General features: G+C 39.1%; 3 protein-coding genes across 5 annotated transcripts in view; 2 read left to right on the top strand and 1 right to left on the bottom strand.

Moving 5' to 3' along the window:
• Positions 1 to 24030: 24030 nt before the first annotated feature.
• On the top strand, positions 24031 to 32512 carry urp2 (urotensin II-related peptide). 2 transcript variants are annotated; one of them, XM_038274808.1, is made up of 5 exons: positions 24031 to 24253; positions 30003 to 30293; positions 30404 to 30438; positions 30776 to 30935; positions 31400 to 32512. In XM_038274808.1, exons 1-5 carry the CDS (start codon positions 24133 to 24135, stop codon positions 31429 to 31431), a joined length of 639 nt encoding a protein of 212 aa, XP_038130736.1. In that variant the 5' UTR covers positions 24031 to 24132; the 3' UTR covers positions 31432 to 32512. The 2 variants fall into 2 exon arrangements, with proteins under 2 accessions (XP_038130736.1, XP_038130735.1); XM_038274807.1 differs by having other exon boundaries at positions 30003 to 30296; positions 31400 to 32504.
• Positions 32513 to 37654: 5142 nt separating this feature from the next.
• LOC119776419 (chloride intracellular channel protein 4-like) lies at positions 37655 to 56022 on the bottom strand. Of its 2 annotated transcripts, XM_038274805.1 has the most exons (7): positions 55855 to 56022; positions 53226 to 55731; positions 43483 to 43592; positions 43279 to 43404; positions 43061 to 43167; positions 38131 to 38312; positions 37655 to 38059 (listed from the first exon to the last, which is right to left on the bottom strand). In XM_038274805.1, the coding sequence occupies exons 2-7, from the start codon at positions 55626 to 55628 to the stop codon at positions 37898 to 37900; spliced, it is 3090 nt and encodes a 1029-aa protein (XP_038130733.1). In that variant the 5' UTR covers positions 55629 to 55731; positions 55855 to 56022; the 3' UTR covers positions 37655 to 37897. The 2 variants fall into 2 exon arrangements, with proteins under 2 accessions (XP_038130733.1, XP_038130734.1); XM_038274806.1 differs by lacking the exon at positions 53226 to 55731.
• A 7551-nt stretch (positions 56023 to 63573) lies between these two features.
• LOC119776430 (calcipressin-1-like) overlaps positions 63574 to 71068 on the top strand; it is a 12990-nt gene continuing 5495 nt past the window's right edge. Inside the window, exons 1-2 of the mRNA XM_038274821.1 lie at positions 63574 to 63877; positions 65532 to 65705. Of these exons, the coding sequence (XP_038130749.1) occupies positions 63749 to 63877; positions 65532 to 65705 (303 nt within the window). The 5' untranslated portion in view covers positions 63574 to 63748. The remainder of the gene's footprint in view (positions 63878 to 65531; positions 65706 to 71068) is intronic.

Raw genomic sequence — 71068 nt, 5'->3', positions numbered from 1 at the left:
GTTTACTATAAACGCGATGTGCGACTCCAGACGGACTCTTTCTCCGTGAGATGAACAGATTTTATTTTGGATTTCCCTCCAAAGCAGAGGCTTTTTACTTTGTAAAAGCATCTCTCTTCTTGTCAGACCCATGAAATTGCTGCTGAATTGCTAACTAAAAAAGACCTGGGGTCTATCTCAGTCTGAGCTACGCTGCCCCCTGTTGGAAATCATCCCCACTGACTCTCAGTGAGCGCTAAATCCCACAAACTTGTCCGACACGATATTCTGTCGGATCGTATGTAAAATCTAATTTGGTCTGTTCTGGCCTCTTTCTTTTAATTAATAAATGTGTGAATTTCTTTCTTCTGTGGCAGTTTGTCGTAATTAAAAGGAAAACTCTTTAGCTTGATAGTGGTCATTTATGCTAACCTGGGTTCAGTGAAATAAACACAATAAAACATTATTTATAACACCTGAACATGAACAGGTGACTTATAATTGCGGGTATTTTAAGGACTTAACAGTAGAGGGATGGGCAGACGGCGCCTTTGTCCCCCCCGGTGGATCCGCCCCTGGGTCTGAAATGCACTGAGCTTCTATGTGCCTGTTTCTCTGTTTTTCCTTTAGATTCTGGGTTTTCTAGGGTTCCTCAGGTGAAGCCTGGTTCTGCCATCCGGAGCTTGGAGAACTTTCTGAACGTTCTCCTTTGTCGCTCCCTGTTCAACTGACTTGGTTGAGTTTTAATGCGTTTATCAGTCAATTAATTGTTTTTATGATATTTATAAAGTGATTTAATAAAATCACAAACGATCTCCTTATAGCTGCTGACTCTGACAGCCTTTGATACCATTTCTCATCCCATTCTCCTCAATAGATTATCCTCTCTTGGCATCTCTCACGTCCCTCCTGACTGGTTCCGCTCATATCTCTCCGACTGCACTCAGTTTATTTAACTCAAATCTTTCACTTCGCACCCTTCCCCTGTCACTTCTGGTGTCCCTCAAGGCTCAGTTCTTGGCCCCCAGTATTTTTCGCAAATTCAACATTAATTTTCACTGTTATGCGGACGATACTCAGCTTTATTTATCCAGTAAACCCACTTCCTCTCTCCCCCCCTTGTCCCTTACTAACTGCCTACTTGAAATTAAAGACTGGTTCACCTCAAACTTCCTTAAACTAAACAGTGATAAAACCGAACTCCTCCTCGTTGCCACTAAATCCACCCTATCTAAAATCAAAAGTTTCTCACTACCCATTGACAACTCCTTGGTGTCCCCCTCCCCTCAGGTCAAGAGTCTGGGTGTCATCCCTCTCCTTTCAGTCTCACATAAATAAAATTACCAGGTCTGCATACTTCATATTTCTCCTGTCCTTCACCAACTCCATTGGCTCCCAGTTCAATTCAGAAAACTATTTAAAATCCTTCTTTTTACTTTCAAAGCCATTCATAACCTCGCTCCTCCATGTCATTCAGACCTCCTTCACATCACCACCTCCTATATTGCTCTTGCCCCCCCATAACTGGTTTTATTTTCCTGTAATTGTATTTTTGTATTTTCATTTTTATTTTCTGTGCAGTGACCTCGATTCTCTAGAAAGGCGCTCTGAAATAAAATTTATTATTAATAATAATTCCATAATAAAGAAACTAACATCCTCAGCTTTTCTATGAGGTGCCGCCTGTAAAGTTAAGCAGTCAAAGATTAGAAGCCATATTTATGGTTATTTAGGGTCTTTTAAGAGAAAAAGAAGTAGGTCATTTTTTCCATGTAAATGATTCACCATGTCATTCATTCATTTATAAAAACAAATGTCAAACAAAATATTTGGTTTGTGAAATAAATAGCTAGTTTGTCAGGTATAAAATTTGTCAGCAACCTAAATAATTATTGTCCAGACTACAAATTTATTATTTTAACTGAAAATGTAATTTCCAAACTAAATAGTTAGCTTGTTAACTACATATTTAGTTCCAAACTTTGAAATATTTAGTATGCAAACTAAACTTTTATTTAACAAACAAAATATTTCATTTGTTCATGAAATATTTCGCTAGCAACAAGCTAGTGAAATATTTGGCTAGGTTGCTGCTAGCTAAATACTGTGTCCACTCTAACCGCTAAATCCCTCCAGCACTAGAGTGTTACTTTTCGAGGTGCATTGTGGGAAATTACTTTCCACTAATTTTTCATCCACTAGACATTCGGACAGTCATCAAAAATGGCGTAACCACTTTATGGTGATTGGGGCGGATGTTCAGCAGTCTTAGTTAGTTAAGTAAATACTTTTTTTTTCGAGCTAAATATTTGTTTTAATAAATGAAATATTTAATTTGTAAATTAAATATGTTGTTAGCACCAAGCTAGTGAAATATTTGGCTAGCTAAGTACTGTGTCCGCTCTAAACGCTAAATCCCTCCATCACTATAGAGCGGGGACTATATAGTGGACTTCATAGTGAACTCAGTTAACTTACAGTTCAGACAGATGATCACTACTCTTCGCTCCCCATTGGTCACGTGACTCCGCCTCCACTGTGCGGTGCCTGCACGCCATCTCTGTTATTTGTTGATGCTGTCAGGTAACCTATGGCGACATTGGGCTGCTGTAACAGAAAATCAGATAATACTTTGCCGATCGCTACTTTTCGAGGTGCATTGTGGGAAATTTAGAGTCCACTACTTTTTCATCTACTAGACGTTCGGACACTCATCAAAAATGGCGTAACCACTATATGGTTATTATGGCGGACTTTCAGACACAGCCTTAGTAGTAAATTTTTTTTTTCGAGCTAAATATTTTTTTTTTAATAAATGAAATATTTAATTTGCAAATTAAATATTTTGATAGCACGATGCTAGTGAGATATTTGGCTATGTTGGTGCTAGCGAAATACTCAGACTGTGTCCGCCCTAACCCCTAAATCCCTCCATCACTATATACAGTATATAGTGAACTGCGAGGATCGCTACTTTTCAAGGTGCATTCTGGGAAATTTTGAGTCTACTACATTTTTATCTACTTAACGTTCAGACACTCATCAAAAATGGCGTAACCACTATATGGTGATTGGGGCGGACTTTCAGACACAGCCTTAGTTTGTTAAGTAAATACTTTTTTTTGGAGGTAAATATTTTTTTTTAAGAAATTAAATATTTAATTTGCATATTAAATATTTTGCTAGCAAGAAGCTAGTTAAATTTTTGGCTAGGTTGGTGCTAGCGAAATACTCAGGCTGTGTCCGCCCTAACCCCTAAATCCCTCCATCACTATATATAGCGGGTACTATATAGTGAACTGCGAGGATCGATACTTTTTGAGGTGCATTGTGGGAAATTTCGAGTCTACTACTTTTTTTATCCACTAAACGTTTGGCCACTCATGGAAAAATGGCGTAACCACTATATGGTGATTAGGGCGCACGTTCAGACACAGCCTTAGTTTGTTAAGTAGATATTTTGTTTGAAACTAAATAATTTTTTTTAATAAATTACATCTTTAATTTGCAAATTAATTATTAATTTATCAAACTAAATTTTTTGTTTTGAAAATAAAACAATTGTTTTTCAAAAAAAAAATCTAAATATTTAATTTGTAAGTTTTTAAAAATGAATGAATGTCATAGTGAAAAAAATAACCTCGTTATTTCTCTGCTAGAAGAGGCTAAATGAAATTGCTGTAAACTCTGCCTGTGAGGTTTTTCTGCGGGCTGTAGGCGGGCGCGTGTCGTCCACGCGCGCTCAGGTGGGTGCGTGTCGTCCACGCGCGCTCAGGTGGGTGCGTGTCGTCCACGCGCGCTCAGGTGGGTGCGTGTCGTCCACGCGCGCTCAGGTGGGTGCGTGTCGTCCACGCGCGCTCAGGTCATGCCCTTCTCCTGTTTCCTCTGACACATTGTAATAGATTTGGCTGTTCTAAGTGGCCTCACCTTTCACTGAAAACAAATCACTCCCCCTCTGAGGCGCACACACTGTTTCTGACCACGGCCTGCTTCCTCTCACACGCCTCCCATCCTTCAGCCCCTTTTCCCCATTTTCTTCTCAGCTCTGACCTTCCTCCTCCTCCTCCTCTGCCTCCCGGGGGTGTTCTCCTCTTCCCCCGTCTCTCTGCCCTTCCTCGGACTCTCTCTGCCGCTTCTTGTTTTGAAACAAACAGCTTTGGGGCGGCACTGCAGCGGGCTGGATGGGCTCTGGTTCTAAATTGAAATCAATATGATGGCATCAGTCTGAGAGCATCTCCAGCTGCTGGGAATGAAAAGGTTTCAGGAAGAGAGCATCCAGGCGTGATAATCACCGCACATCTTTCTCACACAAAATCCTCTGCTGTTTTATTCTCAATGTTACTTTCACTTTTAAATTACAAATTAAATCAACTAGATTGCATAATATTAAACAAATTATTCTTTTTTTGAGGAAATAATAAATATCAGTGATAAATGAACAATTTAAGAGTTAAATTTAACACTAATCTGAGTGCATTTGGTCCCACTCTTTGGCCCCTAAGCCCAGCGCTGCCGGCCCAACCGACACCTGCTCATGTTTATCTATTTAATTCAATTCAGTTTATTTCTATAGCGCCAATTCACAACACATGTCATCTCAACACACTTCAGCTCACCAGATCAGCCATTTATAGAAATGGCTAAAAAACGCAGTCACATGGTGTTTCATCCACTCACCTTTCAAACGGGACTTTAAAATTATTTTTTTCACAAATGCTTTTTGTTTTATACCTCCCTAAACAAATAAAATGAGATTTTAAATTCCACCTGACATACTAAGACTGCTAAGTTTTAGCCCCGGCCCCTAATGGCCGCCATCATTGGAAACTAGAGGCTCAGACCTTTCCAAGGAGGGGTCAGAGGTCATTGTGCGACCATTTCAGGTGATGTAACCGGCATGCGTTCCATAAGCTGCTCTGTTATTCTTATTTTCTATTCAGTTTGGTGATTTTATTGGTAAATTTCAATGAACCAACGGCTAAATCTGAGGAGCGAAGGCTTTGCCTCATGCAGAAGGTCTCCAATAATGGAAATCAGCATATTTATCTGACCAGATTCACTTTGATGAGCGGAAAAATACATTTTTGCACTTTAAAAATCAAACCTTTGTGGAACAAACATGCTTCAACTGATTCAGTCCAGATTAGCTTGAGTTCTAGTCAAGATGTGGATCTATAAAGCTTAAGGGTTCATCCACAGTTTCTAATGGGCTTTATGCTGTTTTACTGTGTTTATTTTGGAAACCATTTTGGCGAGGCTGTCACGGCTTCATATTTCCTTTTCTCTTTAATTTTCCTCTTTCTCACCTCTACTAAGTAGGCTGCATGTCCCGGTGGAAAGACCCACCTACTTCCTGGTTTCTGGGGACCTGAGCTCAGTCCTTTCCATTGGTTCCCTCAGTTCCACCTCAACCAATGGCTGGTCCCCACCTGCAATCACCTCCTGCTCATAAGGAGAGCCCTCCAGCTGATTGGGGCAGCCAGTTGACTTGTGTACCTTGTGTGAACCAGACATTAATAGTTAGCAGCTGCGTGTCTGTTTATTGGAGTGGCTCCTTTAAGTTAAAGGTTGCCCATTTGGGTTCATGTTTAGTAGCCTGCGCCTGTATGGTTCATTGTTTGGCTGATGTGTCTTTATTAGCTCGAGGCTAGAAGAGGTAGGGCCAGAGTCCTCACTGACTGCCACACTGAGGGTTAGGCTCATTAGGTGTAGTGGGTGTTGTAGTAACTATCTCCTGTTTAAATGTATAGATGGGCACGATCCTTGGTTTGAGGATCTTTTTTATTTAACTTTATTTTCAAAGCACCATCATCTAACCTCCTTAAGTAGTTTATTGCTTGCATCTCTTGTTACCAAATAAATAATTTGATTGATGAATTTACTGGTTTCTGTCCCCACTCCCCCAGACCAACTGGGGATCATAACAGAGGCTAAATATTTTTTCATTTCTTTGTTTAATCACCTATAGATCATTTAAGTGGTTCCATCTAAAAAATATTCCTCCGATCGTTAAATCACTCTTTTTCCATGTTTTTATGGCAGTAGATGAAGCGGAAATGGGAGGCTTTTATTTTGAAATTTGCCATAGGGTGTGTTTTAAACCAGGCATCCCCAAACTCTGTCCTCAAGGCCCCCTGTCCTGCAGGTTTTAGAGCAGGGGTGCTCAAGTCCAGTCCTCAAGAGCTACTATCCTGCAACTTTGTGATGCACCCCACTTTTAACACACCTGCATCAAATGAGTGGCTCGTTAACTTTCCTCTGCTGGGCTAAATGATGGATTGAGCAGTTCGATTCCGGTGTGTTAGAGAAGAGATGCATCTAAAAGTTACAGGATGGTAGCTCTTGAGGACTGGACTTGAGCACCCCTGTTTTAGAGGTTTCTCTGCTTCAGCACAGCTGGTTATAATGATTGCAGTAGACCAAAAGCTTTCAATTAAAATCAGCTGTGCTGAAGCAAGGAAGCCTCTAAAACCTGCAGGACAGGAGGCCATGAGAACCGAGTTTGGGGATGCCTGGTTTGAACAGTCTCCTAGAGTCTATTCTTTAAAATGGGGTTGAGTTTGGGTCATAATGTTGAGCCATATAGGGCAATAAATATATGTAAAAATATAGAGGCTTTTATTTTGTAGGGTCCCTGGAGTCTTATTTTGAAAGTCTATCAGTGTTGAGTGGCAAGGGAAGTGTCATGGACAGCAGTCATATAGTATCCATTTCCCAATGTTAAATCAGTGCTTTCACCCTCCATTAGATTAATATGTGCTGTTTAAAACAGCATGCCTTTCTGTCACACAAACACAAACAACTGTTTTCCAATTAATAGTTTAGTAGCTGAACCTGCTTTAATTCTCAGATGGAATTTCAGAGGAATTTGCTCCTAAGAACTTCTGGGATTAAGGTGAGAATTATTATTAAATTCATTCTACATAGTGTAGATCTAACTCCAGTTATAATAACTCTAAAATAGTCAAAGTACAGCAGATGTAATTTAGTATTTAGTATTTATTACACTGTAGAATTACAGGGTATTTTCTGACCGGATGCAGAGTTCAGTTCATTATTTCATCCTGTTGGTGAATAAAATGACTTAATAATGATAATAATTAATAATCATTATCTTGTTGCTTTATCGTCTGCATTTCTCCTGCTGTTAACCTTTAACTTTTAACCGCCTCCTCTGTTCATAACTTTAAACTGATAACAATTAAATCTCACATGCTGCTATAAAATATGTAAGATGAGAAATACTTCCGAAATCCGACTTAAATCTCAGAATTATGAATTTAATCTCAGAATTCCGACTTAAATCTCAGAATTCCGACTTTAATCTCAGAATTCCGACTTTAATCTTAGAATTCTGACTTTTTTCCTATAAAACTGAAATAATATTTAAAAATAACTTTCTTAAATTTTGTTAAGTGGCTCTAATCCTCTTCCATAGAAAGCGGCATGTATTATTTTGGCTTTATTCATAAAACAATGTTCAAATAGATAGAAATAACATGACTGAAAAAAGAAATAAAATAAAATGAAATGAAACCTTCTGCAGACAAATCTGAAATATTTGTCTAATGGATTCCATCCTTCCAGATTAAGCATATTTCTTCATTTTCATAATTTGTGGATTACTTATTGAACTATTTAATTTGTTTCCAAAGTAATCTTAACTCAGAGATCTTGTATAAAATATTAGTAATATTAATATTGTTTATTTTTATGTTAAATATTCAAACAAATTTGCTACTTTTTTTTATTCAATTATTTAACGATTTTGTTCTTAATTTTTGTACAAACGTTTACTAATCATGTTTTATTTCTATTTTTTTCCCTTAAAGAACAATTTATTGCTCTTTTATTGCATCTAAATGTTGATCTTTGTGTAAATCTTTATATTTCTATTAGCTTTTTGTTTTCCTAACCTGAATATCACTATAATATGATGATAATCAGAGTTTCCACAGTTTAACATTTAAGGCTTGAATAAAAGATAATAATTAAAGATGCAAAAATGTTTTGATCGCAACAAAATCTGCTTTTTCTAGTCGCACCATGGAGCATCGTAAATATGCAAATAAGCAAAAGAACATAATGAAATATAAGATTTTTTTAAGGTTGTCTCATATGAAATATAAATATAAAATATATAAAAAAAATTAACAAGGACTAAAATATGCAAACACTTTAGTCTTCAGTAATAAAACCTGCTGAATTAATATTGCATCAGGATACAGAGGTTGAATTAATTAATCTCTTTCAGATGAATTTTAATCATAATAATGTATAATAGATTTTATTTTATTGCTTTCAGGTTTCCAGCCTCTTTTTTTCCATAAAATATTTCCATCATTTTCTGTCGTCTGTTCAGGAACTGATTTATCCTGCTTTATAACTTTATGTAAAAACTCTGCGGTACTAAAATTCATAAATTAATTTTACTAAACTACAGATAGAGACTAAAACATTACATCAACCGCTTGGAGCCGTTTTATTAACCAAAATAAAGACAAAAACAGGAAATTATTAAAGTATATAAATATGAAACCTTTAACATGAGGAAATAAAAAATATAAAAAGGAAAAAAAATATAGAAATGTGTGAAAATAAATGTGTTTAATTTGAATTATTCTTAAATGCTTAAACTGCTGTGGTTCACCATCAATGTCTTCCTAAGCGCAACATTGCCCTCTAGTGGTGACAGGATCTATGGCCTCTCATCACAAATGTCTTTATTTATTGTGAAAAAATATTATTATTGGTGTTTAGAGGTTTAACTGCAGGCGGTTAAAACACAATAAAAGTTGTCTAAGTCATGCAGCTTCCTGTCTGGTGCAAATAAACTGTTTACAAAATATATTAACCTGAAACTTTTTGATTCTTTATGCAAACGGCTTCATGCTTTTAAAGACAGTATTTAAAAAAGACATAAAACATCCAGGAGTCGGTCTTCACCAGTCCTGTTCTGTTTCCTCATCAAGTCAGTAATAAAACCAGACGTTGCCGTTGTCCAAGGCTCCTCTCCTATGGAACCAACTACCTGTTTTAGTCCGTGAGGCAGACACCCTGTCTACTTTTAAGGCTAGGCTTAAAACTTTCCTTTTTGATAAAGCTTCTAGTTAGAGTGGCTCAGGTTATCCTGAGCTATCTCTATAGCTCTGCTGCTATAGGCTTAGACTGCTGGAGGACATAGGGACCCCTTTTTCATCTTTCTGCTTCATTCTATCTCTATTCTCCCACTCTGCAGAATCTGTTAGTTCAATCTCTAACGTTCTGCTCTCTCTGCTTTTTCTCATAGTAGCTTCATCTGGTCTGTTCCTGTTTGGCTGTGACTCCATCCTGGAGAGAAATATCAGCTGTGCTGCTGCCATCAACACCTTTGTTTCTAGATGTTGGAGCGTGGCCTGTTTTCCAGTGTGGTCCTGTTTCTCTGACTGTGACTAACTGGATGTGCTCTCTTCATCCTCTGACATGTCCAATCGTTACAGTGAAGTAACCTGTGCAGATAGGACTCACGTGGTTCAGTGGCTCTGCAGATCAAATAGATGACATAGAGATGAAACGCTGAGTCCAGACCCCCCATCTCTGGCTGTAAACCCAGTTTAAAGCCACTTTAATTCTTTGTAATTCAAACCAATATCAGGTTCTGAAATATGAAGCCTGCTTCACTGTTGAAAAAAAACATTTCATGTTTCTTTTAGCGAGTAGAACAGACCTCAACTCAAAGCAAAATGTTGCTTCTAGAAGAGTTTTTCTTGTTAAACACTGATCATTTTCCACCCACCTCACAGCTGTGAATAACTCTGTTTAGGTCAATCATCAGTCAGATAATGTTGCATGAATTTCAGAGACGTAGACAGGTATGGGGCATTGCAGGCTAACAAAGAAGCCAAACGACCCCCATTCCAAAGGGGGGGACCCGTTCATCCGTTTCTATTTGCATGTTTTCCAAACTAAAACCAGGCTTTGTTGGGCTGCTGGATAAAACCTGGAACTAAACGCTATTTCTGACATTTTGGATTGAAAAATCTTCCTGGATGGAAGAGAAACGTCTTCAGACTTAGAAACAAAGTCCAGTGGATTGATTTTTTTTACGTGTTTGGAATATGGAGAAAAAACAGTCTGATTGTTTTTTTTGCAGCTGAATTTTTTTGCAGCTGAATTTTTTTGCAGCTGAATTTTTTACAGCTGATTTTTTTGGAGCTGAATTATTTGCAGTTGAATTTTTTGCAGCTGAATTTTTTGCAGCTGAATTTTTTGCAGCTGAATTTTTTGCAGCTGTATTTTTTGCAGCTGTATTTTTTTGCAGCTGAATTTTTTGCAGCTGAATTTTTTTGCAGCTGTATTTTTTGCAGCTGTATTTTTTTTGCAGCTGTATTTTTTGCAGCTGTATTTTTTGCAGCTGAATTTTTTTGCAGCTGTATTTTTTGCAGCTGTATTTTTTGCAGCTGTATTTTTTTGCAGCTGAATTTTTTTGCAGCTGTATTTCTTGCAGCTGAATTTTTTTGCAGTTGAATTTTTTGCAGCTGAATTTTTTGCAGCTGTATTTTTTGCAGCTGATTTTTTTTGCAGCTGAATTTTTTGCAGCTGAATTTTTTTGCAGCTGAATTTTTTTGCAGCTGAATTTTTTGCAGCTGAATTTTTTGCAGCTGAATTTTTTGCAGCTGTATTTTTTGCAGCTGTATTTTTTTGCAGCTGAATTTTTTTGCAGCTGAATTTTTTTGCAGCTGAATTTTTTGCAGCTGAATTTTTTTGCAGCTGTATTTTTTGCAGCTGTATTTTTTGCAGCTGAATTTTTTTGCAGCTGTATTTTTGCAGCTGTATTTTTTGCAGCTGTATTTTTTGCAGCAGAATTTTTTTGCAGCTGTATTTTTTGCAGCTGTATTTTTTGCAGCTGTATTTTTTTTGCAGCTGAATTTTTTTGCAGCTGTATTTCTTGCAGCTGAATTTTTTTGCAGTTGAATTTTTTGCAGCTGAATTTTTTGCAGCTGTATTTTTTGCAGCTGAATTTTTTTGCAGCTGTATTTTTTGCAGCTGTATTTTTTGCAGCTGTATTTTTTTGCAGCTGAATTTTTTTGCAGCTGTTTTTTTGCAGCTGTATTTTTTGCAGCTGTATTTTTTTTGCAGCTGAATTTTTTTGCAGCTGTATTTCTTGCAGCTGATTTTTTTTGCAGTTGAATTTTTTGCAGCTGAATTTTTTTGCAGCTGAATTTTTTTGCAGCTGTATTTTTTTGCAGCTGTATTTTTTGCAGCTGTATTTCTTGCAGCTGAATTTTTTGCAGCTGTATTTTTTGCAGCTGAATTTTTTTGCAGCTGAATTTTTTGCAGCTGAATTTTTTTGCAGCTGAATTTTTTGCAGCTGTATTTTTTGCAGCTGATTTTTTTGCAGCTGTATTTTTTTTTGCAGCTGAATTTTTTGCAGCTGTATTTTTTGCAGCTGAATTTTTTTGCAGCTGAATTTTTTTGCAGCTGTATTTTTTTGCAGCTGTATTTTTTGCAGCTGTATTTTTTGCAGCTGTATTTTTTTTGCAGCTGAATTTTTTTGCAGCTGTATTTCTTGCAGCTGAATTTTTTTGCAGTTGAATTTTTTGCAGCTGAATTTTTTTGCAGCTGAATTTTTTTGCAGCTGTATTTTTTGCAGCTGTATTTTTTGCAGCTGTATTTTTTGCAGCTGAATTTTTTGCAGCTGTATTTTTTGCAGCTGAATTTTTTTGCAGGTGAATTTTTTTTGCAGCTGTATTTTTTGCAGCTGTATTTTTTTGCAGCTGTATTTTTTTGCAGCTGTATTTTTTGCAGCTGAATTTTTTGCAGCTGTATTTTTTTGCAGTTGTATTTTTTGCAGCTGAATTTTTTTGCAGCTGAATTTTTTTGCAGCTGAATTTTTTTGCAGCTGTATTTTTTGCAGCTGTATTTTTTGCAGCTGAATTTTTTGCAGCTGAATTTTTTTGCAGCTGTATTTTTTGCAGCTGTATTTTTTGCAGCTGATTTTTTTGCAGCTGTATTTTTTTTTGCAGCTGAATTTTTTGCAGCTGTATTTTCTGCAGCTGAATTTTTTGCAGCTGTATTTTTTGCAGCTGAATTTTTTTGCAGCTGTATTTTTTGCAGCTGTATTTTTTGCAGCTGTATTTTTTTGCAGCTGTATTTTTTGCAGCTGAATTTTTTTGAAGCTGTATTTTTTGCAGCTGTATTTTTTGCAGCTGAATTTTTTTGCAGCTGAATTTTTTTGCAGCTGTATTTTTTTGCAGCTGTATTTTTTGCAGCTGTATTTTTTGCAGCTGTATTTTTTGCAGCTGTATTTTTTTGCAGCTGAATTTTTTTGCAGCTGAATTTTTTGCAGCTGAATTTTTTTGCAGCTGAATTTTTTTGCAGCTGTATTTTTTTGCAGCTGTATTTTTTGCAGCTGTATTTTTTGCAGCTGTATTTTTTGCAGCTGTATTTTTTTGCAGCTGAATTTTTTTGCAGCTGAATTTTTTTGCGGCTGTATTTTTTTGCAGCTGTATTTTTTGCAGCTGTATTTTTTGCAGCTGTATTTTTTGCAGCTGTATTTTTTTGCAGCTGATTTTTTTTTGCAGCTGAATTTTTTGCAGCTGTATTTTTTTGCAGATGTATTTTTTGCAGCTGAATTTTTTTGCAGCTGTATTTTTTTGCAGCTGTATTTTTTGCAGCTGAATTTTTTTGCAGCTGTATTTTTTGCAGCTGTATTTTTTGCAGCTGAATTTTTTTGCAGCTGTATTTCTTGCAGCTGATTTTTTTTGCAGCTGTATTTTTTGCAGCTGAATTTTTTTGCAGCTGAATTTTTTTGCAGCTGTATTTTTTTGCAGCTGTATTTTTTGCAGCTGTATTTTTTTGCAGCTGAATTTTTTTGCAGCTGAATTTTTTGCAGCTGTATTTTTTTGCAGCTGTATTTTTTGCAGCTGTATTTTTTGCAGCTGAATTTTTTGCAGCTGTATTTTTTTGCAGCTGTATTTTTTGCAGCTGAATTTTTTTGCAGCTGTATTTTTTTGCAGCTGTATTTTTTGCAGCTGAATTTTTTTGCAGCTGTATTTTTTGCAGCTGTATTTTTTGCAGCAGAATTTTTTTGCAGCTGTATTTCTTGCAGCTGATTTTTTTTGCAGCTGTATTTTTTGCAGCTGTATTTTTTTGCAGCTGAATTTTTTTGCAGCTGAATTTTTTGCAGCTGTATTTTTTTGCAGCTGTATTTTTTGCAGCTGTATTTTTTGCAGCTGTATTTTTTTGCAGCTGAATTTTTTTGCAGCTGTATTTTTTGCAGCTGTTTTTTTTGCAGCTGAATTTTTTGCAGCTGTATTTTTTTGCAGCTGAATTTTTTGCAGCTGTATTTTTTGCAGCTGAATTTTTTGCAGCTGTATTTTTTGCAGCTGAATTTTTTTGCAGCTGTATTTTTTGCAGCTGTATTTTTTGCAGCTGTATTTTTTGCAGCTGTATTTTTTTGCAGCTGTATTTTTTGCAGCTGAATTTTTTTGAAGCTGTATTTTTTGCAGCTGTATTTTTTGCAGCTGAATTTTTTTGCAGCTGAATTTTTTTGCAGCTGTATTTTTTTGCAGCTGTATTTTTTGCAGCTGTATTTTTTGCAGCTGAATTTTTTTGCAGCTGTATTTTTTTGCAGCTGTATTTTTTGCAGCTGTATTTTTTGCAGCTGAATTTTTTGCAGCTGTATTTTTTGCAGCTGAATTTTTTTGCAGGTGAATTTTTTTTGCAGCTGTATTTTTTGCAGCTGTATTTTTTGCAGCTGAATTTTTTGCAGCTGTATTTTTTTGCAGTTGTATTTTTTGCAGCTGAATTTTTTTGCAGCTGAATTTTTTTGCAGCTGAATTTTTTTGCAGCTGTATTTTTTGCTGCTGTATTTTTTTGCAGCTGTATTTTTTGCAGCTGTATTTTTTGCAGCTGTATTTTTTGCAGCTGAATTTTTTGCAGCTGAATTTTTTTGAAGCTGTATTTTTTGCAGCTGAATTTTTTTGAAGCTGTATTTTTTGCAGCTGAATTTTTTTGAAGCTGTATTTTTTGCAGCTGTATTTTTTGCAGCTGAATTTTTTTGCAGCTGAATTTTTTTGCAGCTGTATTTTTTTGCAGCTGTATTTTTTGCAGCTGTATTTTTTGCAGCTGTATTTTTTTGCAGCTGAATTTTTTTGCAGCTGTATTTTTTGCAGCTGAATTTTTTTGCAGCTGAATTTTTTTGCAGCTGTATTTTTTTGCAGCTGAATTTTTTGCAGCTGTATTTTTTGCAGCTGAATTTTTTGCAGCTGTATTTTTTGCAGCTGAATTTTTTTGCAGCTGTATTTTTTGCAGCTGTATTTTTTGCAGCTGTATTTTTTGCAGCTGTATTTTTTTGCAGCTGTATTTTTTGCAGCTGAATTTTTTTGAAGCTGTATTTTTTGCAGCTGTATTTTTTGCAGCTGAATTTTTTTGCAGCTGAATTTTTTTGCAGCTGTATTTTTTTGCAGCTGTATTTTTTGCAGCTGTATTTTTTGCAGCTGTATTTTTTGCAGCTGAATTTTTTGCAGCTGTATTTTTTGCAGCTGTATTTTTTGCAGCTGAATTTTTTTGCAGCTGTATTTTTTGCAGCTGAATTTTTTTGCAGCTGTATTTTTTGCAGCTGTATTTTTTGCAGCTGTATTTTTTGCAGCTGTATTTTTTTGCAGCTGTATTTTTTGCAGCTGAATTTTTTTGAAGCTGTATTTTTTGCAGCTGTATTTTTTGCAGCTGAATTTTTTTGCAGCTGAATTTTTTTGCAGCTGTATTTTTTTGCAGCTGTATTTTTTGCAGCTGTATTTTTTGCAGCTGTATTTTTTTGCAGCTGAATTTTTTTGCAGCTGAATTTTTTGCAGCTGAATTTTTTTGCAGCTGAATTTTTTTGCAGCTGTATTTTTTTGCAGCTGTATTTTTTGCAGCTGTATTTTTTGCAGCTGTATTTTTTGCAGCTGTATTTTTTTGCAGCTGAATTTTTTTGCGGCTGTATTTTTTTGCAGCTGTATTTTTTGCAGCTGTATTTTTTGCAGCTGTATTTTTTGCAGCTGTATTTTTTTGCAGCTGTATTTTTTGCAGCTGAATTTTTTTGCAGCTGAATTTTTTTGCAGCTGTATTTTTTTGCAGCTGTATTTTTTGCAGCTGTATTTTTTTGCAGCTGAATTTTTTTGCAGCTGAATTTTTTGCAGCTGTATTTTTTGCAGCTGAATTTTTTTGCAGCTGTATTTTTTGCAGCTGAATTTTTTGCAGCTGTATTTTTTTGCAGCTGTATTTTTTGCAGCTGAATTTTTTTGCAGCTGAATTTTTTTGCAGCTGTATTTTTTTGCAGCTGTATTTTTTGCAGCTGAATTTTTTTGCAGCTGTATTTTTTGCAGCTGTATTTTTTGCAGCTGAATTTTTTTGCAGCTGTATTTCTTGCAGCTGATTTTTTTTGCAGCTGTATTTTTTGCAGCTGAATTTTTTTGCAGCTGTATTTTTTTGCAGCTGTATTTTTTGCAGCTGAATTTTTTTGCAGCTGTATTTTTTGCAGCTGTATTTTTTGCAGCTGAATTTTTTTGCAGCTGTATTTCTTGCAGCTGATTTTTTTTGCAGCTGTATTTTTTGCAGCTGAATTTTTTTGCAGCTGTATTTTTTTGCAGCTGTATTTTTTGCAGCTGAATTTTTTTGCAGCTGTATTTTTTGCAGCTGTATTTTTTGCAGCTGAATTTTTTTGCAGCTGTATTTCTTGCAGCTGATTTTTTTTGCAGCTGTATTTTTTGCAGCTGAATTTTTTTGCAGCTGTATTTTTTGCAGCTGTATTTTTTGCAGCTGAATTTTTTGCAGCTGTATTTTTTTGCAGTTGTATTTTTTGCAGCTGAATTTTTTTGCAGCTGAATTTTTTTGCAGCTGAATTTTTTTGCAGCTGTATTTTTTGCTGCTGTATTTTTTTGCAGCTGTATTTTTTGCAGCTGTATTTTTTGCAGCTGTATTTTTTGCAGCTGTATTTTTTTGCAGCTGAATTTTTTTGCGGCTGTATTTTTTTGCAGCTGTATTTTTTGCAGCTGTATTTTTTGCAGCTGTATTTTTTGCAGCTGTATTTTTTTGCAGCTGTATTTTTTGCAGCTGAATTTTTTTGCAGCTGAATTTTTTTGCAGCTGTATTTTTTTGCAGCTGTATTTTTTGCAGCTGTATTTTTTTGCAGCTGAATTTTTTTGCAGCTGAATTTTTTGCAGCTGTATTTTTTGCAGCTGAATTTTTTGCAGCTGTATTTTTTGCAGCTGAATTTTTTGCAGCTGTATTTTTTTGCAGCTGTATTTTTTGCAGCTGAATTTTTTTGCAGCTGAATTTTTTTGCAGCTGTATTTTTTTGCAGCTGTATTTTTTGCAGCTGAATTTTTTTGCAGCTGTATTTTTTGCAGCTGTATTTTTTGCAGCTGAATTTTTTTGCAGCTGTATTTCTTGCAGCTGATTTTTTTTGCAGCTGTATTTTTTGCAGCTGAATTTTTTTGCAGCTGTATTTTTTTGCAGCTGTATTTTTTGCAGCTGAATTTTTTTGCAGCTGAATTTTTTTGCAGCTGTATTTTTTTGCAGCTGTATTTTTTGCAGCTGTATTTTTTTGCAGCTGAATTTTTTTGCAGCTGAATTTTTTGCAGCTGTATTTTTTGCAGCTGAATTTTTTGCAGCTGTATTTTTTGCAGCTGAATTTTTTTGCAGCTGTATTTTTTGCAGCTGTATTTTTTGCAGCTGTATTTTTTGCAGCTGTATTTTTTTGCAGCTGTATTTTTTGCAGCTGAATTTTTTTGAAGCTGTATTTTTTGCAGCTGTATTTTTTGCAGCTGAATTTTTTTGCAGCTGAATTTTTTTGGCAGCTGTATTTTTTTGCAGCTGTATTTTTTGCAGCTGTATTTTTTGCAGCTGAATTTTTTTGCAGCTGTATTTTTTTGCAGCTGTATTTTTTGCAGCTGTATTTTTTGCAGCTGTATTTTTTGCAGCTGAATTTTTTGCAGCTGTATTTTTTGCAGCTGAATTTTTTTGCAGGTGAATTTTTTTTGCAGCTGTATTTTTTGCAGCTGTATTTTTTGCAGCTGAATTTTTTGCAGCTGTATTTTTTTGCAGTTGTATTTTTTGCAGCTGAATTTTTTTGCAGCTGAATTTTTTTGCAGCTGAATTTTTTTGCAGCTGTATTTTTTGCTGCTGTATTTTTTTGCAGCTGTATTTTTTGCAGCTGTATTTTTTGCAGCTGTATTTTTTGCAGCTGAATTTTTTGCAGCTGAATTTTTTTGAAGCTGTATTTTTTGCAGCTGAATTTTTTTGAAGCTGTATTTTTTGCAGCTGAATTTTTTTGAAGCTGTATTTTTTGCAGCTGTATTTTTTGCAGCTGAATTTTTTTGCAGCTGAATTTTTTTGCAGCTGTATTTTTTTGCAGCTGTATTTTTTGCAGCTGTATTTTTTGCAGCTGTATTTTTTTGCAGCTGAATTTTTTTGCAGCTGTATTTCTTGCAGCTGATTTTTTTTGCAGCTGTATTTTTTGCAGCTGAATTTTTTTGCAGCTGTATTTTTTTGCAGCTGTATTTTTTGCAGCTGAATTTTTTTGCAGCTGTATTTTTTGCAGCTGTATTTTTTGCAGCTGAATTTTTTTGCAGCTGTATTTCTTGCAGCTGATTTTTTTTGCAGCTGTATTTTTTGCAGCTGAATTTTTTTGCAGCTGTATTTTTTGCAGCTGTATTTTTTGCAGCTGAATTTTTTGCAGCTGTATTTTTTTGCAGTTGTATTTTTTGCAGCTGAATTTTTTTGCAGCTGAATTTTTTTGCAGCTGAATTTTTTTGCAGCTGTATTTTTTGCTGCTGTATTTTTTTGCAGCTGTATTTTTTGCAGCTGTATTTTTTGCAGCTGTATTTTTTGCAGCTGTATTTTTTTGCAGCTGAATTTTTTTGCGGCTGTATTTTTTTGCAGCTGTATTTTTTGCAGCTGTATTTTTTGCAGCTGTATTTTTTGCAGCTGTATTTTTTTGCAGCTGTATTTTTTGCAGCTGAATTTTTTTGCAGCTGAATTTTTTTGCAGCTGTATTTTTTTGCAGCTGTATTTTTTGCAGCTGTATTTTTTTGCAGCTGAATTTTTTTGCAGCTGAATTTTTTGCAGCTGTATTTTTTGCAGCTGAATTTTTTTGCAGCTGTATTTTTTGCAGCTGAATTTTTTGCAGCTGTATTTTTTTGCAGCTGTATTTTTTGCAGCTGAATTTTTTTGCAGCTGAATTTTTTTGCAGCTGTATTTTTTTGCAGCTGTATTTTTTGCAGCTGAATTTTTTTGCAGCTGTATTTTTTGCAGCTGTATTTTTTGCAGCTGAATTTTTTTGCAGCTGTATTTCTTGCAGCTGATTTTTTTTGCAGCTGTATTTTTTGCAGCTGAATTTTTTTGCAGCTGTATTTTTTTGCAGCTGTATTTTTTGCAGCTGAATTTTTTTGCAGCTGTATTTTTTGCAGCTGTATTTTTTGCAGCTGAATTTTTTTGCAGCTGTATTTCTTGCAGCTGATTTTTTTTGCAGCTGTATTTTTTGCAGCTGAATTTTTTTGCAGCTGTATTTTTTGCAGCTGTATTTTTTGCAGCTGAATTTTTTGCAGCTGTATTTTTTTGCAGTTGTATTTTTTGCAGCTGAATTTTTTTGCAGCTGAATTTTTTTGCAGCTGAATTTTTTTGCAGCTGTATTTTTTGCTGCTGTATTTTTTTGCAGCTGTATTTTTTGCAGCTGTATTTTTTGCAGCTGAATTTTTTGCAGCTGAATTTTTTTGCAGCTGTATTTTTTGCAGCTGTATTTTTTGCAGCTGATTTTTTTGCAGCTGTATTTTTTTTTGCAGCTGAATTTTTTGCAGCTGTATTTTCTGCAGCTGAATTTTTTGCAGCTGTATTTTTTGCAGCTGAATTTTTTTGCAGCTGTATTTTTTGCAGCTGTATTTTTTGCAGCTGTATTTTTTGCAGCTGTATTTTTTTGCAGCTGTATTTTTTGCAGCTGAATTTTTTTGAAGCTGTATTTTTTGCAGCTGTATTTTTTGCAGCTGAATTTTTTTGCAGCTGAATTTTTTTGCAGCTGTATTTTTTTGCAGCTGTATTTTTTGCAGCTGTATTTTTTGCAGCTGTATTTTTTTGCAGCTGAATTTTTTTGCAGCTGAATTTTTTGCAGCTGAATTTTTTTGCAGCTGAATTTTTTTGCAGCTGTATTTTTTTGCAGCTGTATTTTTTGCAGCTGTATTTTTTGCAGCTGTATTTTTTGCAGCTGTATTTTTTTGCAGCTGAATTTTTTTGCAGCTGAATTTTTTTGCGGCTGTATTTTTTTGCAGCTGTATTTTTTGCAGCTGTATTTTTTGCAGCTGTATTTTTTGCAGCTGTATTTTTTTGCAGCTGAATTTTTTTGCAGCTGAATTTTTTGCAGCTGTATTTTTTTGCAGCTGTATTTTTTGCAGCTGAATTTTTTTGCAGCTGTATTTTTTGCAGCTGTATTTTTTGCAGTTGAATTTTTTGCAGCTGAATTTTTTTGCAGCTGAATTTTTTTGCAGCTGTATTTTTTTGCAGCTGTATTTTTTGCAGCTGTATTTTTTGCAGCTGAATTTTTTTGCAGCTGTATTTTTTGCAGCTGTATTTTTTGCAGCTGAATTTTTTTGCAGCTGTATTTCTTGCAGCTGATTTTTTTTGCAGCTGTATTTTTTGCAGCTGAATTTTTTTGCAGCTGAATTTTTTTGCAGCTGTATTTTTTTGCAGCTGTATTTTTTGCAGCTGTATTTTTTTGCAGCTGAATTTTTTTGCAGCTGAATTTTTTGCAGCTGTATTTTTTTGCAGCTGTATTTTTTGCAGCTGTATTTTTTGCAGCTGAATTTTTTGCAGCTGTATTTTTTTGCAGCTGTATTTTTTGCAGCTGTATTTTTTGCAGCTGTATTTTTTGCAGCTGTATTTTTTTGCAGCTGTATTTTTTGCAGCTGAATTTTTTTGAAGCTGAATTTTTTTGCAGCTGTATTTTTTGCAGCTGTATTTTTTGCAGCTGATTTTTTTGCAGCTGTATTTTTTTTTGCAGCTGAATTTTTTGCAGCTGTATTTTCTGCAGCTGAATTTTTTGCAGCTGTATTTTTTGCAGCTGAATTTTTTTGCAGCTGTATTTTTTGCAGCTGTATTTTTTTGCAGCTGTATTTTTTGCAGCTGAATTTTTTTGAAGCTGTATTTTTTGCAGCTGTATTTTTTGCAGCTGAATTTTTTTGCAGCTGAATTTTTTTGCAGCTGTATTTTTTTGCAGCTGTATTTTTTGCAGCTGTATTTTTTGCAGCTGTATTTTTTTGCAGCTGAATTTTTTTGCAGCTGAATTTTTTGCAGCTGAATTTTTTTGCAGCTGAATTTTTTTGCAGCTGTATTTTTTTGCAGCTGTATTTTTTGCAGCTGTATTTTTTGCAGCTGTATTTTTTTGCAGCTGAATTTTTTTGCAGCTGAATTTTTTTGCGGCTGTATTTTTTTGCAGCTGTATTTTTTGCAGCTGTATTTTTTGCAGCTGTATTTTTTGCAGCTGTATTTTTTGCAGCTGTATTTTTTTGCAGCTGTATTTTTTGCAGCTGAATTTTTTTGAAGCTGAATTTTTTTGCAGCTGTATTTTTTGCAGCTGTATTTTTTGCAGCTGATTTTTTTGCAGCTGTATTTTTTTTTTGCAGCTGAATTTTTTGCAGCTGTATTTTCTGCAGCTGAATTTTTTGCAGCTGTATTTTTTGCAGCTGAATTTTTTTGCAGCTGTATTTTTTGCAGCTGTATTTTTTGCAGCTGTATTTTTTGCAGCTGTATTTTTTTGCAGCTGTATTTTTTGCAGCTGAATTTTTTTGAAGCTGTATTTTTTGCAGCTGTATTTTTTGCAGCTGAATTTTTTTGCAGCTGAATTTTTTTGCAGCTGTATTTTTTTGCAGCTGTATTTTTTGCAGCTGTATTTTTTGCAGCTGTATTTTTTTGCAGCTGAATTTTTTTGCAGCTGAATTTTTTGCAGCTGTATTTTTTTGCAGCTGAATTTTTTTGCAGCTGAATTTTTTGCAGCTGAATTTTTTTGCAGCTGAATTTTTTTGCAGCTGTATTTTTTTGCAGCTGTATTTTTTGCAGCTGTATTTTTTGCAGCTGTATTTTTTGCAGCTGTATTTTTTTGCAGCTGAATTTTTTTGCAGCTGAATTTTTTTGCGGCTGTATTTTTTTGCAGCTGTATTTTTTGCAGCTGTATTTTTTGCAGCTGTATTTTTTGCAGCTGTATTTTTTTGCAGCTGAATTTTTTTGCAGCTGAATTTTTTGCAGCTGTATTTTTTTGCAGCTGTATTTTTTGCAGCTGAATTTTTTTGCAGCTGTATTTTTTGCAGCTGTATTTTTTGCAGTTGAATTTTTTGCAGCTGAATTTTTTTGCAGCTGAATTTTTTTGCAGCTGTATTTTTTTGCAGCTGTATTTTTTGCAGCTGTATTTTTTGCAGCTGAATTTTTTTGCAGCTGTATTTTTTGCAGCTGTATTTTTTGCAGCTGAATTTTTTTGCAGCTGTATTTCTTGCAGCTGATTTTTTTTGCAGCTGTATTTTTTGCAGCTGAATTTTTTTGCAGCTGAATTTTTTTGCAGCTGTATTTTTTTGCAGCTGTATTTTTTGCAGCTGTATTTTTTTGCAGCTGAATTTTTTTGCAGCTGAATTTTTTGCAGCTGTATTTTTTTGCAGCTGTATTTTTTGCAGCTGTATTTTTTGCAGCTGAATTTTTTGCAGCTGTATTTTTTTGCAGCTGTATTTTTTGCAGCTGTATTTTTTGCAGCTGTATTTTTTGCAGCTGTATTTTTTTGCAGCTGTATTTTTTGCAGCTGAATTTTTTTGAAGCTGAATTTTTTTGCAGCTGTATTTTTTGCAGCTGTATTTTTTGCAGCTGATTTTTTTGCAGCTGTATTTTTTTTTGCAGCTGAATTTTTTGCAGCTGTATTTTTTTGCAGCTGTATTTTTTGCAGCTGAATTTTTTTGAAGCTGTATTTTTTGCAGCTGTATTTTTTGCAGCTGAATTTTTTTGCAGCTGAATTTTTTTGCAGCTGTATTTTTTTGCAGCTGTATTTTTTGCAGCTGTATTTTTTGCAGCTGTATTTTTTTGCAGCTGAATTTTTTTGCAGCTGAATTTTTTGCAGCTGAATTTTTTTGCAGCTGAATTTTTTTGCAGCTGTATTTTTTTGCAGCTGTATTTTTTGCAGCTGTATTTTTTGCAGCTGTATTTTTTTGCAGCTGAATTTTTTTGCAGCTGAATTTTTTTGCGGCTGTATTTTTTTGCAGCTGTATTTTTTGCAGCTGTATTTTTTGCAGCTGTATTTTTTTGCAGCTGAATTTTTTTGCAGCTGAATTTTTTGCAGCTGTATTTTTTTGCAGCTGTATTTTTTGCAGCTGTATTTTTTTGCAGCTGTATTTTTTTGCAGCTGTATTTTTTGCAGCTGTATTTTTTTGCAGCTGTATTTTTTGCAGCTGAATTTTTTTGCAGCTGTATTTTTTTGCAGCTGTATTTTTTTGCAGCTGAATTTTTTTGCAGCTGTATTTTTTGCAGCTGTATTTTTTTGCAGCTGTATTTTTTGCAGCTGAATTTTTTTGCAGCTGTATTATTTGCAGCTGTATTTTTTTGCAGCTGAATTTTTTTGCAGCTGTATTTTTTTGCAGCTGTATTTTTTTGCAGCTGTATTTTTTGCAGCTGAATTTTTTTGCAGCTGTATTTTTTTGCAGCTGTATTTTTTTGCAGCTGTATTTTTTGCAGCTGTATTTTTTGCAGCTGAATTTTTTTGCAGCTGTATTTTTTTGCAGCTGTATTTTTTTGCAGCTGTATTTTTTGCAGCTGTATTTTTTGCAGCTGAATTTTTTTGCAGCTGTATTTTTTTGCAGCTGTATTTTTTGCAGCTGTATTTTTTGCAGCTGTATTTTTTGCAGCTGAATTTTTTTGCAGCTGTATTTTTTTGCAGCTGTATTTTTTTGCAGCTGTATTTTTTGCAGCTGTATTTTTTGCAGCTGTATTTTTTTGCAGCTGAATTTTTTTGCAGCTGTATTTTTTTGCAGCTGTATTTTCACCAGATAAAATTCAGTGTATAAAATTCGGTGTACAAAAAAAGGCAGATTCCAATGAGACTTTTTTTCATCCATATTGGAATGACAATGACCTGGCTGACTGAGAATCTTCGCCAGCATGTTGCTTGAATACGAACTCTTTCGAATTGATCTTGACATGTGGCCCAAAAAACCCGCTGACCATAGGAGTTCATTTCACATCCCTGCCTCCATTGATGCAGCTGCCCTGATTCCCTAACGAGGCAACGGCGTCAAAGGCGAGCAGTGATGAGATGCTCTGGAGCTGACTTCTCTTCACCCAGCAACTGTTCCACGCACACATTTTTTAAGCGTTCACTCGCAGGCTTTCCGTCATTGCTCCATAAAAACCGGTAGATTTAAAGGTAGGGGCCGGTGGCTCCACTTCCTGTGTGGGTGAAGCTGTGAGCAGTAAACGCCTGTGGCCTTCCATGACCATGTCACTTCTTGTTTTTTAATCTCCTCTATGTGAGTCTGTGTTGCGCTCATTCAACATATCAGTTTTGGGTGTTTGAAGAGCTGTGTGTGTGTGCGTCTGTCTGTCTGTATTCAGAGTGGCTCCAGGCCCTCATGCGTCAGAGGTCCTTTCTATTTCTATGGCCCCTGAGCAAACATATTAAGAACCACCTTATCACCGCTTAAACAGCGAGGGCCACACACACATTCGGTTGTGTCCTGAACACACATTCCACATTAACAAAAAAAAAATTGCTTTCAAACCAATCCCACCAAGCCCTCGGCCAAACTCTCCAAATGTCACCAGTCCCCCCAGTTTGAAGGGCTGGCCCCCCGAGGAGCTCTGGGCTCTGTGACTGGTTCCTGCGAGCAGTCGGTCACACGGCCTGCAGAAGCTCGGCTTTATAAACGCCAGATCCAACCAGAACGGCGTCCTTGACGAGCCTCGTTTAGAGGGACACACTTGGCCTTTCAAAGACTGTCAGCTCGGACCGAACCGAACCACGCCGTTAAGGGACTCCAGGGGCCCGCATATCCCCCGCAGAGCTCAGAGCATCATCTATTAAATGCAACTTTTCGTGGTTAGGAGACGCCTCGTTGTGACAGCTGAGAAGCAGCTGACTTTGTAAACCTGCAACAGAAAGTCTTCTGCAGACGCCATGCCGAGCAGAGCGGCGGCCATTTTTGGGATGAAGGTGGTTCTGATGAAGCTAATGCTGTCGGGAATACAGGTTGACTCAGCGCCCGCGGAGAGGCGTGGAGAAATGGCTGAACTAACAGGTGAGGGCGGCCATGTTGGCCAGGGAACGGGAGAAAACATCGAACAAGCTAACGCCATGAAATCAATGCTTTTATCCTATTTCATATATATATATATATATATATATATATATATATATACATATATATATACATATTTATATATGTATTTATTGTTTCAAAATTATATAAATTTATGATCTTTTAAGTACATTTATGTGCACAAATTTACCAGAATTTTGTTATATCAAATGGATAATTTTTTTCCCCATTTCATTCATTGTTTTCAAACTGAGCAATGAAGCAAAAAAAATATAAAAAAATAAACAAATAAATAAAATTCCAAAAGTTCTGGAAGGAAGGAAGCAGAAAAATTATTTATCTTATTTTATCTTACCTCAGGTATAACCGACATATTCACTGAGCATATCAGCTTTTATTTTGAAAAGAAATATTGTTTGATTCTTTGGTTCTTTTGCTCTGATTGTTCTATAAGCTGATTCTTTCTGTTATTTTTGACCATATGTTTTTTTAAAATCAATGAAATGTCACTGCGCCAGAGTCTGCTTTTATGGAATCGATGAGCTGAGAGCCAGAGGAGAGCGACGTTCGGAGCCCGAGGCCCCCAGGAACAACAAAACACACACATTCACCTCCGTCTATAGAAATTAAACAGTCAAGTCATTCTACACACTTTTATATAATTGGATTTTTAATTATTTAAATCATAATTTAAATATATTTTGAATTAATTCAACATTTAAAAATGTAACTCAATTCATAACTTTGAGTAAATAATTATCTAACCGGATCAAAAAGTGTATTAGGTACATAAATGAGTAAATAGTAATTGAATGAATAAGTAAATACATAAATAAATATATAAATAAGTAAATAAATAAATTGTCGTGGCGCAATGGACCAGCTATATACCCTTCATCGGGTGCTGAACGGTTAGTGGGAGGTCGCCCAACCAGCCCATCTGTGTTGTGTGGATCTGGAGAAGGAGTTGACCATGTCCTTCTTGATGCCCTCTGGGGGGTGCTCCTGGAGTATGGGGTCCGGGGCCCGTTCTCTGTATGACCGCAGCAGGACCTTGGTTCACATTGGTGGCAGTAAGTCTGACCTTTTCCCGGTGCATGTTGGCCTCCACCAGGGCTGACCTTTGTCACCGGTTCTGTTCATTACATCTATGGACAGAATATCTAGGCACAGCCAGGGCCAGGAGGGTGACGGTTTGGGAACCACAGGATATCACCTCTGCTATATGCAGATGATGTTGTCCTGTTGGTCTCATCAAACCAGGATCATTGGGGTGCACTGGAGTCCACCGGAGAAAGGTGGACTCCCCTCTTCAGGTCAGTCCTTGTCTCCAGTGGAGGAGTTCAAGTATCTCGGGGTCTTGTTCAGGAATGAGGGACGGATGGATCGATAGATGGATCGGTGCGGCGTCGGCAGTGATGCGGTCGCTGTATCAAACCGTCGTGGTTAAAGGTAGTTGAGTCAGAGGGCAAAGCTCTTGATTTACCGATCCATCTACGTTCCCACCCTCACCTATGGTCATGAGATCTGGGTAACGACCCAAAGGATAAGATCGTGAATACAAAAGGCCGAAATTGGTTTCATCGACAGGGTGACGCACCCTTCTAGATCAGGTGAGGATCTCAGTTACCTGTGAGGAGCTCAGAGTAGAGTCGCTGCTCCTCCATGTTGAAAGGATCCAGCTTAGGAGGCTCTGGCATCTGTTCCTGATGCCTCCTGGTCGCCTCCCTCAGGAGGAGTTCCAGGCATGTCCCATTGGGAGGAGGCCTGGTGGAAGGACCAGGACTATGGAGGGACGATGTCTCTGAGCTGGACTGGTGACGCCTCAGGAGCAGCTGGAAGAGGGAAGTCTGGACATCTCTGCTTAGACTGCTGCCTCCGTGACCCCGCCCCGGATAAAATGGATGGATAAATAAATAATAAAGTAATGAATAAATAATGGAAAAAATAAATAAGTAACTAAGTAAATAAATGGGTAAATAAATAAAAAAGTTAATAAATACAAAAAATTATCAAAAAGTAATTAAGTACTTAATTAGATAAGTAAGTAAATACATAATTAGGTAAATAAATAAATGCATAAATAAGTGGGTAAATAAAAAATTCAAATTAAATACGTAAATAATTCAATAAATAGGTAAATTATTAAATGAGTAAAAATAATAAATATATAAGGAGGCAGAAAAAAAATGTACATAATTAAATAAGTAAGTAAATACATAAATAATGAAATGAATAGGTAAATTAATAAATAATTAAATGAGTGAACAGATAAAGAAGTAAGTAAATACATTAATAATGAAAAATAAATAAGCATTTAATTAAATAAGTGAGTACATTTATAAATAAGTAAATCAATAATTAAATACATAAATTAGTAAATAAAAAAGTAAAAACATAAATCATGAAATAAGTAGGTATAAATTAATAAAAAAGTAAATGGAATAAATGCATCAATAAGTAAGCAAAATAGATAAATAAGTAAATAATTAAATAAGAAAGCATAAATAATGAAATCAGCAAGTAAATTAATAAATTAGTATATAAATTAATAAATGTGGAGCCTTCAGCTGTTTTTTTTCCATCTCACTGAGAATCTACATTTATATATCTATATATCTATTCTTCCTCACCATGTCAGTCAGACTGTGGTCTGGACTTGGACTAGGCCGTTCTGCTTAAAACAAGATCTGATTTTATTGATCCACGGAGAAATTCCCTCGTCTCTGATAAAAAAACAGAAGGTAAAAAAATGATGCAGATGGTGATTTATCTGCTTCCTCCCTCCCTGACCCATGGAAGCAGCACAACTTTTTATAAATTCTTCACCTTTAGTTGATAGTCGAGTAAAATCTTTTTTTATTCACTTTGAAGTGGAATTCAAAGCTGTATTTAAGCCTCGGAGGAGAGAAACCTTAGAAAGGAAACCCAGAGGAGAAATAAGGAGTCCATTTATGAACCCCATGTGCCTCACTCAGTCATTTAACTGTTTACATTAAGAGGATTCAGGAAAACCAGAAATACTGGATGAAATTAAATCAGGTTTAAACTTTAAAATCAAACTATAAGCAGGTTGGCTTTCATTGCTTTGTGCTTCAGTTTATTACCGTCTGATAACGGAATGATTTTATTTTGAAAAACGCATCTTATGTTGCAGTGAGAAACATCGCAAACACGTCTTTGGCTAGCAGCCTTAGTGTTTTTCACATCATCTATGGCAGGCCGTTTGAACATAAAATCAGCTTCTTCTGACGAGTCATAATTGAAATAACATTTTGACATCCTTGAATAAGATCAAGATATCTTCAATCAAAATGCCATCTGAGATGTCTCAAACAACGTCGCCTGATTGGTCATTTAAAGTGTCCAGAATTATAATCAAGATATCTCCAAGATAATTTGGATTATATATTTTCATATAAATGAATAACAAAGCTGTATACCATTGTCTTGAGCCAGAAAAGGGTAGAGTTCTTTTTGCGGGTTGGGGAGGATGTACTGTACCATACATATACACATACTTCAGTGACAGACTGCTGTACCTTAGTTACACTAACCAGCTCTATCGCAGATCTTTCCTACCAGAAGCTATTGGACTCTAGAACCATTACTGCTGAAAAACAACTAAATGAATCTCATCATCTCTGCAGCTTTTTTCCTCTCTGTTTCATCCTCTAGACAGAAACATTCCTCCACCTTTAGCCCATTTCTTAAAATCAGCCTTCTTAGATGCAAACATCTTTTAAAGTATGCTATTTTTAATAACTAATAGCTCTTCTGTATTCCTCCCACACTGCGAACTGGCCCTTATTTACACACATTGTTTTGATCTGTTATATTCCAATCATGTTTCACCTGCTCCTCATTTCCTCACTAAGGGGTGATAAATGTAATTTCTACCCTGGTCTATTCTCCTCTCCATCCATCTTCTCCTGTTTAATCCTTGTCAGAGTGGCAGTGGGGCTGGTGTCTATCTCCAGCTATCTATGGGTGAGAGGCAGGGTCCACCCTGGATAGGTTGCCAGGGCAACACAGAAAGAAACAGGACAAACAATCATTCACACACGCCTAAGGAGAATTTAAAGAAACCAATTAACCTAACAGTCATGTTTTTAACTGTGGGAGGAAGCCGGAGAAGATGCTAACTCCAAGCAGAAAGACCCCAGGCCGGGAATCGAACCAGTAACCTTCTTACTGCAAGGCAACAGTGCTTTTTTATTGTTATCTCCCTTTCATCTCCTCTTTCTTTCATCTTTTTCCTTTTTTTCCTGTTTTTCCTTCCCTGTTCTACTTACATTGCAGTGTCCATAGAATCTGTAAAACTCCCTGCATAATTATAATAAAGCTATTTATATGCATAAATCAAGCGAAACACTATGGCCATAGCCATACTGCTCCACTGGTGAAAGTAAAATCTGTTGGGCTCTTTTTGGGATCAAGATGATTATTCTTATTGGACAGACAAGACACTGTTAAAAAAAAAAAAAAAAAGAAAGACAACAGTGCTATCCATTGTATCTCCTTTCAAAGAAAGTTAAAAACAATCCTCTGAACTTTGTTTCCAAGTCTGAAGACGTTTCTCTTCCATCCAGAAGCTTTTTCAGTTCTAAATGTCAGAAATAGCGTTTAGTTCCAGGTTTTATCCAGCAGCCCAACAAAGCCTGGTTTTAGTTTAGAAAACATGCAGATAGAAACGGATGAACGGGTCCCCCCCTTTGGAATGGGGGTCGTTTGGCCCATTCCAAAGGGGTGGACCTCAAACTCAACGCTATTCCTGACATTGTTAATTGCAAAACGTCTTCAAACTTGGAAACAAAGTCCAATAGTTTGTTTTCTATCTTTTTTTGGAATGACTATGATCTGGATGACTGAGAATCTTCACCAGCTTACTGCACTACCGGGCAACCCTTAGGTATTCCTGGAAAAATAATTTATCCTAAAACTCTTTTGGAATTAGAAGAAAATGTAATTATATCCAACAAACACAGGAAATCATTGCAGATCATGAGGTGTAGATCAAGAAGCAATGTTGATCTCTGCCTGGTTCAGTCGCTACCACCACAACGAGACTATATGTTTTTCTTCCGCGTCTGGCTCACAGCCTCCTTTTCATTCTCAAACCTCGTCAGCGGGGGGGTTTACGCCTGGCACTGTTTGTAGGAACAGACTGAAGATTGATGTTAAGGTGTCGGTTGGAGATGCCCGTGCTATGGCTAGTCTTCAGTCAGTCTCCTCAGTACACCTTGCCACTCAGGCTGAAAGGTGGGGTGGTGAGGAAAGCACATCCGTGTCCTGCTGTGGCTAGAAGTTACAATACACAGAAGATCCCAGTTCCACCACTACTGTGGGGCATGAAGAGAGGAGATGTTGTGAACCATTGTGGAAGCATTCTGGTGCTAAAGATAGTACACCTTAAAAACAATTTTCTGTTGTATTGTGAATTGCTTTTTAAAAGACATTTGTTTAAACTAATGTGTTTTCTAACCCTTGTTGATTTTTCCTCCTATTTATGTCCAGAAAATCTTTGGATTTCAGAGCCACAGAGCATGACATCAACCATCCAAAAGCTGGTTTCGATGACTGGTTAACATTTTAACTTTCAGAAACAACTTTTGAAAAATGTCTTTCTGTCTAAAGTCCCTGAAAATACTGGCCATTTCCCCAGGGTGTTCCCTAAAATCACCCTCCCTGCACCATGTGAACTGTGAGCTGTCTCTCTGTCTGGCAGGTTTTGGGCGAGGCCTTGATCCTCCACTAGGGGGCTCTACAGATCCCTCGTCATTCCTCCTGAATCCGAGTCAACACATAAAAACCACCTGGCCTGATCGAGCAACAGGAAACGCAGAGAGAATGACTCCAAAAAGCATCACCGTTGGCATCATGGAGGGAGAATCGCAAATTAGAACAGACGTGGCAAGACCAGACAGTCGAGCCAAGATTGCCCGGATGATCTCAGCCCTGGCAGAGCTGCACAGGACCTTCAACAGCACTCTGAGCTCCCACATCACCTTCCTCCCTCGTGGTAGTAACAGCCTTCTTCTCTCTGACATGAAACGTCCGAACTGCTTCCACCATTCCTCCTAATCATCATCTGGCATCTTCTCTTTTCTCTCTTCTTCGTCATTTCAGGAAACAGCAGAAATCCGAAAAGGAAACCAAAAGTGGTAAGGTTCAGTTTGGTTTCAAGTTGACGATTAACAGCAATTATCAAACCCATGGTACTTGGATTCTACATCTGAACTCCTTTAGAGGTGCAGAACCGTCCAATTTAGGCCAAATTACCGAACAACACAGAGATCATCAGACAGGGTAGAACATTGATCTCTCAGGTGAAGAGGGCAGATTGAGCCATGACTTGTTTGGATCAAGAGGACAGAAACAGGAGGGTTAGGAGTTCCTTTGACTGACGCTATTGATGGATACAAAGAGGTTGATTTGTTGATGCGTGTTCCAGTTTGCTGTAGGACTAATGAGTCTTACTCTCATTGCTTTTTTTGGAAGCCCCCTGCTGCAGATAAAGGAGCGAAGACCACCCCTGCCCCTCCGCCAGTCTCTGAGACCACCACTGCCGGGGCGAGCCCAGATTCTGACACCCCTGGCCTGTCGGGACGAAACTTGCGGAAGCCTTTGCCACCACAGAGCAAGAAGACCAATAAACGAGGTAAGGAAGGCCAAAAAGTCTGCTTTAGGAGAGTCTAAAGTCAAAGTTAAACCACAAACAGACGTTCCCTGAATTAAGCCTAACTTTTTTTGAAGGAAGGAGGTACAGTAGTTCTTGAGCTGAGTTCTTATGCCATCTGATGAGATCTTTGTTGTGTTGGCCAATGCCGGCTGAGGTGCCTTTGGACGGTGAGGCCTAGAAACATGAGGGAAACTTACATTAAACGTGGCTTAAATCACACTGAAAACATGTTAGCATCAACGAGTCCAAAGTCATGCGTTGAAAACATCTCCCGTGCCCTTGACTCGAATCTCACATCAAGTGTTTCTTTAAAAGACCCAAATATTTATTTGACTAAGTTTTTGATGCTGAAATAACATATCAGAATAAATCAAGTTTATTTTGCATGATACAGACATTTTAAAGCTCAATAACCAAGACAAAGGTCGATCTTTTCTCCACAGTGTGTTTCTGGAAGTACTGTTCCCAGAACTAAGGTGTCCTGCTGGTGTCCCCCACCCTACATGTCGTCCATCTCCGATCTTCTTAGCACTGGGATCTTCTGAGAGGAACACCAACCCAACCGTCTGCCGCAATCAACGTCTCAAACATTTCAACAGTGCCCATCAGACACTTCTTGCTTTTCTGCTTTTGTCCCGTTTCTTTTGAACTCAAAGTACTTTGAACGGTGCAACATAAGCTCAAACTGGGATCACATCTGCTTATTTCCCAGCAATGCAATGCTGACATAGAGTTTCTCTATAGTTATACCTGACATCCCTTCCCTCCTCTGCTGTGTCTTTGCTCTGACTTGTCCTAGGCGACTGTTGCCGGGCATCGGGAGGCTCCTGGCTCACCCGCAGCCTGGCGCCGCCTGGACTCAGCCCTTTTCTTTTAGCCATATACTAACAAGACTGACTGATCAAAGAAGACGATGTGTGCTCATGGCGCATGAACAGACACTCTGTTAGCGGACGGGCACATGTCAGCTCTGTCTGTGCCGTATTTCTAATAAAGTTCATCCGTGGCATGGCGAGCAGCGGCTGTGATGATGATGTATGACCCATGTTTCACTTTCTCTACCCTCTCAGGTTAGAATCTGACGTCGCTGAACAAGGAGGTTGAGTTTGACTTCATGAATTTGATTTAAAAGGAGCTGTCTGCGAACTAGAGCAGAATAAAAGCCAGTAAAACTCAGGTTTCCCATCTACCCACTGGAGCCGTGTGGCACAGACCAGTTAACAACCATCCAGCAAAGATTTAAAGGAGGATGTAATTGCCTGCTGTCTCTGATGAGTCCTGTACAAATGTGGATTTGGTTGATGTTCCCCACAAAAGGCTCAGGATGTTAGATATCTTCTGATTTTAAACATGCGTACGATGTCAGAAGGTAGTCAGGCAAACAGCAGCTACAGTCGGACAAACACAGAACTTTTTCAGGTGATCCAAGATTTCTCAAATAGTTCACCATGAGGGAGAAGGTCTTTGCTCCAAACGAGTCATTCCCACCAGAAGCAACAGCTTCCTGAAAAAACGAATCTTCCAGTTTGGATCGCATAGAATAAAAACGACTTCCCTCTGTAAAGAGACACACATTTACCAACACATCTGTTTCCACATTTATTTATTTAAATTTATGGTGTCTCTTCTGTAGATGAATTATTAGGGCCAGAGTAGAGATTTCTTTTTTTAAATATGAGAAAAATGTAACATTATAAAGGTGTAATATTATGAGAATGAAGTCGCAACATTAGGAGAATAAAGTCCTATTATAAGAATAATGATGTCACATTATAAAGACATTATAAATTTGCAACATTAGGAAAGTAAAGGCGCCACATTATAAGAAAGTCATAATATTACAAATATAAAGTCATAACATTAGTAGAATAAAGATGTAACATTATAAAGATGTAATATTACGAAAATAAAGTCTCAACATTATCAGAATAAAATCATAATATTATGAGAATAAAGTTGCAACATTGGCAGAATAAAGTCATATAAGAATAATTATGTCACATTACAAAGATGTAAATTACGAGAAAAAATTGCAACATTCAGAGATTAAAGGAGCCACATTTTCAGAGGAAAGTCATGTTACGAGAATAGTGATGTAACATTATAAAGTTGTAATATTACGAGAAAAATTCGCAACATTATCAGAAGAAAGTCAAAACATTATGAGAATAATGATGTAACATTATAAAGACGTAATATGAAAAATATTACGTCTGTGACTAAAATAAAGTCACAATATTATCAGAACAAACTAATAATTTCATGAGAATAAAGTCATGTTATGAGAATAATGATGTAACATTAAAAAGACGTAATATTATGAGAATAAAGCCGCAACATTAGGAGAATAAAGTCCTATTATAAGGATAATGATGTCACATTATAAAGACATTATAAATTTGCAACATTAGGAAAGTAAAGGCGCCACATTATAAGAAAGTCATAATATTATGAGAATAAAGATGTAACAGTATAAAGACGTAATATTACGAACATAAACTCACAACATTATCAGAAGAAAATCATAATATTATGAGAATAAAGTCGCAATATTGGCAGAATAAAGTCATATAAGAATAATCATGTCACATTATAAAGATGTAAATTACGAGAAAAAAATTGCAACATTCGGAGATTAAAGGAGCCACATTACCAGAGATTACGATAACAGTGACGTAACATTATAAAGTTGTAATATTACGAGAAAAAGTCGCAACATTAAGAGAGGAAATTCGCAACATTATCAGAAGAAAGTCAAAACATTGTGAGAATAACGATGTAACATTATACAGACGTAATATTTTTAATATTACGTCTGTGACTAAAATAAAGTCACAATATTATCAGAACAAAGTAATAATTTCATGAGAATAAGGTCATGTTATGAGAATAATGATGTAACATTAAAAAGACGTAATATTACGAGAATAAAGTCGCAGCATTGTCACAATAAATTTTTTCTTAGACATGCTGATAATAATTTGACCATGGTGTGCTAAAAGATTTAATATTATCGTATCTGTGAAATTGATGCCTTTACATGACGCTCCACATTCCTAATTTTAGGGAAGAAATTGCTTCTTGAAGAATTGTCATAAAAAACAACATTAGTTCGTAAATCTACGACTTTATTCTTGTAATATTATGACTTTATTCTCCTAACGTAGCGACTTTATTCTCATATTTAAGAAAAATAAAAATCTCTAGGCTGGCCCTAATACTCATTCCTGCGGTTGCCAATGGTAACCATTAAATAACACAGATCAGTGGGCTGATTTAAGAACACATGGACATTCATTTGATGCTTTAAATGGACCATTTACGGTTGAATATGGGCGGAGCCTTGTGTGCATACATTCCCATGGTTTGATGAAACCAAAATATCTTTTGATGGCACAATGCTTGGCTTTTCATTGCAAACTTTTAGTAAAGATCCTACATATTCTTTTATAAGGGAAAACTCTGACTTTTTTCTTTTCCTGACTTGGTTTTCAGGGGCAGGTCTGTGGGACCTCACGCCCGCTATGAACTTAATACTGAGCAATACACAAAAATACGCAAAGGCACAATATGCAAAAAACAAAAAAAAGAAAATTAAAGAAATAATTTATCTTTATTACACATTGAAAATTATAATAAACAAAGAAACAATAAGAATAATTCCAGGTGACATTTTACGTTATGTGTCATTTATCACTCTATTTAATCTTCTCAATTAATTCAGGATAAAGAAATATATATATGTGGCTTAGTAATGCTGCCTGTAGCAAAGAGACAGAATCAGTCCGATGAACGTCGGTACTTGTGGGGGAAAAAAGTTTATTTCAAACTTCTACACCTGAGAATTTAAACAGTACCGTGTTTTACTACAGAGAATATAAACGGTTCTTTTGCTAGCAGTCGTAAGAAAAAGTGAGAAACTGAAGGAAACAAATCCGTGTATCATTCGTTCTTTCTATTTTCAATTGTCAATCAAAAAACAAAAAATAAAAAATTGACTGGTTATTTTGTTTTTTGTTTTTTATGGTTAAACCAAAAACGAAAAAAGGATTTGTTTTTCATATATCAATTCTAAGCTCAGATCAAGAATACGAAATGGAAAAACGCAGAATTTGATTTTAATATTTAATCGGTACAGTTTACGTGACCCGGAAATAGCTCTTTGCGAGGCAGTGGGGTGATGAAGTGGCTACCATGGCGACGCTAGAACGCTGTTTGTTGTTGCTAGTTAAAAGTACAGTGCACAGAAAAGTTTCAAGAAAAAAGTTATACCTGGAAAATCCTGCTGATTTTCTCCGTTGTCATGTCCTCCTCCTTAAGAGTCACACGCTTGGATCCTCGACCGTAACTGTCCATGGCTGATAGGTCCGACTGCCTTATCTGGTGCAGCTTGATCGAACGTGGTGGGGGTAAGCATAGATATCCATAATAAAGCCTTTATTATGGATATCTATGGGGGTAAGCCAATTGTTTTTTTTAGCTAAAGCTCCACCAAACTTCCGGGTCACGTAAACTGTACCGATTAAATATTAAAATCAAACTCTGCGTTGCTGTCCGTTTTTCCATTTCGTATTCTAGATCTGAGCTTAGAATTGATATATGAAAAACAAATCCTTTTTTCGTTTTTGGTTTAACCATAAAAAACAAAAAACAAAATAACCAGTCAATTTTTTATTTTTTGTTTTTTGATTGACAATTGAAAATAGAAAGAACGAATGATACACGGATTGAAACAAATAAAGACACCAGATGTCTGAAAACAAAGGCCTTGACGTGTGATCACAGTGTAGCATGTTTCATTTCATAGTTTGAGATGTTAGCTGATGTACATAATTTCCCACGCGTTGAAACTTGTAAATAAAGAAAAGAAATGTCACCTTGAAAACGTCCCATAAAGATGCAGCCCAAACGGTGAACACTTAAAATAAAGCAATCAAATTTTATAGCTTTTATAACTACGACGGAATATTAGGGCAAAATTACAAGATTAAAGTCACCAAATTACTAGAATAAAGTCGTAAATTTATAAGAATAAAGTAATAATAATAATAATAATATTAGGGCCAGGTTAGAGAGTCTTTTATTTTATTTTGTGAATAAAGTCGTAATATTATGGGAATAAAATCATGAAATAATGAGATTAAAGTAAAAAATATCGAGAACAACCCGTTTCAGAAAGAAAGCTTGAAGCTCCGCCCAGCAGATCACGGCCGACCAGCTCCACCAATCAGCAACCAGAGTCCACTTTGAAATCCTGCCCAGTTTGATGCTGCTGCTAAAAGATTTCCTGATTTATCAAACTGATGCTAAAGTATAACTTCACATAATGCTCCTCATTCCTCATTTTAGGGAAGAAAGGGATTCTGGGAGGAATTTTACATAAAATACAACTTTATTCTCATAACATTAAGACCAGTCTTGTATAAAGTACTGGAATCGCGGAGTCAAGTAAAAGTACCTCTCCAAAATATGACTTTGGTAAAAGTCCAAGTCACTGACTGAAATGTTACTGGAGTAAAAGTCCTAAAGTATCTGAAATGGCTTGTACTTAACCTCTTACACCCTAAGGGGGTATAAATAAATTTCTGCCTGACAAAAACACACAAAAGTAAATAACTTATAGCCTCAAAGCTATTAGATTTAAGAAGAAACTTTTGGTACGTCTGTAAAGGTAAGATGTCATAGAATGGTTTTCTGGTGTCAGCACCATTGTAGCTTTGACCCTGCCTGAAATATTAGGGACAAAATACAAAATATTTTGCATTTTTTGAACCTCGCCAAAATTTTCTTTGAAATAAACATTGCAAAACACTACCAAAATATTATTTATAGCACAAAAAAGTAGTACAGACTTTCAAATCTAAATGTTGTGTAAAAATATACCAAATTTGGACTCAATCAGATGAATCATATTTATTTTAGAATGGTATTAGTGAGAAATTTCTTAGGTAGAGAGGCCATTTTGGCACATTTATCCATAAATGTCGCCAAACTGTGCCAAATATGTTTTTTACATCAATACTTGGGGTTTGGTAAAACTACGAGGTCACGTAGCAGCTGGACCCGCCGGTGGGTCCGTAGGGTTCTAGGGGTTAAGTATAAGGATTACTGTAAGAATAGATGTACTCAAGTAATGTAGTGAAAAGTAGAAGTAAAAGTAGTGCAGTTTTAATGACATTTTTTTTTACATTTTGTTAAACTTTGAAGGTTAAATTCACTTAAAATAACAAACAACCAAGTGTAGGATAAATTTAGACTGGCTTTGCGAAACAGGCGTATCCTATTGGTGTTGATGAACGAGCCCAGGCAAGACCCGACTTTGTAGTCAGTAGGCGGGGTCAAAACACTTGCGTTTCTCTCGCTCGTTTTTTTTTTTTTTTACTTAGTAACCAAACCAAACATTGAAAAATGTATCGGAGTAAAAGTATGCAATTAAATTCGTAAATGTAGTGAAGTGTAGTGATACTCTTGCAAAGTATAAAGTACTCCACAAGTACAGTAGTGAAGTATTTTTACTTTGTTACTATACAACAGTGATTAAGACTTTATTCTCATATTATTACTACTTTATTCTCGTAATATTATAACTTTATTCTTGTAATTTTATTACTTTATTCTTATAAATTTACGACTTTATCCTAGTAATTTGGTGACTTTAATCTTGTAATTTTGCAACCTTATTCTCTAAATAAAAACAATTTTTTTTGCCTTGCCCTAATACTCCATCGTAGATAACGTTCAGTAAATCTCCGTCTCTACGTAAAACGTATAATTTCCTATCAGATCATGGCTATATACGTGGACTCCTCTTCCTTGAGGTTGAATCTAAAGCAAACTAGCTAATTCCAGAAGGTGGGTCACATTGTGAATTTCTTGAGTTGATCTTTTCCTTCTTTAAGAGAAAAGTTTGGGTTTGTTTTCTTCACAGCAACTTTGTCCTTTTATTTGATTCGTTTTGCGACATCCAGGTAGGCGAACTCGATCTCCCTTTCTGCAGGACAGGTACTGGTAAACTCTTTCCTTTGGTAGGCACAGGTCAAATATCTCCACACGCCAGTCATCTCTGCAGGGATCTCCAAACCACGATACTTCTTCACCACAACCTACAGGAGAAAGCAGAAAGCAATGAGCAACGCTAACCACTAACCCTAATCCTATGCTTCGGTGAGCAAACCTTTAAAATGTGCAGCTTAGGTAGCAGGTTACAGTCTGCGAGGCTGAGATCAGGCCCATCCAGGAAGTTCCTGGATGACTCCGGCAGGTCACCAGCTGCATCAGCATCAATCTCCTCTGACAGGGGCGTCCTCAGGAAGTCATCGAGATGACGAAGCGACTTTAGCAAGGCTTTCTCTAAGGCTGTAACCACAAAGGAACCGATTGACTTTGTTTGTACTGTCATGAATTTACAGTTATGTTTGTGTTTTTGCAAACAGCACTTATTATCATAACGCATCATTAAAGAGTCTGACAGAGTCCCCAAACGTGGCAGCCAAAAGGCGAAAAGGAAGAGTCACAGCCTACAGCTTACCGCTGTCCCAACTTGACGATTTAGACCAGCGTATGCCTGACGTAAGAGAAATCAGGCAAAACCCTGGAATACAATAGATAAGTACGTTTTTTATAGCTATGAGCATGCTGAAGAACGCTGGCGTATGTCCACGTACGAAAAGTAGGTCAAGAAATTTTGAGCATATATTTTGAGGTATAGATAATGATCCGTTGATTATTCCTTGCTGACTGGACTTCTTGTTTCACATAAAAAATAATATAACATGTCTGGACCCTGTATGATGATGACACACTACTTTGTCTTGGTCAGTCACACCAAATCTCAGCTGTGGATTCCTAGAACCCTGAACCTGACTGAACTCTCTGTGGATTCCTGGTACCCTATACCTGCCTGAACTCTCTGTTGGACTCCTGGAACCCTGAACCCACCTGAACTCTCTGTTGGAGTCTTGGAACCCTGAACCCGCCTGAACTCTCTGTTGGACTCCTGGAACCCTGAACCCGCCTGAACTCTCTGTTGGAGTCTTGGAACCCTGAACCCGCCTGAACTCTCTATTGCACTCCTGGAACCCTATACCTGCCTGAACTCTCTGTTGGACTCCTGGAACCCTGAACCCGCCTGAACTCTCTGTTGGACTCCTGGAACCCTGAACCCGCCTGAACTCTCTGTTGGAGTCTTGGAACCCTGAACCCGCCTGAACTCTCTGTTGGACTCCTGGAACCCTGAACCCGCCTGAACTCTGTTGGACTCCTGGAACCCTGAACCCGCCTGAACTCTCTGTTGGACTCCTGGAACCCTGAAACCGCCTAAACTCTCTGTTGGACTCCTGGAACCCTGAACCTGCCTGAACTCTCTGTTGGAGTCTTGGAACCCTGAACCCGCCTGAACTCTCTATTGCACTCCTGGAACCCTGTACCTGCCCGAACTCTCTGTTGGACTCCTGGAACCCTGTACCTGCCTGAACTCTGTTGGACTCCTGGAACCCTGAACCTGCCTGAACTCTCTGTTGGACTCCTGGAACCCTGAACCCGCCTGAACTCTCTGTTGGACTCCTGGAACCCTGAACCCGCCTGAACTCTCTGTTGGAGTCCTGGAACCCTGAATCTACCTGAACTCTCTGTTGGACTCCTGGAACCCTGAACCCACCTGAACTCTCTGTTGGACCCTTGGAACCCTGAACCTGCCTGAACTCTCTGTTGGAGTCTTGGAACCCTGAACCCGCCTGAACTCTCTATTGCACTTCTGGAACCCTGTACCTGCCCGAACTCTCTGTTGGACTCCTGGAACCCTGTACCTGCCTGAACTCTGTTGGACTCCTGGAACCCTGAACCTGCCTGAACTCTCTGTTGGACTCCTGGAACCCTGAACCCGCCTGAACTCTCTGTTGGACTCCTGGAACCCTGAACCCGCCTGAACTCTCTGTTGGAGTCCTGGAACCCTGAATCTACCTGAACTCTCTGTTGGACTCCTGGAACCCTGAACCCACCTGAACTCTCTGTTGGAGTCTTGGAACCCTGAACCCGCCTGAACTCTCTGTTGGACTCCTGGAACCCTGAACCCGCCTGAACTCTGTTGGACTCCTGGAACCCTGAACCCGCCTGAACTCTCTGTTGGACTCCTGGAACCCTGAAACCGCCTAAACTCTCTGTTGGACTCCTGGAACCCTGAACCTGCCTGAACTCTCTGTTGGAGTCTTGGAACCCTGAACCCGCCTGAACTCTCTATTGCACTCCTGGAACCCTGTACCTGCCCGAACTCTCTGTTGGACTCCTGGAACCCTGTACCTGCCTGAACTCTGTTGGACTCCTGGAACCCTGAACCTGCCTGAACTCTCTGTTGGACTCCTGGAACCCTGAACCCGCCTGAACTCTCTGTTGGACTCCTGGAACCCTGAACCCGCCTGAACTCTCTGTTGGAGTCCTGGAACCCTGAATCTACCTGAACTCTCTGTTGGACTCCTGGAACCCTGAACCCACCTGAACTCTCTGTTGGACCCTTGGAACCCTGAACCCGCCTGAACTCTCTATTGCACTCCTGGAACCCTGTACCTGCCTGAACTCTCTGTTGGACTCCTGGAACCCTGAACCTGCCCAAACTCTCTGTTGGACTCCTGGAACCCTGAACCTGCCCAAACTCTCTGTTGGACTCCTGGAACCCTGAACCTGCCCAAACTCTCTGTTGGACTCCTGGAACCCTGAACCTGCCCAAACTCTCTGTTGGACTCCTGGAACCCTGAACCTGCCCAAACTCTCTGTTGGACTCCTGGAACCCTGAACCTGCCCAAACTCTCTGTTGGACTCCTGGAACCCTGAACCTGCCCAAACTCTCTGTTGGACTCCTGGAACCCTGTACCTACCTGAACTCTGTTGGACTCCTGGAACCATGGATCTGTCTGTTCCTGTTCTAATAGGAACCCCTGACTGGGCTACAGTCTCCTGGATCTCAGAACTGTCCTGTTCTGAACTGTTTCCCTGACCTGGATCGGATTCATGCTCAGTCACTGGGGCTGCAGCACCTGCTTCACTCTTCATCTCGGTGGCAGTCCACCGGCTGGATCCTGCCTCGCTCTGAGAGAATGGACTGAACTTTCAAAGCAGGTAAGTGACTCACATGGATAATCATCTTCCGTCAGATTATCGTGGTCACTTACCTGGATTTCTCTCTAACCAAAGTTGACACTGATGGGCGGTGCCCTGCCTCCCCTCCACTGTGAAATTCTGTTATTTCAACAATAAAAACACTTTGAATAAAATAAAATACATATACTTTTTTGAGTGTCTACTGTTTACTCTGGTGTTGTGGTGTTATTGTCTATTATGATAATGTTTAGGTAATTTGAAATCAGACACTCTCCATTGGCAAATCAATGTGGTCCAACAACAAAGATAAGAACAACACAAACACTTCTAGAAGAACTGCGTTAATTTTGATTTTTGACATTTTCTTCTGTTTTTCAACCTTATCCAGTTCCAGGAAATAGATTTTATTAAAGACATGAATAAACAAAAATATTATTATGAAGACCCAGAAAATAAACACGGGAACATATAATATTTCCACTATACTAGCTTTTATTTTATTGTGCTTTTTCTTTGAAGTGTTTCAAATAAACTGGTTCTAACAGCACAGGAGAACCTCACAGTGCAGGTCTGCAGCCAGACTCTATTGAGATTTATGTTTTCAGCATGTTTTCATGGGGGCACAGAAAAGTATGAAGTAAAATAAAAAACGGACGGGTTTCAATATATTTATATATCTGCATGAAGTGAAATTATTTTTGGCTTGAAAATGTTCATTTGGATTATCATTAAAATAAAAATAAAAATCCCTTAGCATAGCAAAAAAACAACTCAAAAAATTGTAGCTCTATAAATATCTAAAAGATCAAATACAGCTATTATATGGAAATATACATTTATAATTTAGGAATTTTACATAAATCTCACCTAACTAAGTTATAATTAAAATCTGAATTAGAACTCAAGAAAAACTGATAAATTCAGCTGTAAAAATTACTGGGATCCTAGTTCAATAGTACTGTCGCTATCAACTTATTGTTTTTAAATAATTAACAAAACATTAATTTTTAAAGAAAAAAATGAAACAGAACCAAAGGAGCTCTCAGTAACTGTGTCTGTTCCAGTTTATATATCATCTTTAGAACTTCTTTGAGTATAATGTCTCCAGTACAGGGGCCAAAACGGGGGCCAGGACGTGATCTACAGGGGCACTGGCCCCCCTTGGTCCCTGTCTAGTACCACTCATGGATAAGATCCTGATCCAAAGGCGGATATAGATTCACAGAGAATTGCAAATCCTTTTAAAATCATAGACAGTTCCTGTTCCTTACCACTAGAGGGCAGTGTCTAGCTTCTCCAGTAAGGTTATGCAAAAGGATCAAACCCTTCCACTAAAGTTTCTCACCCATAATCTGTCTCCTACCTATAATGGAATATTAGGGCCAGGCTAGAGATTTTTATTTTAAATAAAGTTGTAACATTATAAGAAAAAAGTTGTAATATTATGAGAATAAAGTCTTAACATTAGGAGAATAAAGTCGTAATATTACGAGACAAAAGTCTTAACATTTCGACAATAAATTTGTAATATTACGAGAATAAAGTCATAACATTATGAGAATAAAGTCGTAACATTATGAGAATAAAGTCGTAACATTATGAGAAAACGTTGTAATGTTACTAGAATAAAGTTGTATCATTGCCAGAAAAAAGTTGTTACATTATGAGCATAAAGTTGATTTTATTATGAGAATAAAGTCTTAAAATTACAAGAAAACAGTCATAAAGTTATGAGAATAAAGTCGTAATATTACAAGAATAAAGTCGTAACATAATGGGAATAAAGTCGTAATATTATGAGAATAAAGGTGTAACATTACAACAATAAAGTTCTAACTTTACGAGAAAAGCCTTCATTTACAAGAATAAAGTGTTAACATTACGAGAATAAAGTCTTCAAATGACGATAAAAAGTTGTAATATTATGAGAAAGTATGACTTCGACTTTATTCTTGTAATTTTACAACTTTATTCTTGCAATGTTACAACATTCTTCTCGTAATAGAAGTACTTACCATCGTTGGTGTCTCTTCTTGGGTTTTTGATGTAAGCAGAAAACTTGGCAAAGATGTCGATTCCTGCTGTGTTGGCTTCATGATGTTTGGGAGCTAGTCTGGGGTACCTGGTTTTTAAGACAAAAAGATCCGATTAACTGACAGCTGTTATATCTCTGCTGGTAGCCCGTCATTGAGGTAGGTATGAATGTAATCTATGTCTCTGTGTGCGTATGTACCGAGGTGGAGCCAGTTTCTCCTCCAGGAACTCCTCCATCTTGTTAACGTCAACCTTGACCTCACCATTAAAGGTTATGAAAGGAGGGTTGATCCCTGGAGCGAGGTCCTGCAGGTTGGCTGGTTTTCTGAAGGTTCAAACAGAACCGACAACTGATTCAAGAAGAAACGTGTTCTAAGGCGGACGAACAGGACGCGTTCTTTACCTCTTAACGTCCACCGTGGTGACGGTGAAGACGACGCCTTTCAGCAATAAGATCATGAAGATTCTCTGGGAGAAGGGGCAGTTCCCGATGCTCTCTCCATCGCTTCCTGCCTGAACACATGTAAACCAAGACATTAAAATCCAGGTGTTTCCATCTAGTCTCTGTTATTAAAACACATTAAATCATTTTTAAGACAGAGTTTGAGAAATGATCCACTGGATAAATCCAGCATATATCCTATAAAAGGCAAACTGTCTCTCATAATTCACTTCTTTGTCACCTTCAAGCGTAACAATGAAGGACACAACATTTGCCATCTACTTAAGAGGAGCTCATTTCCGTTTTGGAGACTTAGAAGTGGAGGACAACTTGAGCATTGCTTTCAAATCTTCCAAAGATACCAACTTCCAAATAATTGGTATCTCATTTGCTGAGTTGGGATCCAGTGGCTGCGTCCTCAGAAGGTCATAAAGCGCAACAGAGAGACCAAGTATTCAAGAGACAGTCAGCAAGAAAGTTCAAAACGTTTATTAAAATAAAACAGACAGAACAGAACAGACAGTTGTGGCTCCTTTGCTGGTCCTTGTTGGGTGGGGCACCGTCCAATCACGGACACTTTGAAGGGAGAAACACAGGTAAGTGACCAAGATAATCTGATGCAAGATGATTATCCGTTTGGTTCACTTACCTGGTTTGAGAGCTCAGTCCATCCCCTTTGAGACAGGTGAGATCCAGCCAATGGGCTGGGGCCGCCCAGAGTGTCCCCGATGCTGCAGCCTCGGAGAACATACAGCAGGCCGATTCAGGTAAGGGGAAAACAGAGCAGGCCAGAAAAGTCCAGGAATCCAAGAGTCCACAGCTGTTCCGAAGTTCTGACCCAAATCAGGAACAGAAGGATCCAGACTTCCAGGAATCACAGAGTCAGACGGGTCCAGAAGCGTGCCCACACAGACACGCACAGATGGAGACGGGCAGGATAAGATGAAGACGGGCAGGATAAGATCAAGACGTGCAGGATAATATGCAGACTAGCAGGCTCAGCGAGAACAGAAACAAGACGTAGCACCAGGATTTCTGCAGGAAACTTTAAACTGGTCTCCTCCTAGGAGCCAGGCTTACAGGAATAAAACTGACTTTCTCCACGTTCTGAGCCAAAACCCTGAGGGCTCTGCGGAGAAGAACCACGATACGATCAACAAACAGGACAAACACTCAAACCCCCTCACTCCGCTGGCCGCCATGAACCAGGACATGAACCATGGAACAATCTAAAATCACCAAACAGACAAAAAACAATAATGATCTGGCCTGATCGCTCGGGCTGAACCGAATATAAAGCTCAAACGCAGGTGGAAAAGATGAGTGAACATTAGGAACCGTGCAAAGCTAGGCAGGTAAGTGAAATTAAAAGCTAAGGTGAAACTATCAGGCCAGATCATGACAGCCAGATTCATCCGTTGATTATGTCATAGCACGGCCCTGTGGCTGCCCTACCGTGCCACTCAATTTCCAGTGATGATTCTGCTTAGCAGTGTGACGAACCTCAACATGTGTAGTTTCCTGCGTCTGGAAGCCCTGATTAGACTATGGTTTGTCGTATCCACTTCCCAAAACTCTGTCAAGGAAATTCACCAAAGGCTGCCTTCTTCTCCTGACTCTCAGCTAACTTCCTGAATGTAATAGTAGTACCGTAGATGAACACTAGGAGGCGAGGAACCATGCTAGCGTGGTGTTTTAACAGTCGTAAGGAACCAAGCTCGGCACGGTTCAGTTTTCAGATTTTAGTGTAAATGTTGCTAATGTCTCTTTGATAAGGACAGAATGAGGGCCATAGTTATAATAACAATCTAAATAGCACATGTAGCTAATTGCTAATTGACAGCTAATACTAGTGTTGGGTCAGTCTTCCTTTTAAAGCACTAGCGGTGGTTTATCTCTAAGTACAGAAGCATCTACAGTTTGGTAAAATAAATCAGAGAAAAGCACATCTGTGAGTTTCTAATGACCTATTTTAATTCGATTTTTACAGTTTATTTCTATAGTGCTGATTTACAACACCTATTATCTTTACAGTTCACCAGATCATCAAGTCAGATTGATCCAAAGTAATTAATCAATTTGACTTAATGTGGAATCTTTAAACTGTAGGTTCCATTACATCTCTTGGACTTTTCTAGGGACAGTCCTGCAAAAGCTTCTCTGTCCAGCTGGCTGACTTTCCTTTCTCTGAGGCTCCTTTAGAGGGTTGGGGTACCGCAAGGTTCCCTCTTAGGATCTACTCTCTTCTCTTTGCACTTTCTTTGAGTTTTATAGATGACACCCAGAGATGGAAGTATTCTGTTAAGGATGTGTTAAAGTGACCATATATGGATGGATTTTTGCTGTTTTAATCAAAACAAAGCAGAGGTACAGTAGCAGCCATTGGAAATGGCTCTCCCCAGTCAAAAGCCCAATGGCAGCAATTTCCCCTCCAACTTCCAGCCACTGGCCTTCTCCTGGGCGTGAATATTTTTTTACTCTGACTCCACCCTTTCACTTAATTACAGGGTCTGACCAGGAGATGATGCTTTAAGCCAAGGACCACCAAACGACCAGCCAAAGACCAGTCAAGGACCAGCCAACGACCAACTAAAGACCAGCCAAGGACCAGCCAAGTGCAGGTCAAGGACAAACCAAAGACAAACCAAGGGCCACTTAAGAGCCAACAAATGACGAGTCAAGGACCAACAAAAGACCAGCAAACCATCAACCAAGGCCCAGTCAAGGGCCAACAAAAGAAAAGAAAGGACTAGCCAAGGCCCAGTCAAGAGCCAACCAATGACCAGCCAAGGACCAGTCAAAGACAAGCCAAGGAAAAACCAAGGGCCAACCAAGGACAAGTCAAGGACTAGTGAAGGATCAACCAAGAACCAACCAAGGACCAGTGAAGGAAACTCCAAGGGCCAACCAACGACCAGTTAAAGGGGAACGCCGTTTTTTTTTTTTTTTTTACATTGGGCCCTTGATTTTACGTTATTACATCATGTTCTACTCACCCATACAAGTTTTGTGTCATTTCGAGCCGTTCTGAAGGTATTCCGTTAGGTTATATCCAAGTAACATCTTCCTATGGGCAACGACTTGAAGGCACAAACTAAACTGTTCATCATTTATTCTTTATGGTACGCCAGCATTCATAACCAAGGGCCAGCCAAGGACCAGTCAAGGAATAGCCAGGGACAAACAAAGGGCCAGTTAAGGACCAACCAATGACAAGTCAAGGACCAACAAAAGACCAACAAAGGACCAGCCAAGGACCAGTCATGGACCAGCCAAGGACCAACCAAGGACCAGTCAAGGACCAGCCAAGGACCAGCCAAAGACTAGCCAAGGACTAACCAATGATGAACCAAGGACCAGCCAAGGGCCAGCCAAGGACCAACCAAGGACCAACCAATGACCAACCAAGGAGCAGTCAAGGATCAACAAAAGACCAGCCAAGGGAGAGCCAAGGGACAGCCAAGGACCATTCAAGGACAAGTCAAGGCCAAACCAAGGGCCAGTTAAGGACCAACCAATTAGAAGTCAAGGACCAACAAAAGACCAACCAAGAACCAGCCAAACACCAGCCAAGGACCAAAAAAAAGACCAGCCAAAGACTAGCCAAGGACTAACCAATGATGAACCAAGGACCAGCCAAGGGCCAGCCAAGGACCAACCAAGGACCAGCCAATGACCAACCAAGGAGCAGCCAAGGACCAGTCAAGGATCAACAAAAGACCAGCCAAGGGAGAGCCAAGGGACAGCCAAGGACCATTCAAGGACAAGTCAAGGCCAAACCAAGGGCCAGTTAAGGACCAACCAATTAGAAGTCAAGGACCAACAAAAGACCAACCAAGAACCAGCCAAACACCAGCCAAGGACCAAAAAAAAAGACTAACCAAGGACCAGCCGAGGACCAGTCAAGGACCTGCCAAGGAACAGCGTAGGATTAGCCAAGGACCAACAAAAGACAAGCCAAGGACCAATCAAGGACCAGTCAAGGAAAGAGGGTTATTTTTCAATGGCTGCGACTGTAACTCTTTTTCAGCTTCGGTTGACTAGACCATTCAACCAGACCTTTTAGGTCTCTCCACTCATTTAGTCTTTGATATGTTTGATTTTTCTTACATTTTTGTGTCTTTTTTTACCCAGTATTTCTTGATTTGTTTATCTTATCTGTGTAACAACCTTTAATTTATTCATAAGAGCAACAGAGGTGTTTAATCAAAGAGTAGCAGCAGAGGTTTAAATGACCGAAAGTCAAACTGCTTCAAACTGGTAAAGAATCTCAGCAGTAAAATGAGGGTAGGATCACAAAACAAAGGTTCCTCTGATGTTAGACGCACACTTTTCAAATCAAATGGGGAAAAAATGAAAATGAAAATATGTTTTCTAATTATACTCTTCTATCAGTTTTGTCATGCAGTTACAAAATACTTAGAAACAAGGTTGTTAAACACAAATTCATACTTAATCCCAAACCCGGTCGATGAGCAAACAATTGGTAAAACATGTCGTCATTGTTTGAATTTATCAAAAGTGTTTCTGCTCTCACAGGACAGATTTTTACTCTTTTTAACATCTAACAGACGTTAGCATCTGTGGTCAGCAGCTCTACTAAAGCAGGAGACCTCGGCATCAAATAGCCAGTTAATCAGCTTAGAGAGCCAGAATGAAGAGCTTAACCTCTGAGGAACAGAGGAACGCTGGTTTATACGTCAGAAAGAAAAGAGACAAACTAGATCAAAGGTGTGTGAATCCAGTTGCTGAGGGTCGCTATCCTGCAACTTTTAGATGCAACCTTTAGATGCATCAAGTAAGTAGATGATTGAGAGGACTCTGGAGGAAATGACTGCATCCTGAGGAGGTAAATCAACCATTTCATTCAGGTGTGATGGACCAAGGATGGATCTAAAAGTTACAGAATACTGGCCCCCAGGAACCGGGATTGCCCACCCCTGATAGAAGAGCGGAGGCCGTGCCATCCACACAGAAAACACCACACCCACCCAGTTAACTTTTCCATGACGCTTTCGTCCACCTGGGTCAGTGCCACGGGGCCCCTGGATCAAAAAGCCTTTGTTTAAATGAGAGGTCTCGTGGTGCGTAAGCCAGTTGTGCAAATGTTTGAGGCCCCGCTGTAGAGTTGGACCTCTGCTAAATCCCTCTGTTTTTCACGTCCCCTTTCCAAAACCACCCCTCTAAGGAGCCACTGTGTGGTGACGAAGGTTACGCCACTCTGTATTCAGATCTACAGTCAGACAGTAAATCATCATCGAGAGTGATGGATGAGCTACGCAGTGTCTGGCGGCGTTAATCAGGCCCCGGCTGCTCGGACTGCTGGCCTCAGGTAGAGCAGGGGCCCCGCCTGTTGGATTAGAGCAGCTCTGGACTAATAGGATAAAGACAGCAGTGTGTCGGACACACACACACACACCAGTGGTCCCAGTGGGTGTGTGTTCTTAGTGAAATACTGAAAGCTGAATTCCTCAGCCGCTATAATCAGATCATTTGACGTCTTTCACCTAAAGTTTGTCTCACTTTGGAGTCCAGTCGCTTTTTGTTTATTTTTGGTTTTAAAGTCGTGGGCAAATCATATTTAAATGTCAACTCATTCTGGCTTTAACATGTATATAAATGTATTCTTTATCAGATCATAGTGACCCAAAATTTAGAAAATTTGTATTTAAAAAAAACTCCCATTAAGATGCTCCCAGTGTTCACGGGGATGGACGTCTGTGTCTTCGGCAGGCGTAGAGCTAACAGAACTGGCAGCGTTGCGAGGCAAGGGCTCAAACATGTACGGCTGGAAGCCTTCTACACCAAACCAAGCTTCTGCCGCCCTGGCGTCCTCTTCCACAACATCTTCGTCCCCGCTTTCCTCCTCTAAATAAAAAATGGATGACGGAGGAGATTCATCCACGACCTCCGACACTAAACTCTCCTCCTCTTGCATGTTTCCGCTGTCCATAGCGTTCCTTGACAGCGTCGTTTCTAAAGGGCAGATAATACTTCTGCAACCTCACACATCAAATGTTGTTTGCGTCTGGTCGCAAACCAGTTTAGCTGGTATGCTTCTGCAACGTCGGTCTGGAATTTCTAGGGACACACAGAAGTTTCCCGCCAAAGGGCAAGGGGGAGCCTATTCGAGAACTCGCTCGAACTTCAGGGCCGGGGGGAGTGTTTATCTTCCAAAACAATAATGGCGCATCTGCAAGATATCACGGTCACAGAGATGGATCTAGAGTTGCTAGACATTGAAGAGGAACAGGTTCTGTTAATGGAGTTGCCAGAAAGACCGATTAACCTTTTGTTGTAGTTGTTCATTGTAGTTGTTCCTCGGTTTTTAAAAATGGCGTGCCCCGGCACCGAATTGAGGACGACCACATAGACAGCTGGAAAGACATACCAAAGACCATTTACAGCTGCTTTTTGTGTCCGCACTTATGCTTTAGGTCTGCGCGGGTTTGTGACCGTCCAACACGTAGTCAGGATTTTTTTGAGGTCCGCGACGACGGTTGCAGAACCTCTGCGCAGGGGGGGCGTGTTCACACACAGAGACAGATTTGACGATTCTAAAGGCTATGCATCAGAACCATAAATTAACTTTAAGTCACCAATTTAGTGCTACTTGGTCCCAATGGAATTTCCCATTGGGAACCTGCTAGCACTAAGTTGCTAACTGGTTAGCAAGATGCTTCCGACAAACCGGCCACAACCAAACATGCTTGCTAACCTTCTGCCACAACAATCCCGCCCCCGTGATAATCGACCAATCACATTCACTTTATTCACTCGTGTAAAGTCGGGCACCACTCGGAAATTAAACGGTTGGAACGGCCGCTTACCTACGACTTTAAGACAAGCTCCGATGCCTTCAATGACTGCCCGGGATTTCTCTGATAATGGTTACTAGAATGAAGACTTAAATGTTTTCAGTCCCTGCAGTCCCTGAACCAGAACTACATTGAAAAAAAGATCTACAAATAAGTAGAAATGTCTTCAGTTAATTGTATTTACCCTTAATTTGAGTAGGTCAATAAGGAACGAGTATTTTTACTCATTAATGAAATAAAATGCACTTAAAATTAACTACTCAATTCAAGAATAAATAACACAACTAACACAAAAGCGAAATCTAGATCAGTCATTTTTTCTTAAAATATGTGGATTTGTTCTTGAATTGAGGAGGTAAGAGAGACATTTTGCCAATGGAAGAAGACAATCTACACTTAAATTAGAAAAAAAACAATTGCATTGACTTATTTCAAGTGCATATTATCTAATTTACTTATTTGAAGAGTAAAAAATACTCACTCCATTGGCAAACTGTCTTATTGACCTACTTAAATTAAGGGTAATACATTAATTTAAGACATTTTTTACTTATTTCAAGATCGTTTTTCCAGTACAGGGAAACTAGGTCCACAGATCGCACAAAGCAGGCTGCAAGTACATCATGGAGCTAAAATGCAAATGTTAAATTTAACTATTTTTACATACTGCAAAAAAAAAAAAAAAAAAAAAAAAAATGAAATCTCAGTCATTAATTTTTTCTTAAAATCGGTGCAATTTTTTCTTAAATTGGGGAGGTAAGTGAGATATTTTGGCAATGGAACAAGACAATTTACATTTGAAATAAGAAAAAGTTATGGTATTGTCTTATTTCAAGTGCATTTTATCAAATTTTCTTATTTGAAGAGTGAAAATACTTATTACCTTGGCAGATTTACCTACTCAAATTAAGGCTAAATTCACCTAATTTTAGAATTTTTTTTTTTACTTCTTTCTAGGTTGTTTTGCAGTGCAAAAACTAACCGGTAAACAGTGGTGCAGTGCAAAAATTTTTATTCTAAATAAGTCATTTTTTCTTAAAATAAGAGCATTTTATCTTGAATAGAGGAAGAAAAGAGACACTTTGCCAATGGAACAAGACAATTTACATTTAAAATGAGAAAAAAAACAATAGCATTTTCTTATTTCAAGTGCATATTATCTAATTATCTTATTTCAAGAGTAAAAATACTCATTCCATTGGCAGATCATCTCATTTACCTACTCAAATTAAGGGTAAATACACTTGATTTGAGAAAAGTTTACTTATTTCTAGATCGTTTTTCCAGTGCAAGCACATCAGGAGACAGTAGCAGTGGGAGATGTGGAGTCAACACGTCATCTCTATCATGCAGAACAAATAGATGACTTGTTGACTCGACATCTCCAACCTTCTAGTAGAGGAAAAGTTCCCCCTCTCACTAAAAAGGTGAGACCCCTCCAGTTCTGGAAGCTATAGGCCTATAGACTATAGTAAACCACCACTCTAATGGGATGTTAAGGTCACCGTATGTCCACCAGTATGGTCACGTGGCTCTCTGTCCTCCATTTGGCTCAAGGTCTTTCCCCTGTTGGGTCATTCTTTAAATGTGGTTCCTTTACAGCTGAATCAAGGTGTATTTTCTGTAAATATAAATATTTTTTATAATATGAAATACAAGCTATGGTCTATTATATAATCAAGGACATTAGTCCTACTTTTCTGCATATTGTTTTCTAAAATGTTTTTTTTTGTGTGTTTATTTTCCACTATTTCATTTGCAAAAGTAAAAAAAAAGACCTACTTATTTGTTCCATACTTATATTAAAACAAATGTATTATTTAAAATACAAAATAGCTTTATTTCATTTTCATTGTTAAAAATGTAGCTTTAATGTTTGCTCACTGAAGTAACCTTGGTGACTGTCCCTTTAACAAAGCTCCACCCACTTCCCCTTGACTTTGGCCGTTTCTTAATTCATTAGAAAGCGAGTATGGACTCGTGTTCTCGCCAAGTCCGTTCTTGAGATGAACAGAGCAAAGTCTGGACTTGGGGAGAACGGAAGCACGCAGAATAAATAAAATAAATCTGGCTCAATTGGAGCAGAAGCGTCCTGATGACATCACCACATTCAAAGCTAGTCTCGAGCTGCATTTCACACTCTATTATTGATGGTCTCTAGATAATAATAAATTCTGACTTTTTTCATTTAGTGGAGGAATAATGATGAACAAAGTCAAATAAACACTAATCAAATTAACATTTACCAAATAAAACAATCAAACCTCCATCAGAGCCAGCGGCCGAGGCTAACGTTAGCCCGTCTGCAGCAGCCAGGGCTAACGTTAGCCCGTCTGTAGCAGGCGGGGTGAACCTTAGCCCGTCTGGAGCAGCTGGGGCGAACGTTACCCTGTCAGCAGTGGCCAGGGCTAACGTTAGCCCGTCTGTAGCAGCCAGGGCTAACGTTAGCCCGTCTGCAGCAGCCAGGGCTAGCGTTAGCCCGTCTGTAGCAGGCGGGTCGAACCTTAGCCCGTCTGGAGCAGCTGGGGCGAACGTTACCCTGTCAGCAGTGGCCAGGGCTAACATTAGCCTGTCTGCCCGCTTTTGTTTTTTTCTCTGGTCACAGAACTAGAATTGAGTTATTACAAGAACAGCATTTTTTACAAAATTTATACTACAATCAGAGATTAACCTTTTTTTTTGAAAAATCTTAATCTCTATTGGGTTTGACCAAAGTCAACCACATCCTGAGATCTTATTAGATGAGAATGTATAACATGAGTTTTGCTGAGGAGTCACTATAATGTTTATCTGATTAACCTAATTCTAGCTCAAGACCTGGATTGAACTGGATTGAACTGGTTTTGTTGATGTTGTTTGTTGCTGTGGAAGTTCTTGTTTCCTCACCTTCACATAAAGACAGATCTCATGGTCTTGATCCTGATGGGTTCTGCTGTCCCTGTGTCCAGGACACTCCGGGCCCTCCACAGTCCTGGGGAAGATCAGGACCTCCTCTCGCTCCTCCAGAATCATCTCCTCGCGCTGCGGCGTGTAGGAATGTCCGTCCTCCATTAGCACCACCCGCTTCTTCTTCACCTGGTCGTCTTTTCTTCTGGACTGGGACTCGTCTTTGATGACGGACTTTAACTCTTTTATCCAGTCCTCCTTCTCCACTGAACATCTCTGTTCCTGCAAAGGTTCCTTAATCCTCCATTCTTGGCCTCTCCTCTCATTCCCGCGGCCGGTTTTCCTAAAAGGCCTCAACTCTTTCCTCCAGTCCTTCGCTTCCTCTCCATTCCCTTCACCTGGTTGGTCTCTTTTAATCCAGCCATCATCTTTTCTCGTGGCAGATACCACTTTGGGTTTCCTCCATCCCTCTTTCCAAAGAGGTTGCGGTTGAACCCCTACAGTCCGATTCTCTTGCCCCAGCCCTTGACCTTCTCCATCCTTCTCTAAACATTTCTCTCCATCATCATTCATTTCGTTCTCATTTGATTTCTCTTCCTCTCCATCCTTGATGACGAGCTGTATACCCTTTTCTTCTTGATTTTCCTTGTTTCCATTCCCAGCATCCACCGTCTCTTCTTGGATGTCTTGACTCTCCTCGCCTTCCATCGATGTGCTAAATGGCCTATTCACATCCTGACTGCTTGGGATTGCGGTGGTCTCTACCACATCATCGTCTAACACAGTGACCGGTTCCTCTGCCAGCTGCCCTTCTCCTCCTGTAGCTCGTTCTTGCTCTATCTCCGTCTCATCTTCACCACCCTGTAGCCTGTCTGTCTGATCTATTTCTGACTTTCTGAGACCTTGTGATGGGTACTCCTCTGCTCTCCCTGGTATATCTGTTGTAGAAGTGTTTCCTTTTAATGGGACTTCTGTGTTTCTCTCCATCTGAGGTGCTTCCTTCTCCATAACATCACCACCTACAGGATCATCCTTCACCTGCTGCTCATTGGTTTGTGAAGGACCTTCTGTAGACGAGTCTCCAAGCTGAAGAAACGTCTCTTTCTGTTCCTCTGAAAGACCTCTTCCTTCATGGTTTTCTTGAAATGCTAACTCTCTGATAACTTCATGGAACATCAGACTGGCATCTACATCGTCCTTCGTACCGTCAGCTTCATGCTGTCGTTCCTCCTGACTAATCCTGGCTCCTATTCCTACCTCATCATCCTCACTCTCTGACCGTTTTTCGACGGTTGAAGGGGCCGATGTTTCTGCGTCCTTCTCTTCACACATTTCACGTTCTGCCTTCGAATCCTCGTCAGAGTGGTCATCAGGAGAAACAGATATGGGGTTTTTACTGCCCTCCTGGACCTTTATCTCCTTGTTCTGCTTCTCAGTAGATATATGCTGTTCTACTGGAAACATGTTTATTATTAGGTCAAAGCATTTCTGTCCATCTTGGTCTTGATGGTTAGATGTTAGCTGGTCGCATTGAAAGGCCTCCCCTACATGTAAGCCGTCATTTCTCAGGCCTGGATCGCCATCAGCGCTAATGCTCTCCTTCATCGCACCAATAACTTTGGTCTGGTCTGCCACTATATCTAAGAAGTCGTCACTCCCAGATGGTTCCCCTTCAGTGCCAATGGTCTCCTTCATCGCACCAATAACTGGGGCCTTGTCATTATCTTGATCCAAGAAGTGGTCATTCCCAGGCGGATCCCCTTCAGTGCCGATGATGCCCTTCACTGCCCCATTAACTATGGTCTGATCTAAGCAGTCATCACTATCCGGTGCGAGGTTCTCCTTCATATCTGTTTCTTCATCGTTGGGGTGTTGGGTTGTGTTTTCAGAAAGTCTCCAAACAGAACCGTTTGTCCCGTCACCAGATCGGGCCAGACAGGCATCACAGGCGTCTTTGGGACTGGGATCCCAGCTGTTTGCCTCTGATATTGGATCTGTTTCTATTCTTTGTTCTGTTTCGTTTAGGTTGTGGATGACTTGATGGCTAACCCGATTAACCTCTGCTGCTACAGAAGAACCTGGATTATCAGAGAGGGTCTGACATTGTCCATCGAACTCTTCCTGATCTTCAGGTCCCTTATTTCCGTGTTCCTCCTCTTCCTCATTCTGACTTTGTTCTCTGGGCTCGTCCGCCACGTGCTCCGCCTCCTCCTGCCATACCGCAGCTAACATCAGGACATCTTCATCCACCTCCTCTGCTAGTTCCACATCTTCATATTCCCCCACCTCCCCCTCAGCCCCTCTGGGACTCTGGCCATCCGTATCAGAACATATGGCTACCGGGCTGTAGACGACGGCTCGGTTTGACAGGTCTGGCTGTTGGCAGGAGCTGAACTGAGCCATGAGGAACTTTTGATGAAAAGATGGGAAAATGTGACACCAGGTTCCCAGGAGAGACTCGACTTAAGGACTTTCTATGAGTTTCAGAGAAAGCTAAAAACGGACTCTGGACGGACAGGAAAAACAATTAATCTGAGTTTGCACACAAAACCTTTGGGTCTATCAGGATCCAGACATTATCAAAGAGATTAAAAAACAATTAGATAGAAAATAAAGAGCTTTTTCAAACCTTGATAATCATAGATGTAAAAATTTGTTGGTTTCTTCGCAATCCAGGCCCTGAAACATCAGAGAAGAAGAACTCCAGGAAGAGAATATGAATATTTTCCACTTGAAGGTTTGTTTTACGTCTTGATCTGAGGCTCCTGTGCTGCCGTCTGTTAGCCACTGCCTGATATCAACATGCACCACCTCCCTCCCTCCCTCCCTCCTTCTACTCCATTTAATCCCCCCCCCCCCCCTCTTTCCAGAGATTAGGCTGATCTCCAAATCACCACAGCCTCTAATCCCTGGATCCAGCAGCCAGAGGGAGGCTAACGCAGCCCAGGAGAACCCCTACTGGAACCTTCTCACTTCCAGCATTTAGAAACATTGATCCATCAGGTTCAATTCACATTAGAATAGCCTCTTGACCAGTAGTTCAAATTTGTCCTCTGTGGAGGATGTTTATAAAACCGAATATCGCATATTCACTCAATATTACTCAGTTAACTCCACACCAAGGGAGTGGCTTCTTAAGGAGACGTTCTCCTCCAGTCTGGCTCTATGAGTTCTGAAGCTCAGAGAAATGTGTTGCAAAAAGTCTGTTTTGCAGCAGTTTGGTCATGAGAAGTCAACCATCATGACTTTTCCTTGATCATTGTGGAGATCTGGGCCTTTGGGCCTGGTTCCATGGTTTTGTCTCTTCCCAGGCAGCTTCAGGGAAAGAGAGTGTGGTTTATACTTTTCCCAGCTCTGCGGGGGTTGGGGGGTGGGGGTGGGGGGTCTGGGTAAAACACCTTCCTCTTCTCCAGTGATCATGTAAGATAAAACGTGGACATTGTCCACAGTTATGATCATGGTTTATGGCACAATGATGGCGTCCATCAGTTCAAGCACATTTTACAGAAACAGGAAAAGTAAGTGAAAAATATGTATATATTTTTTTAGGAAATTTAGCCTTAAACTCTTAACAACACATTTGTCAGGATCCCTGTTTTTGTGTTCGTCTGTCTTGTCTTTTGTGTTTCTCCCTTCCACCACCAGGAGGCGCCTGGCTCCGGTTCGCCTCCTCACACGCCTGCAAGCTGTTGCCTCATCACCGGACTGCTCTTAAGCTGCTGGTTGCCACTACTTCGACGCCAGAGTGTTTGCCAGTTTGGGGTACTCTAGCCAAGCCTTGTTTATGCTGAGTCTAATCTGAGTTTTTGCATTTTGAGTTTTTGTTCTCTAGCCAAGCTGAGATCACATTGAGTTTTACTGAGCGCTTGTTTCTCCCTGAGTCTCAGCTTTGTTTGTTCTTTGCCTTTCGGCAGGAAGCCTTCCTGCAACTGGAGCTTTTCGGACCGCCTTCTCCCAAGTGGGATCAACTGAGTCACGCTGAGATCACTCTCTGAGTAAGGAGGTCATCTTCACCACGACCCCTTCAAATACCACAGGAAAACTGAGTTGCAACCAGCGGCTGCATCATTCCACTCCGTCCAAGTTCTGGGTAAACCCTGTTCCGCCCTCCACCGAATCAAACAAACCCTGGAGGACCAACACACAGACTGGAGTCTTTGGGCCGGATTTATCAAGATCCAATTTTGCGTGCAGTAATTTGCGCTCGCAAACTGGAATTTTGCGCGAGGGGCTGAACCATGGTTTGCGGGTGATTTAACAAGAGCGATTGCGTAACTAGTGGCAGGTGCAAAACTGTTGGAGACGCCCTATTTAAATGATGGATTTGCGCGTTTGGTGGTTTGCGGCATGGCGAGTTTGGACAGCAGAAGGCGCAAAAGGAAATTCGACCCCATGGAAATGGAGGTGTTGGTGGATGAAGCCAACAAACATTTTAAGTGAGCTACAGCAAAGAAGTGTGACTGTCACACAGAGGAATGCTATATGTGAACAAATCTGTAATAAAGTAAACGCTGTTGGTGAAACCTTGCGAACAGTGGATGAAGTAAAAAGAAGATACCAGGATATTAGAAGGCGAACCAAAGAAAAACTGGCATATAACAAAACATCTGCGAACAAAGCAGGAGGGGGCACAGTAGATGAGATGCCTCTGACCAGCATTGAGGAACAAGTACAGCTGACGCTCTGTGAGGAGCAAATCACTGGAATTGCAGCTCCAAAATGGCAATGCTGGATAAACGATATGTTTTGATGATCGTTTCCTCGTTCATTCCAAAAATATTCACACGGAGTGAAAAAATGCGTTCTCTGCGTCTCCTTGCTTCATTTCCATGTCTCCTTCTTGCGACAATAACCGCTGCCATGTGTGCGCAATTACGCATACAGACCATTTGCACCTTCTTTTGAAACGTGTTAAATATAGAGTCAGATACCGTTAGCAAAATTGCTTTCAGGTTTGATAAATCACTTTGCGAGTGCTAAATTAATATATTTACATGTTCTCCTCCCACAAGACGCACTTTTGCGTGTAAACGTCCCATATTGCATATTCATTGCAGAAAAAGTACTAAATGGATAAGAGGCGCTATTTAGCACGTTTTAAAGACCAAATCCTTTTAGCACGCTGTTGATAGATCAGTTTGTACATTTTTTAGCGTGCGCAGTGAAATAGCTCACGTTTTAATACACGCAAACCTTTGATAGATCCGGCCCTTTGTGTCTCTTCTTCTCTGGAAACGTGAGTGGCAACAAATCCTCTCCTTCAACATTAACAACTCCAATTCCCCACTGAGCCTGAATCTAACAGTCTGTCTTCCCCTCGTCTTCCAGTTCCTGGCCGAGCAGAGTTTGGAGGAACTCTGCACCCAACTCAAAATACTCTTCAATAAAACCTGTTGAACTTTTTCCCTGTGTCTCTGTTTGGCTTCACTGCATGTGGGTCCGAGCCTTAGATAAAATCATGACAACATTGAAACATGTTTTGGATTATTTTAATTGTCTTTTAACATAGTATTTCCACAGTTTTTTATGTTTATTTTCAAATAACAAATGTGGTCGGAAAACTTTAATTTTTCTTGTCTTATATATTTATTTTTGCTATTTATCCACTGAAAAATGTTTTTACTTAGTAAAAATGTCTGAGTGAGCGGTCTGAGGATTGATCTTTTTTTTCTCATAATGAGGTTTGTTGCATTCAGAAGCTCTGGTTAATAATTTGACTTATACCTTGAAGACTTAAAGGAGTCTATTTTTCGACTGATTTGACCTTTTCTCTTTCCAGGGAAACAAAAAGGGTAACTGATAATGACACACAACCAGGTAGCTGTCATAGTGTACAGGAACATCTGCCATGAGTATGGGCTGGAAGTCCCAAGGTCAAAATGGAAGACACCTCCTAAGGTAGATGAGAATGACCGAGCTAAGATCCTATGGGACTTCAAGATCCAGACTGACAAACAGGTGATGGCTAACCAACCAGACATCGTGTTGATCGACAAACAGCAGAAGAAGGCAGTAGTGATAGATGTGGCAATCCCAAGCGACAGCAACATCAAGAAGAAAGAACACGAGAAGCTTGAGAAATACCAAGGACTGAAGGAGGAGCTAGAAAAGATGTGGAAAGTAAGAGTCCCCCTGAAAATGAGAACATCATGGTTGCTCGATGCTGTAGCACAGATTGTTTACATAGTGACCGGTCTAACTAGGGAGTACCAATATGGCGGCCGGGGGCTTCACTTCATCCCCATACTACTACCAGGCAGTCAGCAATCCAGGGAACAAATAAAGATCAGTGATAGACATACACATAAGACCATACCCCGCATTGACTGTAGTGGCCCAGAAATTACGGGCGCCATCTTAGGGAGGTCAGCACTGTTCACATCAGGGCTCAAAGGCTAGGTTTGTGAAGGCATCAGAGCTTTGAAGACATTACTGAATAAACAGCACATTTACACTAAGAAACAAATGTATGATTGACTCTTAATCCCACTAATAATATTAAAGTGGGCTGAACCATTTGTTTGTTTTCAGAGAAAAAGTGAAAATTAGTTCAGTATTCAGCGAATTAAAGTTGATTAAAATTGATTCACAGCACATTACAGAGGTGTTGACCTCTCCAAGATGGCGCCAACAAATCACATCAGCACCCATAGGTGTAATTACCAAGAGGTCACTGGAAAAATAAAAAAGATAACTGATCTTTAAATATTACTTCAGTTTAATATGGGATAAAGTCAGAATTCTAACTTTAATCCCAGAATTCAGACTTTAATCTCAGAATTCTAACTCAGTTTATTTTTCCAGGTCCTAATCTCCTCCTTTTCTTTATTCTCCAGTGGGTCTGATCTCCTCCTTTTCTTTATTCTCCAGTGGGTCTGATCTCCTCCTTTTCTTTATTTTTCCAGTGGGTCTGATCTCCTCCTTTTCTTTATTTTTCCAGTGGTCCTATCTCCTCCTTTTCTTTATTTTTCCAGTGGGTCTGATCTCCTCCTTTTCTTTATTCTCCAGTGGGTCTGATCTCCTCCTTTTCTTTATTTTTCCAGTGGGTCTGATCTCCTCCTTTTCTTTATTTTTCCAGTGGCCCTGATCTCCTCCTTTTCTTTATTTTTCCAGTGGGTCTGATCTCCTCCTTTTCTTTATTTTTCCAGTGGTCCTATCTCCTCCTTTTCTTTATTTTTCCAGTGGGTCTGATCTCCTCCTTTTCTTTATTTTTCCAGTGGGTCTGATCTCCTCCTTTTCTTTATTCTCCAGTGGGTCTGATCTCCTCCTTTTCTTTATTCTCCAGTGGGTCTGATCTCCTCCTTTTCTTTATTTTTCCAGTGGGTCTGATCTCCTCCTTTTCTTTATTCTCCAGTGGGTCTGATCTCCTCCTTTTCTTTATTCTCCAGTGGGTCTGATCTCCTCCTTTTCTTTATTTTTCCAGTGGGTCTGATCTCCTCCTTTTCTTTATTTTTCCAGTGGCCCTGATCTCCTCCTTTTCTTTATTCTCCAGTGGGTCTGATCTCCTCCTTTTCTTTATTCTCCAGTGGCCCTGATCTCCTCCTTTTCCTTTCTTTCCAGTGGCCCTGATCTCCTCCTTTTCTTTTTTTTCCAGTGGGTCTGATCTCCTCCTTTTCTTTATTTTTCCAGTGGGTCTGATCTCCTCCTTTTCTTTATTTTTCCAGTGGGTCTGATCTCCTCCTTTTCTTTATTTTTCCAGTGGGTCTGATCTCCTCCTTTTCTTTATTTTTCCAGTGGGTCTGATCTCCTCCTTTTCTTTATTCTCCAGTGGGTCTGATCTCCTCCTTTTCTTTATTTTTCCAGTGGGTCTGATCTCCTCCTTTTCTTTATTTTTCCAGTGGGTCTGATCTCCTCCTTTTCTTTATTTTTCCAGTGGCCCTGATCTCCTCCTTTTCTTTATTCTCCAGTGGGTCTGATCTCCTCCTTTTCTTTTTTTTCCAGTGGGTCTGATCTCCTCCTTTTCTTTATTTTTCCAGTGGGTCTGATCTCCTCCTTTTCTTTATTTTTCCAGTGGGTCTGATCTCCTCCTTTTCTTTATTCTCCAGTGGGTCTGATCTCCTCCTTTTCTTTATTTTTCCAGTGGGTCTGATCTCCTCCTTTTCTTTATTTTTCCAGTGGGTCTGATCTCCTCCTTTTCTTTATTTTTCCAGTGGCCCTGATCTCCTCCTTTTCTTTATTCTCCAGTGGGTCTGATCTCCTCCTTTTCTTTTTTTTTCCAGTGGGTCTGATCTCCTCCTTTTCTTTATTTTTCCAGTGGGTCTGATCTCCTCCTTTTCTTTATTTTTCCAGTGGGTCTGATCTCCTCCTTTTCTTTATTTTTCCAGTGGGTCTGATCTCCTCCTTTTCTTTATTCTCCAGTGGGTCTGATCTCCTCCTTTTCTTTATTTTTCCAGTGGGTCTGATCTCCTCCTTTTCTTTATTTTTCCAGTGGCCCTGATCTCCTCCTTTTCTTTATTCTCCAGTGGGTCTGATCTCCTCCTTTTCTTTATTCTCCAGTGGGTCTGATCTCCTCCTTTTCTTTATTTTTCCAGTGGGTCTGATCTCCTCCTTTTCTTTATTTTTCCAGTGGCCCTGATCTCCTCCTTTTCTTTATTCTCCAGTGGGTCTGATCTCCTCCTTTTCTTTATTCTCCAGTGGGTCTGATCTCCTCCTTTTCTTTATTTTTCCAGTGGGTCTGATCTCCTCCTTTTCTTTATTTTTCCAGTGGGTCTGATCTCCTCCTTTTCTTTATTTTTCCAGTGGGTCTGATCTCCTCCTTTTCTTTATTTTTCCAGTGGGTCTGATCTCCTCCTTTTCTTTATTCTCCAGTGGGTCTGATCTCCTCCTTTTCTTTATTTTTCCAGTGGGTCTGATCTCCTCCTTTTCTTTATTTTTCCAGTGGCCCTGATCTCCTCCTTTTCTTTATTCTCCAGTGGGTCTGATCTCCTCCTTTTCTTTATTCTCCAGTGGGTCTGATCTCCTCCTTTTCTTTATTTTTCCAGTGGGTCTGATCTCCTCCTTTTCTTTATTTTTCCAGTGGCCCTGATCTCCTCCTTTTCTTTATTCTCCAGTGGGTCTGATCTCCTCCTTTTCTTTATTCTCCAGTGGCCCTGATCTCCTCCTTTTCCTTTCTTTCCAGTGGCCCTGATCTCCTCCTTTTCTTTTTTTTCCAGTGGGTCTGATCTCCTCCTTTTCTTTATTTTTCCAGTGGGTCTGATCTCCTCCTTTTCTTTATTTTTCCAGTGGGTCTGATCTCCTCCTTTTCTTTATTTTTCCAGTGGGTCTGATCTCCTCCTTTTCTTTATTTTTCCAGTGGGTCTGATCTCCTCCTTTTCTTTATTCTCCAGTGGGTCTGATCTCCTCCTTTTCTTTATTTTTCCAGTGGGTCTGATCTCCTCCTTTTCTTTATTTTTCCAGTGGGTCTGATCTCCTCCTTTTCTTTATTTTTCCAGTGGCCCTGATCTCCTCCTTTTCTTTATTCTCCAGTGGGTCTGATCTCCTCCTTTTCTTTTTTTTCCAGTGGGTCTGATCTCCTCCTTTTCTTTATTTTTCCAGTGGGTCTGATCTCCTCCTTTTCTTTATTTTTCCAGTGGGTCTGATCTCCTCCTTTTCTTTATTCTCCAGTGGGTCTGATCTCCTCCTTTTCTTTATTTTTCCAGTGGGTCTGATCTCCTCCTTTTCTTTATTTTTCCAGTGGGTCTGATCTCCTCCTTTTCTTTATTTTTCCAGTGGCCCTGATCTCCTCCTTTTCTTTATTCTCCAGTGGGTCTGATCTCCTCCTTTTCTTTTTTTTTCCAGTGGGTCTGATCTCCTCCTTTTCTTTATTTTTCCAGTGGGTCTGATCTCCTCCTTTTCTTTATTTTTCCAGTGGGTCTGATCTCCTCCTTTTCTTTATTTTTCCAGTGGGTCTGATCTCCTCCTTTTCTTTATTCTCCAGTGGGTCTGATCTCCTCCTTTTCTTTATTTTTCCAGTGGGTCTGATCTCCTCCTTTTCTTTATTTTTCCAGTGGGTCTGATCTCCTCCTTTTCTTTATTTTTCCAGTGGCCCTGATCTCCTCCTTTTCTTTATTCTCCAGTGGGTCTGATCTCCTCCCTTTCTTTATTTTTCCAGTGGGTCTGATCTCCTCCTTTTCTTTATTTTTCCAGTGGCCCTGATCTCCTCCTTTTCTTTATTTTTCCAGTGACCCTGATCTCCTCCTTTTCTTTATTTTTCCAGTGGTCCTGATCTCCTCCTTTTCTTTATTTTCCAGTAGGTCTGATCTTCTGGATCTCCTCCTTCAAGCCGTTTTCCCTCTGGATGGAACGCAGCAGTTCTCCTCCAGGCCAGTGGGGGCGCTGTCTCCGGCACCGTGCCCTCAGCAGCAGACGCGGAGCGGCGTCACGTCCTTTATCCTGTGAGCAGCTGTCACTCCCAGCAGCCTCCAGACGCTCCTGGGCCCATTTGGACCCCGCAGCTCCGGTTCCTCCGCGCGGGAAGAAGGAAGGACTCAGGTCGGTTAGAGGTCCTTGGCTCCGGTCGGAGCTGCTTCCGGTTCCTCCCGAACATGGAGGTGCAGCGGGCTGCTGAGGAGGAGGAGGAGGAGGTGGCTGTAGATGTTCAGGTCACAGATCTGCTCAACGCCCTGATCGCCTGGAAGGTTCCAGAGGATCTGTTCACCATCAGCAGCCTGAAGGTAAGCAGAGACATCCCAGCATGTCCGGAGGACTGGGAGGACTGGAGAGGACTGGGATGACTGGAGAGGACTGAGAGGACTGGGAGGACTGGGAGGACTGGAGAGGACTGGGATGACTGGAGAGGACTGAGAGGACTGGAGAGGACTGGGTAGATTTACTACTTTATTGTCAGATAGACTTCAGGTGAATATAGGCGCTAATTAATAAATAAATTAATTAATTAAACTCCACAATATTACTGTAACCAGGGGCGGATTTAGGTAGTTTGGGGCCCTGGGCAAAGTCAGGCAGGGGGCCTCTAAACTGACAAGACAACACATTTAACTACAACTGAGGATTAGGGCCAGGCTAGAGATTATTAAATAGTTTTTATTATTAGAATACAGTCATATCATTACAAGAATAAAGTCGCAATGAGAATAGTCATAGAATTATGAGAATAAAGTTGTAATCTTACGGAAATAAAGTCATAATTTTACAAGAATCACAACATTACATTAATAAAGTGATAAAACTATGAGACTAAAGTCATATCATTACGAGAATAAAGTCTTAACATTATGAGAATAAAGTCGTAATATTACAAAGATAAAGTCATAATATCATCACAATAAAATTGTAATGTTACTAGAATAAAGTCATAATATTTAGTATTTTATGAACTCTCTAACCAGAAGCAGTGTTTTTTCATTATCTTAGATCAATCAGTGTAATTGAGAGGATTTGGATCTTGTTTAGTTTTGTTGATAAAGTCTGCCATTAGCGGACGAAAGGCCTTTCTGTGCCTCATTTCCTCCTCGTTTCTGTCCTTTAGCTGGAAATTTACCAGTCTGCTGCCGTGGGCAGGATACCCCATTTTAGCGTTTAACGTTGCCATGACAATGTAAATTCCATGAACCTGTGTTAATTAGGCCTAAAAATAATCCAATTACACAAAACTTTCATAAAAAATTAATAAATTGTTTATTGTATTGTATTTTTGATGCATTTTCTAAAATGTCTTTCTCTAGCCACCCCTAGTGGTGAGAGGGTAGAATCTCCCATAAGTATGGTACTAAAAGTACTAATTTCTTTACTTCAGTCACTAAAGAATGCTAATTCACATGTTTTAAAATATTTTAATGATTTTATGAGACAGTTTGATGCTTTTTACATTAGTCTGTTAAACAGCTTCTGTGACATCATCATGGGACATGCTCAGAGCAGACCTGCAAAGTAAGATTAAACCACGTTTATCTGCATTCTACTTGTTTCTTTCTTTACGCACTATATACCATAATCCTAACATGAAAGGAAAACATAGAACTCAAAAAGACTAGATTTATGTTTAAATCCAAAGCTGATAAAGTTAGCTCCTGGAAGGAGCGTAGCATCCCACTTCCTGTACAGATCGGGAACAGATGAGTGATAAAACGGAAAGGGAAAAACTAAATTTAGTTTTGTTTTTGCTAAATAAAATGGAGGGCGACCCTGGTGTATATCTGTTAGTGCAAATGAGCGGATGGTAGGGATAGTGCTAGCGGTACGGATCGGGTAGGCGGAGTCCTTCTAGCTAGAACATCGCAGAAATAGGAACACGCTCTGCTTTGGTTCCATCCAACCTTCTCCCTCCTCTGGTCCTCTCATCGTCCCCTTCTGCTTTTTTTTTCCCAGGCCAGCTTTGAGACCCTGTTCCGCTCATTTGACCCAGAGGTCCAGTTCCAGTACTTCCGGTCCTTCAGACGGGTCCGAATCAGCTTCAGCGATGCTGCCGCGGCGGCCGAGGCCCGGCTCAGACTCCACAGAACCGACTTCAACGGAACCGAGATCAGACTCTACTTTCCGCAGGTGACGCACCTCATGCTGGCCGAGATCTTTCCTCCATCCCTAAAATGTTTACATATTTTTGACAATCTTTGTATAACTCCTGCTCTATTTCAATAATTGATTAATCACGATAATTTGTTTCAGCCTTAAACAGAAAAGCTTTCCTTGACCTCAGATGCTTAATGACCCAGCTTACATCTTTTTTTATGCCGGTGGTGCAGTTTGGGTATTTTGGACAATCCAAGGACCTGTTAGGCCAGTATATCCACTCTAGCTGAAACAATCATTATTCTTTGGAGCGGCCTCAGAGGTAGGAACATAAACGCTGTGTTCTGGTTTACGGCTCCGTTTGACAATAAAAACACTCTGAAAATGTTAAACCGGACCGAACCACTCAGTGGAAACTAGGCTTTCAGGGTGTTAAGATCAGGTCAAGAACAAACCAGATTCTCAGCATCTTCAGTAGGGATGGGGATCGTTATTATTTATTGATATCGATACTCATTATCGATCCAATTCTTTATCGATGCCACTATCGATACTTTTCTGTTATTTGGTGGAAAGACGATGCGACAAAATGTTTTAACAGACAGAAAGGAAGTGGGGAAAAAATTATTTGAAGAAATGTCTTCTTTTGGTTTAAAAAAATATATACATTTTCACAATTGTGGGTTAATGTATTGTCTACTGTCACTTTTCATCATGTTTTTAGTGATTAGGAAAATATTTAGCGAATAAATAATTGTATTTTAAATTAAATGTAATTTTTAATAAACGTTGGCATCAGTAGTTTAATTATATATTCTAAAATAATTAGAGCAATATACAACTGTATTACTCATGTTTCTCGCCAAAAACTCAATTTCCCGTTTTCTTTACGTTACACTTGAACGCATCATGATAACCTAATTGTCGTTTTACTGAGCCAATCTGAACGCATCATCACGCAGCACGTCTGAAACTTTATTTACTTTTCAAGCTAACTAGCTTGTATGCTTCCGATTACAAGACGGATTTCACAATTAATATTTTTAACTGACCGGACAAGCTGCAAAGTCTGTGTGCGCGTTTACCAGCGGTACTCTGAGTGGATGATGAAGACGGGCCGACTGCGGTGCGGCGGCAGCAGCAGGAGGAGGAGGAGTCGAGGGACACACAATTATGTTACAGGACCTCCGGGAGAAAAAAAAAACGACCAGACTCGATAGTGGTATCGATAAACCCAAACGTTATTGATTTTCGGGTTTTGAAAAAAGTGGAACCGGGTCCTTGATAGAACCGGGTTTCGATCCCCATCCCTAATCTTCAGCTCCTTTTAGGGCTGCTGCTAACAATTATTTTGCAAATCGATTAATTATTTTTTCAATGAATAAGTGGATAGCCAAAGGTTCTTTAAAGAAGATTTTACAAAATTAAACCAGATGAAAATGAAAGTTTTTTATTATTCTGGATAGAGTTGACAGGTGATAGATTTTTTTTTTTACTTAAAAGCTTTCCTGGCCTTCAGACGGTGGATGACCCAACTTACATCTTTTTTCTGCCTTTTTCCCACTGAGGGGTGCGATCCGCGTTTCTCTGCCAGTAGGTGGCTCTTTTAGGCCTCTCTATCTCCACCCTAACTGAACCAAACCGTTATTTTTTGGATCAAGGGTGTAGGTTTGATTCCAGCTTTGGTAGGGACACTATTGGTCTGATGTCATTGGTCTGATGTCATTGGTCCTTTGCTAAAATATTCATTTCTCTGTGTTTAATGTGAGCATCAGGACACATTTAGTTTAAAGAGAACAGCAGCATTAATATAAATCTTATTAGCTCTACACTCACTAGATGCTGTTTATCAATGTTTAAAGCATCTCTGGCTCTGATCAATGTGGAATTAGGACTTTTTTCCACTTTGAAAAGGTTTGCATTTAAACTTACCAGCGACTGAGACAGAAGGTAAATATTTAACCCAATATAGTCTAAATATTAGGGATGCACGATATAATCGGCCCCCTATCGGTATCGGCCTTAAAACTGAATATCGGACATCGGCCACCCCACCGATATTTAACCCGATATTTGATCAGCTTCTGAGTTTCTAAAGTCTAAAAAAAAAAAATAAATACTACTTCTTCTTCTTCCTCAAAAACTTCTTTTTTACAGACTTAAAAACTTCTAAAGACGAGGGAAAAAATATTGATCCATCAAAATATCCCAATATCTTCATATGCTGATATATTGCCATTTAAAAACACCATATCAATCTCTTTTACTAATGAAATATTGCTATATGTCATCGTTATGCTACGAAATCCCCCGAAAATTCACAAAATGTTGCCATATTTTTATATGTTGATATATTGACGCGGTATCGATCTATTTTACTAACAAAATCTCACAAGAATTTGCAAAATATCACGAGAGTTTGTAACAGAACGATGAAATTTCACCAGATTTTGAAAGTAAAATAGATCGATACCGCGTTTTTAAAAATCTATTTGATATCAGCATATGAAAATATATTTGAGTATATTATTTTTCAAAGTGTCAGAAATGGATAACAAAACTGCTATTTTCAATGACTACTTATTTTTGTCCAGCTTTAACATCGGTATCGATATCGGTTATCGGCTACATGAGTTTTAAAATATCGGCATATCGGATATCGGCCAAAATCCCAATATCCTGCATCCCTACTAAATATGTCTGTTATATGTGATTTATCCTGTTTTCTTTTGAAGATATAGAATAGAGGTAAACTCGCTCTTATTGTTTTATCTCTATGCTCTCTCTGTATCATGCCAAATAATACATTCAGGGACGATAAATAAATGTGTTTAAATGAGCACTGGAACTATAAGAGGAGCCGACACTGAGCATTTCAAATATTAACTTCACTATAAGCTGTTCATCTGGGCTGTAGTTACTCTGTGTCGCCCATTTCATGTATTTGATCTATGGCTGAAACAATTAATCAGATTAATCGATTATTTAAATAATAAACTAATTTAGTAATTGATTAATCATTAACTGGAGTATAGAGCCACTAAAATGCGTCTTTAGCCGACAGAGCGACGCACTTAGAGCAGGAATTATACCAAGATCATTCAACATTATATCTGTTTCCTTCAATCATTAATATTTCTATTATAAACAGGGTTCCCGCGTGTCCTTAAAAAGTCTTAAAAGGCATTGAATTCTTCAAAATAAAACTAAGGCCTTAATTGTTATTAAAATGTCTTAAATCAGTCTTTTGTAGGTCTTCATTTTTAAAACATCATAAATAGGATTATTTTTATTATGATTTATTTTTGTAATCTAAATAAAATGTTAAAATTGACATGTATTTTTTTTAATAAACAAAATAATAATAACGGCTCGCCATTATTGGTTCCGTCCCGATAGCGGAACCAATAAGGCGTTGTTGCTGCCGGGGCATTTGGGAGATGCAACATTAACTTTTTGTCTGGAAAATATGAGCAAGTGTAAATGTAACCAAAATTGTCTCCAGCCAAGAGTTTCCTCCATGGCTAAAACCAGTAGCCTTGAGAGACCATCCTGATCTCGCGAGCTTTCAAGGTTTCACTCGATAATCAGTCTGGAGACTCTCCGTTAAAGAAAATTTGGAGCCGTTCACCAAACGAACGTCCAATCAGCGTTGGCTTTGAGGCGGGTTGAGGTGTGACGCAACGAGAAGCGCGACAGTTCAGTCTAAAGAACATGGCGGCTTCAGCCGATGAAACTAGCGTTAGCGTGGCTATCGAGCAAGTTTTATGGGAATTACAGAGTATTTCTTCACTGAAAGAAGAGCAAAACACTGCTCTGGAGGCTTTTCTCAGAGGAAAAGATGTTTTTGCTCTTCTCCCGACTGGTTTCGGCAAGAGTTTGATCTATCAATTGGCTCCTCTTCGTCGTCGCTCTGTTAGTACGTCATATGCTTCGTTGATCTGATTGGTTTATTTGGCCCGTCTATCCCCAACATAGGCCAATCAGCTAACCAGGATTTTCCCCCTTCCTAAAATTACTTCAACGGAAGGTTTCCAGATGGATATGCGGAGCAAATTTTTTAGCTTTCTTCCTGTATGGGAAGCTTTTCAAAATTTGAAACATTAGTGCATAGTTTATGTTAAAATAAACCTTTGGGTAAAGTTGTCGCAAGCAGGTTTTTCTTGTGAATTTGGTGTTAAATTTTTATTTCAAGTGGCATTAAAAAGTCTTAAAAAGTCTTGAATTGAACTGCATTATGCTGTAGGAACCCTGTATAGAAGAGGGTTTTTAATAGTAAAGGATTAAATGAAACACAACCTTTTATCATCGTCGTATATTGCTGCTGTTTAAATATTTTCTTATGTCTATTTTAAAACACTGAGAATGAGCCTAAGTTTATTCAAATATAAAATCACTTTTAACAATTATAAAGACAATATAACACTATCTTATCTGTAATGTAATAATATCCTAAATAAACAGCCAGATTCAAGCATTATTTACCAGACATTAATGTTTAAACTGTTTTACTTATAGACTGTGTGGAAAAATAGAAAAATAGAATCAGTGTAAATAGAGTTCCTCTGTTTGTCTTTATTCTATTTCTAGAAGTATAATCAATTACATAAACTATTATGTAGAAAACAAAAAAAGCAGATCTTCATCCTTCTCGTGTTATTATAGCACCTCCAAGGGTCACTATAGAACGATAAAGTTCTGCTGACCTAACCTGACTCCGCCAGATGGATTTGCTCCTCATATCCATCTGGAAACCTTCCGTTGAAGTAATTTTAGGAAGGGGGAAAATCCTGGTTAGCTGATTGGCCTATGTTGGTGATAGACGGGCCAAATAAACCAATCTGATCAACAAAGCATATGATGTACTAACAGAGTGACGACGAAGAGGAGCCAATTGATAGATCAAACTCTTGCCGAAACCAGTCGGGAGAAGAGCAAAAACATCTTTTCCTCTGAGAAAAGCCTCCAGAGCAGTGTTTTGCTCTTCTTTCAGTGAACAAATACTCTGTAATGCCCATAAAACTTGCTCGATAGCCACGCTAACGCTAGTTTCATCGGCTGAAGCCGCCATGTTCTTTAGACTGAACTGTCGCGCTTCTCGTTGCGTCACACCTCAACCCGCCTCAAAGCCAACGCTGATTGGACGTTCGTTTGGTGAACGGCTCCAAATTTTCTTCAACGGAGAGTCTCCAGACTGATCTGCGAGTGAAACCTTGAAAGCTCGCCAGATCAGGATGGTCTCACGAGGCTAGTGCAGACCAGGATCAGAACCCTAGACTGGATTAAGAGCAGTAAGATCAAATTTTAGATAAATAAGAGACACAGACCAAGGAGTAAAGTTTAAATGCCGGCTTCTTATTGAACATATGGATAAAAGACAATGACTGACATTCAAC

This window comes from Cyprinodon tularosa, unplaced genomic scaffold (assembly GCF_016077235.1).
Source record: "Cyprinodon tularosa strain WSP-4 unplaced genomic scaffold, ASM1607723v1 ctg930, whole genome shotgun sequence".
Taxonomy (NCBI): domain Eukaryota; kingdom Metazoa; phylum Chordata; class Actinopteri; order Cyprinodontiformes; family Cyprinodontidae; genus Cyprinodon; species Cyprinodon tularosa.
Note: the sequence above shows the minus strand (reverse complement) of the source record. Positions and strands in the feature narration are given on the sequence as shown.

Bases quoted from the DNA above. Each gene is read 5' to 3' on its own strand.
- urp2 (XM_038274807.1), top strand. From the start codon at position 24,133: ATGCCGAGCAGAGCGGCGGCCATTTTTGGGATGAAGGTGGTTCTGATG. The intron at 24,254-30,002 runs GTGAGGGCGGCC...TCTGTCTGGCAG, and splicing joins AGAAATGGCTGAACTAACAG to GTTTTGGGCGAGGCCTTGAT. The intron at 30,439-30,775 runs GTAAGGTTCAGT...TTTTTTTGGAAG, and splicing joins CGAAAAGGAAACCAAAAGTG to CCCCCTGCTGCAGATAAAGG.
- LOC119776419 (XM_038274805.1), bottom strand. From the start codon at position 55,628: ATGGCTCAGTTCAGCTCCTGCCAACAGCCAGACCTGTCAAACCGAGCC. The intron at 43,168-43,278 runs GTACATACGCAC...CTTAAAAACCAG, and splicing joins GAGAAACTGGCTCCACCTCG to GTACCCCAGACTAGCTCCCA. The intron at 38,313-43,060 runs GTAAGTACTTCT...TTGTGGTTACAG, and splicing joins AAGAAGAGACACCAACGATG to CCTTAGAGAAAGCCTTGCTA.